The sequence below is a fragment of the Staurois parvus genome, unplaced genomic scaffold, assembly GCF_062004578.1.
Source record: "Staurois parvus isolate SC_StPar_1 unplaced genomic scaffold, SC_StPar_1.0 ptg001077l, whole genome shotgun sequence".
Lineage (NCBI taxonomy): Eukaryota > Metazoa > Chordata > Amphibia > Anura > Ranidae > Staurois > Staurois parvus.
This window is the reverse complement of record NW_028318873.1, coordinates 1-71070: the sequence shown is the minus strand read 5'-3', so window position 1 is coordinate 71070 and position 71070 is coordinate 1. Positions and strand designations below refer to the sequence as shown.

Sequence of the window (71070 nt, the reverse complement as noted above, 5' to 3'; positions counted from 1 at the left end):
GAAACGCCATGCCTCCATCACACACACACGGTCCAATGGTGTCACCAAGAACCCAGCCTGAGAAACGCCATGCCTCCATCACACACACATGGTCCAATGGTGTCACCAGGAACCCAGCCTGAGAAACGCCATGCCTCCATCACACACACACGGTCCAATGGTGTCACCAAGAACCCCGCCTGAGAAACGCCATGCCTCCATCACACACATGGTCCAATGGTGTCACCAAGAACCCCGCCTGAGAAACGCCATGCCTCCAACACACACACGGTCCAATGGTGTCACCAGGAACCCAGCCTGAGAAACGCCATGCCTCCATCACACACATGGTCCAATGGTGTCACCAAGAAACCCGCCTGAGAAACGCCATGCCTCCATCACACACACATGGTCCAGTGGTGTCACCAAGAACCCCGCCTGAGAAACGCCATGCCTCCATCACACACACATGGTCCAATGGTGTCACCAAGAACCCCGCCTGAGAAACGCCATGCCTCCATCACACACACACGGTCCAGTGGTGTCACCAGGAACCCCGCCTGAGAAACGCCATGCCTCCATCACACACACACGGTCCAATTGTGTCACCAAGAACCCAGCCTGAGAAACGCCATGCCTCCATCACACACACATGGTCCAATGGTGTCACCAGGAACCCAGCCTGAGAAACGCCATGCCTCCATCACACACACATGGTCCAGTGGTGTCACCAGGAACCCAGCCTGAGAAACGCCATGCCTCCATCACAGACACACGGTCCAATGGTGTCACCAAGAACCCCGCCTGAGAAACGCCATGCCTCCATCACACACATGGCCCAATGGTGTCACCAAGAACCCCGCCTGAGAAACGCCATGCCTCCATCACACACATGGTCCAATGGTGTCACCAAGAACCCCGCCTGAGAAACGCCATGCCGCCATCACACACACATGGTCGAATGGTGTCACCAAGAACCCCGCCTGAGAAACGCCATGACTCCATCACACACACATGGTCCAATGGTGTCACCTGGAAACCCGCCTGAGAAACGCCATGCCTCCATCACACACACACGGTCCAATGGTGTCACCAGGAACCTCGCCTGAGAAATGCCATGCCTCCATCACAGACACATGGTCCAATGGTGTCACCAGGAACCCAGCCTGAGAAACGCCATGCCTCCATCACACACATGGTCCAATGGTGTCACCAAGAAACCCGCCTGAGAAATGCCATGCCGCCATCACACACACATGGTCCAATGGTGTCACCAAGAAACCTGCTTGAGAAACGCCATGCCTCCAACACACACACATGGTCCAATGGTGTCACCAAGAAACCCGCCTGAGAAACGCCATGCCTCCATCACACACACATGGTCCAATGGTGTCACCAAGAAACCCGCCTGAGAAACACCATGCCTCCATCACAGACACGCGGTCCAATGGTGTCACCAGGAACCCCGCCTGAGAAACGCCATGCCTCCAACACACACACATGGTCCAATGGTGTCACCAGGAACCCAGCCTGAGAAACGCCATGCCGCCATCACACACACATGGTCCAATGGTGTCACCAAGAACCCCGCCTGAGAAACGCCATGCCTCCATCACACACACATGGTCCAATGGTGTCACCAGGAACCCAGCCTGAGAAACGCCATGCTGCCATCACACACACATGGTCCAATGGTGTCACCAGGAACCCAGCCTGAGAAACGCCATGCTGCCATCACACACACACGGTCCAATGGTGTCACCAGGAACCCAGCCTGAGAAACGCCATGCTGCCATCACACACACATGGTCCAATGGTGTCACCAAGAACCCAGCCTGAGAAACGCCATGCTGCCATCACACACACATGGTCCAATGGTGTCACCAGGAACCCAGCCTGAGAAACGCCATGCTGCCATCACACACACACGGTCCAATGGTGTCACCAGGAACCCAGCCTGAGAAACGCCATGCTGCCATCACACACACATGGTCCAATGGTGTCACCAAGAACCCAGCCTGAGAAACGCCATGCTGCCATCACACACACATGGTCCAATGGTGTCACCAGGAACCCAGCCTGAGAAACGCCATGCCTCCATCACACACACATGGTCCAATGGTGTCACCAAGAACCCCCCCTGAGAAACGCCATGCCTCCATCACACACACATGGTCCAATGGTGTCACCAAGAACCCAGCCTGAGAAACGCCATGCCTCCATCACACACACATGGCCCAATGGTGTCACCAAGAACCCCCCCTGAGAAACGCCATGCCTCCATCACACACACACGGTCCAATGCTGGACGCACACAAGTTAATAATTGTAAAACGAATATTGTGATTGTTTGCTGACTGGAACCGCGACTACACGAAGGACACTGTACGGCAAGGTTGTCGAGCGGGGGAAGGGGAGGATCAAGTGACCAGGAAAGAGGAAGACACAATACACCAATCGCAACAGCCGGATTTAGATTTATTTATAAAATATTAAAAAAGAAAAAAGGAGCGTTCGTTGTGTGTGATTGGAGGCAAAACGAACGTTATCAGGATACGTCCTCTCTAGGAGAATGTTTCTCATTCATATAGAAAACAGCGATACCTCATTCCGGCCACTAGATGGGGCTGATAATCATAGTAAAGAAGTATCTGTCCCTTGACCTCTACACTTTGATAGCCATTTAACCCTGAATCCCCTGCATTACATACTCCTGACCCCCGAGCCCCGCACATTACATACTCCTGACCCCCGAGCCCCGCACATTACATACTCCTGACCCCCGCGCATTACATACTCCTGACCCCCGCGCATTACATACTCCTGACCCCCGCGCCCCGTGCATTACATACTCCTGACCCCCGCGCATTACATACTCCTGAACCCCCTGCATTACATACTCCTGACCCCCGAGCCCCGCACATTACATACTCCTGACCCCCGAGCCCCGCACATTACATACTCCTGACCCCCGCGCATTACATACTCCTGACCCCCGCGCATTACATACTCCTGACCCCCGCGCATTACATACTCCTGACCCCCGCGCCCCGTGCATTACATACTCCTGACCCCCGCGCATTACATACTCCTGAACCCCCTGCATTACATACTCCTGACCCCCGAGCCCCGCGCATTACATACTCCTGACCCCCGCGCATTACATACTCCTGACCCCAGCGCCCCGCGCATTACATACTCCTGACCCCAGCGCCCTGCGTATTACATACTCCTGACCCCCGCGCCCCGCGCATTACATACTCCTGACCCCCGCGCCCCGCGCATTACATACTCCTGAACCCCCGTGCATTACGTACTCCTGACCCCCACGCCCCGTGCATTACATACTCCTGACCCCCGCACATTACATAATCCTGACCCCCGTACCTCCTGACCCCCGCACCCCGTGCATTACATACTCCTGACCCTCGTGCATTACATACTCCTGACCCCCGCGCCCCGTGCATTACATACTCCTGACCCCTGCACCCCGTGCATTAATACTCCTGACCCCTGCACCCCGTGCATTACATACTCCTGACCCCCGCACATTACATACTCCTGACCCCCGTAGCCCGAGCATTACATACTCCTGACCCCCGCAACCCGTGCATTACATACTCCTGACCCCCATGCATTACATACTCCTGACCCCCGCGCCCCGTGCATTACATACTCCTGACCCCTGCAACCCGTGCATTACATACTCCTGACCCCCGCACTCCGTGCATTACATACTCCTGACCCCCGCACATGACATACTCCTGACCCCCGCACCCCGTGCATTACATACACCTGACCCCCGCACCCCGTGCATTACATACTCCTGACCCCCGCGCCCCGTGCATTACATACTCCTGACCCCCGCGCCCCGTGCATTACATACTCCTGACCCCTGTGCATTACATACTCCTGACCCCCGCGCCCCGTGCATTACATACTCCTGACCCCCGCACCCCGTGCATTACATACTCCTGACCCCTGCACCCCGTGCATTAATACTCCTGACCCCCACACCCCGTGCATTAATACTCCTGACCCCCACACCCCGTGCATTACATACTCCTGACCCCCGCACATGACATACTCCTGACCCCCGCACCCCGTGCATTACATACGCCTGACCCCCGCACCCCGTGCATTACATACGCCTGACCCCCGCACCCCGTGCATTACATACTCCTGACCCTCGCGCCCCGTGCATTACATACTCCTGACCCCCGTGCATTACATACTCCTGACCCCCGCGCCCCGTACATTACATACTCCTGACCCCCACGCCCCGTGCATTACATACTCCTGACCCCCACGCCCCGTGCATTACATACTCTTGACCCCCGTGCCCCGTGCATTACATACTCCTGACCCCCGCACATTACATACTCCTGACCCCCGTACCCCGAGCATTACATACTCCTGACCCCCGCACCCCGTGCATTACATACTCCTGACCCCCGCACCCCGTGCATTACATACTCCTGACACCTGCACCCCGTGCATTACATACTCCTGACACCTGCACCCCGTGCCTTACATACTACTGAAGCCTGCATTCTATGCAATACCTACTCCTGACCCCTGCACCCTGTGCCTTATATACTATGGAACCCTGCATTCTGCGCGTTACTCCTGACCCCTGCACTCTGTGCCTTACATATTACTGAACCCTGCATTCTGTGCGTTACTCCTGACCCCTGCACCCTGAGCCTTACATGCTACGGAACACTGCTTTCGGTGCGTTACTCCTGGCCCCTGCACCCTGAGCCTTACATGCTACGGAACACTGCTTTCTGTGCGTTACTCCTGACCCCTGCACCCTGAGCCTCACATGCTACGGAACACTGCTTTCTGTGCGTTACTCCTGACCCCTGCACCCTGAGCCTCACATGCTACGGAACACTGCTTTCTGTGCGTTACTCCTGACCCCTGCACCCTGAGCCTCACATGCTACGGAACACTGCTTTCTGTGCGTTACTCCTGACCCCTGCACCCTGAGCCTCACATGCTACGGAACACTGCTTTCTGTGCGTTACTCCTGACCCCTGCACCCTGAGCCTCACATGCTACGGAACCCTGCTTTCTGTGCGTTACTCCTGACCCCTGCACCCTGAGCCTCACACGCTACGGAACACTGCTTTCTGTGCGTTACTCCTGACCCCTGCACCCTGAGCCTTACATGCTACGGAACACTGCTTTCTGTGCGTTACTCCTGACCCCTGCACCCTGAGCCTTACACGCTACGGAACACTGCTTTCTGTGCGTTACTCCTGACCCCTGCACCCTGAGCCTTACATGCTACGGAACACTGCTTTCTGTGCGTTACTCCTGACCCCTGCACCCTGAGCCTTACACGCTACGGAACACTGCTTTCTGTGCGTTACTCCTGACCCCTGCACCCTGAGACTTACATGCTACGGAACACTGCTTTCTGTGCGTTACTCCTGACCCCTGCACCCTGAGCCTTACATACCTCTCTGCACAGTGTCTATATATACACCCCATTATGTCCTCCATGGGAATTGTATTCAGAATGGATACATTGTACTCAGCATGGGCACTGTATGTGCACGTTATATCCAGCAGGGGGCGCTGTGACAGACCTGAGGGGGATGGTGGGTGGGGCCAATTTGCAATAACAGTGGGAGGGGCTTAAAGGGGTAACCAGCCCCTCCTCACTATACGCACAGCACACATCTCATAGTCCTTGTCTCCCCGAAGTCTCCCTCGGTGATTGGTGCCCCCCCCCAACCATCTCCCCCATAATACACCTGACACAGGCGCTGGGCGGAGTGCAGGGTCCAGGACTACTAAACCCAATAAAAAGGGGGGGAGGTACTTACCTGCAGATGAAGGAGGGGGGGTTACTTACCTGCAGATGAAGGAGGGGGGGTGGAACATGATAAACCCGAAAGTGTTTTTTGACTCCATATTTCTGAAGGTCAATTTTGGGTGCTTGGACTCCAGTGGTGGCCCCCTGTGGGTAGCAGTGTTAGGGCCTGGATATTGCCCCGTGCAGAGTCCTGGATGCAAGGTGGTTCTCTCAAGAGGAAGAGAAGTACTCAGGGTCACCTCCCACCATTTCTGGACTCAGCTCTGAGGTCCCTGAGGAGGTGGGGCATAGAGAAGTCCTACTTAGAAAGTAGCCCAAGAAAATGGTTATATCACAGGATCTGTAGGACCTTTTTCTGTTCTCCACTTGTACTCAGGGACCGCACCTCAGGGAACGCACCTCAGGGACCGCACCTCAGGGACCGCACCTCAGGGACCGCTCCTCAGGGACCGCACCTCAGGTACCGCACCTCAGGGAACGCACCTCAGGGACCGCACCTCAGCTGCTTTGGAGAAAAGCTTAAAGTTGCTAAACAGCCCCAGATTACCCTTGAAGTTCCATGACATTGCCTGGCTGTCCCTCCACGGGAGGATGTATGTGAGGGGGAACATGCCTGGCTGTCCCTCCACGGGAGGATGTATGTGAGGGGGAACATGAAAGGTCTGGCTGCCCCGGATAGGAACTGTCCTTTGGGCTGTAATCAGGAGGAGTCCATGGCGCATGTCTTGGTGGATTGTTGGGGAAGCCGTGAGGTCTGGAAGTAGCTGACAGAGTTCGGATCCGAAGGTTGGAGAACCTGAGCTGCTCTGACAGGCTTTATGGTGTTCCCCCCACAATACACAACATAGACAGAGGAACCATGTACATCGTTATCACCGTGATCAAGGACTATCACTGGCACGCATGGACCAAGGTAGCCATGCACAACGAGCTGTTCCTGGCCAGGAAAGTCGCAGACGTAGTCCTCTCAGAGGACCAAGGTAGCCATGCACAACGAGCTGTTCCTGGCCAGGAAAGTCGCAGACGTAGTCCTCTCAGAGGGCCAAGGTAGCCATGCACAACGAGCTGTTCCTGGCCAGGAAAGTCGCAGACGTAGTCCTCTCAGAGGGCCAAGGTAGCCATGCACAACGAGCTGTTCCTGGCCAGGAAAGACGCAGACGTAGTCCTCTCAGAGGACCAAGGTAGCCATGCACAACGAGCTGTTCCTGGCCAGGAAAGTCGCAGACGTAGTCCTCTCAGAGGACCAAGGTAGCCATGCACAACGAGCTGTTCCTGGCCAGGAAAGTCGCAGACGTAGTCCTCTCAGAGGGCCAAGGTAGCCATGCACAACGAGCTGTTCCTGGCCAGAAGAGTCGCAGACGTAGTCCTCTCAGAGGGCCAAGGTAGCCATGCACAACGAGCTGTTCCTGGCCAGGAAGATCGTAGACGTAGTCCTCTCAGAGGGCCAAGGTAGCCATGCACAACGAGCTGTTCCTGGCCAGGAAAGTCGCAGACGTAGTCCTCTCAGAGGGCCAAGGTAGCCATGCACAACGAGCTGTTCCTGGCCAGGAAAGTCGTAGACGTAGTCCTCTCAGAGGGCCAAGGTAGCCATGCACAACGAGCTGTTCCTGGCCAGAAAAGTCGCAGACGTAGTCCTCTCGGAGGGCCAAGGTAGCCATGCACAACGAGCTGTTCCTGGCCAGAAAAGTCGCAGACGTAGTCCTCTCGGAGGGCCAAGGTAGCCATGCACAATGAGCTGTTCCTGGCCAGGAAGATCGCAGACGTAGTCCTCTCAGAGGACCAAGGTAGCCATGCACAACGAGCTGTTCCTGGCCAGGAAAGTCGCAGACGTAGTCCTCTCAGAGGGCCAAGGTAGCCATGCACAACGAGCTGTTCCTGGCCAGAAAAGTCGCAGACGTAGTCCTCTCGGAGGGCCAAGGTAGCCATGCACAATGAGCTGTTCCTGGCCAGGAGAGTCGCAGACGTAGTCCTCTCGGAGGGCCAAGGTAGCCATGCACAACGAGCTGTTCCTGGCCAGGAGAGTCGCAGACGTAGTCCTCTCGGAGGGCCAAGGTAGCAGACGTAGTCCTCTCAGAGGACCAAGGTAGCCATGCACAACGAGCTGTTCCTGGCCAGGAAAGTCGCAGACGTAGTCCTCTCAGAGGGCCAAGGTAGCCATGCACAACGAGCTGTTCCTGGCCAGAAAAGTCGCAGACGTAGTCCTCTCAGAGGGCCAAGGTAGCCATGCACAACGAGCTGTTCCTGGCCAGAAAAGTCGCAGACGTAGTCCTCTCGGAGGGCCAAGGTAGCCATGCACAACGAGCTGTTCCTGGCCAGGAAGATCGTAGACGTAGTCCTCTCAGAGGGCCAAGGTAGCCATGCACAACGAGCTGTTCCTGGCCAGGAGAGTCGCAGACGTAGTCCTCTCGGAGGGCCAAGGTAGCCATGCACAATGAGCTGTTCCTGGCCAGGAGAGTCGCAGACGTAGTCCTCTCGGAGGGCCAAGGTAGCCATGCACAACGAGCTGTTCCTGGCCAGGAGAGTCGCAGACGTAGTCCTCTCAGAGGGCCAAGGTAGCAGACGTAGTCCTCTCAGAGGACCAAGGTAGCCATGCACAACGAGCTGTTCCTGGCCAGGAAAGTCGCAGACGTAGTCCTCTCAGAGGGCCAAGGTAGCCATGCACAACGAGCTGTTCCTGGCCAGAAAAGTCACAGACGTAGTCCTCTCGGAGGGCCAAGGTAGCCATGCACAACGAGCTGTTCCTGGCCAGGAAGATCGTAGACGTAGTCCTCTCAGAGGGCCAAGGTAGCCATGCACAACGAGCTGTTCCTGGCCAGGAAAGTCGCAGACGTAGTCCTCTCAGAGGGCCAAAGTAGCCATGCACAACGAGCTGTTCCTGGCCAGGAAAGTCGTAGACGTAGTCCTCTCAGAGGGCCAAGGTAGCCATGCACACCGAGCTGTTCCTGGCCAGAAAAGTCGCAGACGTAGTCCTCTCGGAGGGCCAAGGTAGCCATGCACAACGAGCTGTTCCTGGCCAGGAGAGTCGCAGACGTAGTCCTCTCGGAGGACCAAGGTAGCCATGCACAATGAGCTGTTCCTGGCCAGGAGAGTCGCAGACGTAGTCCTCTCAGAGGGCCAAGGTAGCCATGCACAACGAGCTGTTCCTGGCCAGGAAAGTCGCAGACGTAGTCCTCTCAGAGGGCTAAGGTAGCCATGCACAACGAGCTGTTCCTGGGCAGGAAAGTCGTAGACGTAGTCCTCTCGGAGGGCCAAGGTAGCCATGCACAACGAGCTGTTCCTGGCCAGGAGAGTCGCAGACGTAGTCCTTTCGGAGTACCAAGGTAGCCATGCACAACGAGCTGTTCCTGGCCAGGAGAGTCGCAGACGTAGTCCTCTCAGAGGGCCAAGGTAGCAGACGTAGTCCTCTCGGAGGGCCAAGGTAGCCATGCACAACGAGCTGTTCCTGGCCAGGAAGATCGTAGACGTAGTCCTCTCAGAGGGCCAAGGTAGCCATGCACAACGAGCTGTTCCTGGCCAGGAAAGTCGCAGACGTAGTCCTCTCAGAGGGCCAAAGTAGCCATGCACAACGAGCTGTTCCTGGCCAGGAAAGTCGTAGACGTAGTCCTCTCAGAGGGCCAAGGTAGCCATGCACACCGAGCTGTTCCTGGCCAGAAAAGTCGCAGACGTAGTCCTCTCGGAGGGCCAAGGTAGCCATGCACAACGAGCTGTTCCTGGCCAGGAGAGTCGCAGACGTAGTCCTCTCGGAGGACCAAGGTAGCCATGCACAATGAGCTGTTCCTGGCCAGGAGAGTCGCAGACGTAGTCCTCTCAGAGGGCCAAGGTAGCCATGCACAACGAGCTGTTCCTGGCCAGGAAAGTCGCAGACGTAGTCCTCTCAGAGGGCTAAGGTAGCCATGCACAACGAGCTGTTCCTGGGCAGGAAAGTCGTAGACGTAGTCCTCTCGGAGGGCCAAGGTAGCCATGCACAACGAGCTGTTCCTGGCCAGGAGAGTCGCAGACGTAGTCCTTTCGGAGTACCAAGGTAGCCATGCACAACGAGCTGTTCCTGGCCAGGAGAGTCGCACACGTAGTCCTCTCGGAGGACCAAGGTAGCCATGCACAACGAGCTGTTCCTGGCCAGAAAAGTTGCAGACATAGTCCTCTCAGAGGACCAAGGTAGCCATGCACAACGAGCTGTTCCTGGCCAGGAAAGTCGCAGACGTAGTCCTCTCAGAGGGCCAAGGTAGCCATGCACAACGAGCTGTTCCTGGCCAGGAAAGTCGCAGACGTAGTCCTCTCAGAGGACCAAGGTAGCCATGCACAACGAGCTGTTCCTGGCCAGGAAGATCGCACACGTAGTCCTCTCGGAGGACCAAGGTAGCCATGCACAACGAGCTGTTCCTGGCCAGGAAGATCGCACACATAGTCCTCTCGGAGGACCAAGGTAGCAATGCACAACGAGCTGTACCTGGCCAGGAAAGTCGCAGACGTAGTCCTCTCGGAGGACCAAGGTAGCCATGCACAACGAGCTGTACCTGGCCAGGAAAGTCGCAGACGTAGTCCTCTCAGAGGGCCAAGGTAGCCATGCACAACGAGCTGCTCCTGGCCAGGAGAGTCGCAGACGTAGTCCTCTCGGAGGACCAAGGTAGCCATGCACAACGAGCTGTTCCTGGCCAGGAGAGTCGCAGACGTAGTCCTCTCGGAGGGCCAAGGTAGCCATGCACAACGAGCTGTTGCTGGCCAGGAGAGTCGCAGACGTAGTCCTCTCGGAGGACCAAGGTAGCCATGCACAACGAGCTGTTCCTGGCCAGGAGAGTCGCACACGTGGTCCTCTCGGAGTCGAGGTGGATAGTTTAGAGCTGAGGAAATACTGGAGGAATATAAGATTATGGGATGGAATTTATTTATAGTATCACATTCTGTGTATAACTTTTCATTTCATTTAAACTGATGTGTTTCTGAGGTGAAGAAGATGTAAGCAGTTGTTACATTGTTGTTGGTTTATGTGTTTGTTTTATGACGGTTACAGTTTTGTTACTTTGTAATTTGTTTGTTTATACAAATAAAAATATCCAGGACTAATTACCGATCAGCAACTGATGGGACTAGAAATATTATGGTCAGGAGTATAGGCTGCAGAATACAGAGTGCAGGGGTCAGGAGTGTATGATTCACAAAGCGCAGGGTTCAGAAGTATGTAAAGCACAGAGTGCAGAGGTCAGGAGTATGTATGGCATTGGAGTCAGGAGTGTATAACACGCAGGGTCCAGGAGTATGTAAGGCAGAGTGTGCAGGGGTCGGGAGTATGTAAGGCAGAGAGTGCAGGGGTCAGGAGTATGTATTGCAGAGAGTGCAGGGGTCAGGAGTATGTATTGCAGAGAGTGCAGGGGTCTGGAGTATGTAATGCAGAGAATGCAGGGGTCTGGAGTGTATAACACGCAGGGGTCGGGAGTATGTAAGGCAGAGAGTGCAGGGTCCAGGAGTATGTAAGGCAGAGAGTGCAGGGGTCAGGAGTATGTATTGCAGAGAGTGCAGGGGTCTGGAGTATGTAATGCAGAGAATGCAGGAGTCAGGAGTGTATAACACGCAGGGGTCAGGAGTATGTAAGGTAGAGAGTGCAGAGGTCAGGAGTAAGGAATGCACACAAGACGCAGAGGTGAAAAATGCACAATGCACCGTGGTCAAGAGCGATGATACACAAATGTGCAGGCTTCAAATGTGAGTAACAAACAGAGCGCAGGGGTCAGAAGTAAAGGACACACAAATTGCAGGGGTCAAGAGTAAGTAACACATGGAGCGCGTATGTGAGATACAAAGTAACAGGATCAGGAGAGCATAATTCACAGAGCACAGGGCTCATCAAACCCAGCGTGGACACGATAAACCTAGTGTGGCTATGACACCCAGCGTGAGCATATTACACCCAGCGTGGACACGTGACACCCAGCGTGGATACGTGAAAATCAGCGGGGACACGATAAACCTAGTGTGGATACGACACCCGGCGTAGACACATTATATCCAGCGTGGTTACGACACCCAGCGTGGACACGTTATACCCAGTGTGAACGCGGTGTCAGCAATACGCAGAGCGTGGTGTCAGTAATACGCAGTGTGCGGTGTCAGTAATATACAGAGTGCGTGGTGTCAGTAATACGCAGAGAGTGTGGTGTCAGTAATACATAGAGTGTGGTGTCAGTAATACATAGAGTGTGGTGTCAGTAATACGCAGTGCGTGGTGTCAGTAATACATAGAGTGTGGTGTCAGTAATACGCAGTGCGTGGTGTCAGTAATACGCAGTGCGTGGTGTCAGTAATACGCAGTGCGTGGTGTCAGTAATACGCAGTGTGTGGTGTCAGTAATACATAGAGCGTGGTGTCAGTAATACGCAGTGTGTGGTGTCAGTAATATACAGTGTGGTGTCAGTAATATACAGTGCGGTGTCAGTAATATACAGTGCGGTGTCAGTAATACGCAGTGCGCGGTATCAGTAATATGCAGAGCGTGGTGTCAGTAATACGCAGTGTGTGGTGTCAGTAATATACAGTGTGGTGTCAGTAATACGCAGTGCGTGGTGTCAGTAATATACAGTGTGGTGTCAGTAATATACAGTGTGGTGTCAGTAATATACAGTGCGGTGTCAGTAATATACAGTGTGGTGTCAGTAATATACAGTGCGGTGTCAGTAATATGCAGAGCGTGGTGTCAGTAATACGCAGTGTGTGGTGTCAGTAATACGCAGTGCGTGGTGTCAGTAATATACAGTGCGGTGTCAGTAATATGCAGAGCGTGGTGTCAGTAATACGCAGTGTGTGGTGTCAGTAATACGCAGTGTGGTGTCAGTAATATGCAGTGTGTGGTGTCAGTAATACGCAGTGTGCGGTGTCAGTAATACGCAGTGTGTGGTGTCAGTAATACGCAGTGTGTGGTGTCAGTAATACGCAGTGCGTGGTGTCAGTAATATACAGTGCGGTGTCAGTAATACGCAGTGTGTGGTGTCAGTAATACGCAGTGTGGTGTCAGTAATATGCAGTGTGTGGTGTCAGTAATACGCAGTGTGCGGTGTCAGTAATACGCAGTGTGTGGTGTCAGTAATACGCAGTGTGTGGTGTCAGTAATACGCAGTGTGTGGTGTCAGCCGTGTATGAAGTAATCTCGCTCTGTGAACTGTCATTGACCTCATTGGATCCTCAGCTCCTCACACTCAGCAGTTTTTTATCTCTGTGGCCCTGAACTGCAGTGATGGCGGCTCCCCTGATGGGCCCCTCTTATCTCTACCAGCCCCCCTCCCCCACCCAGCACTATACAGAGAGAGGACTGGAGTCCGCCTCCCCTCAGGACTGAACACTGTACTGCGCCATGGCACACGGCAGAGCTACACAGAACCATATAATTCATTACAATGAAACTACAACTGATAACAAAATGATAATATGTAGCACATGAAGATTGCCCCTCCCCCACCTCGAATCTCCATCCCGGCCCCTCCCATATTCCCAGGATTGCACCCCAATCATCACCCTCCCAGACCTTCAAATCCATTCACAAGGACACTTGATGGGATGAAGAGTTATAGAGGAGACAGGGGGTCTGCGCAGTGACGGGACGAGGAGTTATAGAGGAGACGGGGGGTCTGCGCAGTGACGGGACGAGGAGTTATAGAGGAGACGGGGGGTCTGTGCAGTGACGGGACGAGGAGTTATAGAGGAGACGGGGGGTCTGCGCAGTGACGGGACGAGGGGTTATAGAGGAGACAGGGGGTCTGCGCAGTGACGGGACGAGGAGTTATAGAGGAGACGGGGGGTCTGTGCAGTGACGGGACGAGGAGTTATAGAGGAGACGGGGGGTCTGTGCAGTGACGGGACGAGGGGTAATAGAGGAGACGGGGGGTCTGCGCAGTGACGGGACGAGGAGTTATAGAGGAGACAGGGGGTCTGCGCAGTGACGGGACGAGGAGTTATAGAGGAGACAGGGGGTCTGCGCAGTGACGGGACGAGGAGTTATAGAGGAGACGGGGTCTGCGCAGTGACGGGACGAGGAGTAATAGAGGAGACAGGGGGTCTGCGCAGTGACGGGACGAGGAGTAATAGAGGAGACAGGGGGTCTGCGCAGTGACGGGACGAGGAGTTATAGAGGAGACAGGGGGTCTGCGCAGTGACGGGACGAGGGGTAATAGAGGAGACGGGGGGTCTGCGCAGTGACGGGACGAGGGGTAATAGAGGAGACAGGGGGTCTGCGCAGTGACGGGACGAGGGGTAATAGAGGAGACAGGGGGTCTGCGCAGTGACGAGACGAGGGTTAATAGAGGAGACAGGGGGTCTGCGCAGTGACGGGACGAGGGGTAATAGAGGAGACGGGGGGTCTGCGCAGTGACGGGACGAGGAGTTATAGAGGAGACAGGGGGTCTGCGCAGTGACGGGACGAGGGGTAATAGAGGAGACAGGGGGTCTGCGCAGTGACGGGACGAGGGGTAATAGAGGAGACGGGGGGTCTGCGCAGTGACGGGACGAGGAGTTATAGAGGAGACGGGGGGTCTGCGCAGTGACGGGACGAGGGGTAATAGAGGAGACGGGGGGTCTGCGCAGTGACGGGACAAGGGGTAATAGAGGAGACGGGGGGTCTGCGCAGTGACGGGACGAGGGGTAATAGAGGAGACGGGGGGTCTGCGCAGTGACGGGACGAGGAGTTATAGAGGAGACAGGGGGTCTGCGCAGTGACGGGACGAGGGGTAATAGAGGAGACAGGGGGTCTGCGCAGTGACGGGACGAGGGGTAATAGAGGAGACGGGGGGTCTGCGCAGTGACGGGACGAGGGGTAATAGAGGAGACAGGGGGTCTGCGCAGTGACGGGACGAGGGGTAATAGAGGAGACGGGGGGTCTGCGCAGTGACGGGACGAGGGGTAATAGAGGAGACGGGGGGTCTGCGCAGTGACGGGACGAGGGGTAATAGAGGAGACAGGGGGTCTGCGCAGTGACGGGACGAGGGGTAATAGAAGAGACGGGGGGTCTGCGCAGTGACGGGACGAGGGGTAATAGAGGAGACGGGGTCTGCGCAGTGACGGGACGAGGGGTAATAGAGGAGACAGGGGGTCTGCGCAGTGACGGGACGAGGGGTAATAGAGGAGACAGGGGGTCTGCGCAGTGACGGGACGAGGGGTAATAGAGGAGACGGGGGGTCTGCGCAGTGACGGGACGAGGAGTTATAGAGGAGACAGGGGGTCTGCGCAGTGACGGGACGAGGGGTAATAGAGGAGACAGGGGGTCTGCGCAGTGACGGGACGAGGGGTAATAGAGGAGACGGGGGGTCTGCGCAGTGACGGGACGAGGAGTTATAGAGGAGACGGGGGGTCTGCGCAGTGACGGGACGAGGGGTAATAGAGGAGACGGGGGGTCTGCGCAGTGACGGGACGAGGGGTAATAGAGGAGACGGGGGGTCTGCGCAGTGACGGGACGAGGGGTAATAGAGGAGACGGGGGGTCTGCGCAGTGACGGGACGAGGGGTAATAGAGGAGACAGGGGGTCTGCGCAGTGACGGGACAAGGGGTAATAGAGGAGACAGGGGGTCTGCGCAGTGACGGGACGAGGAGTAATAGAGGAGACAGGGGGTCTGCGCAGTGACGGGACGAGGAGTTATAGAGGAGACAGGGGGTCTGCGCAGTGACGGGACGAGGGGTAATAGAGGAGACGGGGGGTCTGCGCAGTGACGGGACGAGGAGTTATAGAGGAGACGGGGGGTCTGCGCAGTGACGGGACGAGGAGTTATAGAGGAGACGGGGGGTCTGCGCAGTGACGGGACGAGGGGTAATAGAGGAGACGGGGGGGTCTGCGCAGTGACGGGACGAGGAGTTATAGAGGAGACAGGGGGTCTGCGCAGTGACGGGACGAGGGGTAATAGAGGAGACGGGGGGTCTGCGCAGTGACGGGACGAGGAGTTATAGAGGAGACAGTATCTCCCAGAAGTGACTCCACCCCTAAGTGACAAGGTCCAAATTGGGCCCAAAGTGTCAATATTTTGTGTGGCCGCCATTATTTTCCAGCACTGCCTTCACCCTCTTGGGCATGGAGGTCACCAGAGCTTCACAGGTTGCCACTGGAGTCCTCTTCCACTCCTCCATGACGTCATCATGCAGCTGGTGGATGTTAGAGACCTTGCGCTCCTCCTTCCATTTGAGGATGCCCCAGAGATGCCCAATAGGGTTTAGGTCTGGAGACATGCTTGGCCAGTCCATCAGCTGAACCCTCAGCTTCTTTAGCCAGGCAGCGGTGGTCTTGGAGGTGCGTGAACTGTAGCCCCCCAGTGCCGGCAGCACTCATGCGGCCCCAGACCACGGCGCCCCCACCGCCATGCGGCCCCAGACCACGACGCCCCCACCGCCATGCGGCCCCAGACCACGACGCCCCCACCGCCATGCGGCCCCAGACCACGACGCCCCCACCGCCATGCGGCCCCAGACCGTGACGCTCCCACTGACAGGCTGACCCCCCCCCCCTACACCCTCTGCAGCAATGCTGGCACCACTGACAGGCTGACCCCCCTACACCCTCTGCAGCAATGCTGGCCCCACTGACAGGCTGACCCCCCACCCCTTCACCCTCTGCAGCAATGCTGGCCCCACTGACAGGCTGACGACCCCCCTACACCCTCTGCAGCAATGCTGGCACCACTGACAGGCTGACCCCCCACCCCTTCACCCTCTGCAGCAATGCTGGCACCACTGACAGGCTGACCCCCCACCCCTTCACCCTCTGCAGCAATGCTGGCACCACTGACAGGCTGACCCCCCACCCCTTCACCCTCTGCAGCAATGCTGGCACCACTGACAGGCTGACCCCCCACCCCTACACCCTCTGCAGCAATGCTGGCACCACTGCCAGGCTGACCCCCCCCCCTACACCCTCTGCAGCAATGCTGGCCCCACTGACAGGCTGACCCCCCTACACCCTCTGCAGCAATGCTGGCCCCACTGACAGGCTGACCCCTACACCCTCTGCAGCAATGCTGGCCCCACTGACAGGCTGACCCCCCACCCCTTCACCCTCTGCAGCAATGCTGGCCCCACTGACAGGCTGACCCCCCCCCCTACACCCTCTGCAGCAATGCTGGCCCCACTGACAGGCTGACCCCCCTACACCCTCTGCAGCAATGCTGGCCCCACTGACAGGCTGACCCCCCTACACCCTCTGCAGCAATGCTGGCCCCACTGACAGGCTGACCCCCCACCCCTTCACCCTCTGCAGCAATGCTGACCCCACTGACAGGCTGACCCCCCACCCCTTCACCCTCTGCAGCAATGCTGGCCCCACTGACAGGCTGACCCCTACACCCTCTGCAGCAATGCTGGCCCCACTGACAGGCTGACCCCTACACCCTCTGCAGCAATGCTGGCACCACTGACAGGCTGACCCCCCACCCCTACACCCTCTGCAGCAATGCTGGCACCACTGCCAGGCTGACCCCCCCTACACCCTCTGCAGCAATGCTGGCCCCAATGACAGGCTGACCCCCCACCCCTTCACCCTCTGCAGCAATGCTGACCCCACTGACAGGCTGACCCCCCACCCCTTCACCCTCTGCAGCAATGCTGGCACCACTGACAGGCTGACCCCCCACCCCTACACCCTCTGCAGCAATGCTGGCACCACTGACAGGCTGACCCCCCCCCACCCCCTACACCCTCTGCAGCAATGCTGGCCCCACTGACAGGCTGACCCCCCACCCCTTCACCCTCTGCAGCAATGCTGGCCCCACTGACAGGCTGACGACCCCCCTACACCCTCTGCAGCAATGCTGGCACCACTGACAGGCTGACCCCCCACCCCTTCACCCTCTGCAGCAATGCTGACCCCACTGACAGGCTGACGACCCCCCTACACCCTCTGCAGCAATGCTGGCACCACTGACAGGCTGACCCCCCCCCCTTCACCCTCTGCAGCAATGCTGGCACCACTGACAGGCTGACCCCCCCACCCCTTCACCCTCTGCAGCAATGCTGGCACCACTGACAGGCTGACCCCCCACCCCTTCACCCTCTGCAGCAATGCTGGCACCACTGACAGGCTGACCCCCCACCCCTACACCCTCTGCAGCAATGCTGGCACCACTGACAGGCTGACCCCCCCCACCCCCTACACCCTCTGCAGCAATGCTGGCCCCACTGACAGCTGACCCCCCACCCCTTCACCCTCTGCAGCAATGCTGGCCCCACTGACAGGCTGACGACCCCCCTACACCCTCTGCAGCAATGCTGGCACCACTGACAGGCTGACCCCCCCACCCCTTCACCCTCTGCAGCAATGCTGGCACCACTGACAGGCTGACCCCCCACCCCTTCACCCTCTGCAGCAATGCTGGCACCACTGACAGGCTGACCCCCCACCCCTTCACCCTCTGCAGCAATGCTGGCACCACTGACAGGCTGACCCCCCACCCCTACACCCTCTGCAGCAATGCTGGCCCCACTGACAGGCTGACCCCCCTACACCCTCTGCAGCAATGCTGGCCCCACTGACAGGCTGACCCCTACACCCTCTGCAGCAATGCTGGCCCCACTGACAGGCTGACCCCCCACCCCTTCACCCTCTGCAGCAATGCTGGCACCACTGCCAGGCTGACCCCCCCCCTACACCCTCTGCAGCAATGCTGGCCCCACTGACAGGCTGACCCCCCTACACCCTCTGCAGCAATGCTGGCCCCACTGACAGGCTGACCCCCCTACACCCTCTGCAGCAATGCTGGCCCCACTGACAGGCTGACCCCCCACCCCTTCACCCTCTGCAGCAATGCTGACCCCACTGACAGGCTGACCCCCCCACCCCTTCACCCTCTGCAGCAATGCTGGCCCCACTGACAGGCTGACCCCTACACCCTCTGCAGCAATGCTGGCACCACTGACAGGCTGACCCCCCACCCCTTCACCCTCTGCAGCAATGCTGGCACCACTGACAGGCTGACCCCCCACCCCTTCACCCTCTGCAGCAATGCTGGCACCACTGACAGGCTGACCCCCCACCCCTACACCCTCTGCAGCAATGCTGGCACCACTGCCAGGCTGACCCCCCCTACACCCTCTGCAGCAATGCTGGCACCACTGACAGGCTGACCCCCCACCCCTTCACCCTCTGCAGCAATGCTGACCCCACTGACAGGCTGACCCCCCACCCCTTAACCCTCTGCAGCAATGCTGGCACCACTGACAGGCTGACCCCCCCACCCCTACACCCTCTGCAGCAATGCTGGCACCACTGACAGGCTGACCCCCCACCCCCTACACCCTCTGCAGCAATGCTGGCCCCACTGACAGGCTGACCCCCCACCCCTTCACCCTCTGCAGCAATGCTGGCCCCACTGACAGGCTGACCCCCCACCCCTTCACCCTCTGCAGCAATGCTGACCCCACTGACAGGCTGACCCCCCACCCCTTCACCCTCTGCAGCAATGCTGACCCCACTGACAGGCTGACCCCCCACCCCTTCACCCTCTGCAGCAATGCTGGCCCCACTGACAGGCTGATCCCCTCTACACCCTCTGCAGCAATGCTGGCCCCACTGACAGGCTGACCCCCCACCCCTACACCCTCTGCAGCAATGCTGGCCCCACTGACAGGCTGACCCCCCACCTCTACACCCTCTGCAGCAATGCTGGCCCCACTGACAGGCTGACCCCCCACCCCTTCACCCTCTGCAGCAATGCTGGCACCACTGACAGGCTGACCCCCCACCCCTACACCCTCTGCAGCAATGCTGGCACCACTGCCAGGCTGACCCCCCCCTACACCCTCTGCAGCAATGCTGGCCCCACTGACAGGCTGACCCCCCCCACCCCCTACACCCTCTGCAGCAATGCTGGCCCCACTGACAGGCTGACCCCCCACCCCTTCACCCTCTGCAGCAATGCTGGCACCACTGCCAGGCTGACCCCCCCCCTACACCCTCTGCAGCAATGCTGGCCCCACTGACAGGCTGACCCCCCTACACCCTCTGCAGCAATGCTGGCCCCACTGAGAGGCTGACCCCCCCACCCCCTACACCCTCTGCAGCAATGCTGGCCCCACTGACAGGCTGACCCCCCACCCCTTCACCCTCTGCAGCAATGCTGACCCCACTGACAGGCTGACCCCCCACCCCTTCACCCTCTGCAGCAATGCTGGCCCCACTGACAGGCTGACCCCCCCCCTACACCCTCTGCAGCAATGCTGGCACCACTGACAGGCTGACCCCCCACCCCTTCACCCTCTGCAGCAATGCTGGCACCACTGACAGGCTGACCCCCCACCCCTTCACCCTCTGCAGCAATGCTGGCACCACTGACAGGCTGACCCCCCACCCCTACACCCTCTGCAGCAATGCTGGCACCACTGCCAGGCTGACCCCCCCCCCCTACACCCTCTGCAGCAATGCTGGCCCCACTGACAGGCTGACCCCCCACCCCTTCACCCTCTGCAGCAATGCTGGCCCCACTGACAGGCTGACCCACCCCCTACACCCTCTGCAGCAATGCTGGCCCCACTGACAGGCTGACCCCCCACCCCTTCACCCTCTGCAGCAATGCTGGCACCACTGCCAGGTTGACCCCCCCCCTACACCCTCTGCAGCAATGCTGGCCCCACTGACAGGCTGACCCCCCTACACCCTCTGCAGCAATGCTGGCCCCACTGACAGGCTGACCCCCCACCCCTACACCCTCTGCAGCAATGCTGGCACCACTGCCAGGCTGACCCCCCCCCACCCCCTACACCCTCTGCAGCAATGCTGGCCCCACTGACAGGCTGACCCCCCACCCCTTCACCCTCTGCAGCAATGCTGGCCCCACTGACAGGCTGATCCCCCACCCCTTCACCCTCTGCAGCAATGCTGGCCCCACTGACAGGCTGACCCCCCACCCCTTCACCCTCTGCAGCAATGCTGGCCCCACTGACAGGCTGACCCCCCACCCCTTCACCCTCTGCAGCAATGCTGGCCCCACTGACAGGCTGACCCCCCCCCCTACACCCTCTGCAGCAATGCTGGCACCACTGCCAGGCTGACCCCCCACCCCTACACCCTCTGCAGCAATGCTGGCACCACTGACAGGCTGACCCCCCACCCCTACACCCTCTGCAGCAAAGCTGGCACCACTGCAAGGCTGACCCCCCCCCTACACCCTCTGCAGCAATGCTGGCCCCACTGACAGGCTGACCCCCCACCCCTTTACCCTCTGCAGCAATGCTGACCCCACTGACAGGCTGACCCCCCACCCCTTCACCCTCTGCAGCAATGCTGGCCCCACTGACAGGCTGACCCCCCACCCCTTCACCCTCTGCAGCAATGCTGACCCCACTGACAGGCTGACCCCCCACCCCTTCACCCTCTGCAGCAATGCTGACCCCACTGACAGGCTGACCCCCCCCCCCTACACCCTCTGCAGCAATGCTGGCACCACTGACAGGCTGACCCCCCACCCCTTCACCCTCTGCAGCAATGCTGACCCCACTGACAGGCTGACCCCCCACCCCTTCACCCTCTGCAGCAATGCTGGGACCACTGACAGGCTGACCCCCCACCCCTACACCCTCTGCAGCAATGCTGGCACCACTGCCAGGCTGACCCCCCCCTACACCCTCTGCAGCAATGCTGGCCCCACTGACAGGCTGACCCCCCCCACCCCCTACACCCTCTGCAGCAATGCTGGCCCCACTGACAGGCTGACCCCCCACCCCTTCACCCTCTGCAGCAATGCTGGCACCACTGCCAGGCTGACCCCCCCCCCCCACACACACCCTCTGCAGCAATGCTGGCCCCACTGACAGGCTGACCCCCCTACACCCTCTGCAGCAATGCTGGCCCCACTGACAGGCTGACCCCCCACCCCTTCACCCTCTGCAGCAATGCTGGCCCCACTGACAGGCTGACCCCCCACCCCTTCACCCTCTGCAGCAATGCTGACCCCACTGACAGGCTGACCCCCCACCCCTTCACCCTCTGCAGCAATGCTGGCCCCACTGACAGGCTGACCCCCCCCCCCCACACCCTCTGCAGCAATGCTGGCACCACTGACAGGCTGACCCCCCACCCCTACACCCTCTGCAGCAATGCTGGCACCACTGCCAGGCTGACCCCCCCCCCCCCTACACCCTCTGCAGCAATGCTGGCAGCACTCATACGTCTATTTCCCAAAGACAACCTCTGGATATGACGCTGAGCACGCACACTCAACTTCTTTGGTGGACCATGGTGAGGCCTGTTCTGAGTGAAACCTGTCCTGTTACACCGCTGTATGGTCTTGGCCACCGTACTGCAGCTCAGTTTCAGGGTCTTGGAAATCTTCTTATAGCCTCGGCCATCTTTATGTAGAGCAACAATTCTTTATTTCAGATTCCTTGTTGAGTTCTTTGCCATGAGGTGCCATGCTGAACTTCCAGTGACCAGTATGAGAGTGAGAGCGATAACACCAAATGTAACCCCCCCCCTGCTCCCCATTCACACCTGAGACCTTGTAACACCAACGAGTCACATGACACCGGGGGGGGGGGGGAATGGCTCATTGGGTCCAAGTTGCACCTTTTCACTTTGGGGGGGGGGACTCACTTCTGGGGGATACTGGATATATATATATACATTGTATACAGTCCGGGGGAGGGGGGACTCACTTCTGGGGGATACTGGATATATATATATACATTGTATACAGTCCGGGGGAGGGGGGGCTCATTTCTGGGGGATGCTGTATATATATATATACATTGTATACAGTCCGGGGGGGGGGGGCTCACTTCTGGGAGATGCTGTATATATATATATATATACATTGTATACAGTCCGGGGGAGGGGGGGCTCATTTCTGGGGGATGCTGTATATATATATATACATTGTATACAGTCCGGGGGGGGGGCTCACTTCTGGGGGATATATATATATATACACATTGTATACAGTCCAACAATCAAGTGACACTCACCTCTCACCGACACTCGGCTCCCAGCTGACACTCAGCTCTCACCAACAGTCACCTCTCACCGACACTCGGCTCCCAGCTGACACTCGGCTCCCAGCTGACACTCACCTCTCACTGACACTCGGCTCCCAGCTGACACTCAGCTCTGTGTTCCATATGCCGCACTCACCTGTGTTGGCTCCGGTCACGATGGCGGTTTTCCCGGTCAGGTGTACGCGGCACTTTTTGGGGTCCCACCTGCCCCCCTTCTGTATGCGGAGGACCACGGCCAGGACCAGGGAGCAGAGGAACCACAGCGGGTGACTGAGGAGGGACAGCATGTCCATAGGGGGGGGGGGGGCTGCACTGCCTCCAGTGTCTGTACTGCGCTCCTGCTGTGTGAGCTCCTCTCTACAGACTGACACTCAGGAGGAGATCAGCACACACCTATCCTGCACCACCCCCGGGTCCTAGTGCCCGCACCACCTCCTCCTACACATCACACCCAATGTCCATCCCAGCTCAGCCATCCCTCCAGGCGGACGCTGCATTCACCTTCCCCTCCTCTGTTCTCACCTGGTGATCGGACCAGTAACACCCCTCCTGTATTAGAGCGCCCCACTCTGGAGGAAGGAGCACAGGGGACACCTTTGCACAGCAGCATTGTCAGTCTGGGGGGGGGGAGTGTTGGACTGGCAGATTTGGATACACTAACACTCACACTTTATAATCAGTTACAGTAAAAGTTTTTGTTCCTTTTGGGATAAAAGTTTTATATAAGTAAATGCCGATCATTGTAAGCCCCTCCCCCCCCTTCCCCGTCAGTGGTCGATGGTTTGCCTAGATCCTTTAACAGCTACGTCTGCAGGACAGCTTTTTTTAAAAAAAAATAACAGACTTGCTGGCCGGATCATTCAATGAAAATAGAAGAAAGGAAGCCTAAAAAGGATAACGAATGCGGCCGCCACGTCTAAGAACTGAGGAGCTGCAATACAATAGATGCCTCCTGCCCCCCCGCCGCCCCCGCCGCTGGTCTTCAGGAAGCACACAGAACAGTTTCCGCATTTTGCATGGAGTCTGCAGGGGGGAGGAAAACTTCCATTTCCCATCACCTAGGTGACTAGAGCGAACGTGGGGGGCGGGGGCAGAATTTTCGGAGACACATATAATACTTTTTTAGTGTCTGAAGGCGATTTTGCGAATAATTAAAGAGCCGGTGAAGTAAAAAGCTAAAGTGAGATTTTATTGGATGACACAATGGCTGCGTTCACACTGGCGCTGTCAGCAGGCGGCAGACGGGCATTTGGGAAGCATTTTTAACGCTTTCCAAACACCTCTGAAAATTCTGCCCATTGCAGCACACAGCGCTGTTCACACGGAAGCGTTAGCATCGCGGCAAAACAGACGCCTCTGGTTGAGTCCAGAGGAGTTGAAGCCTCCCATTCAGGGCTATGCTTGCTGGGCGTTTGTGGAGCGTTAGCACCATTAAACCTCATTATAGGTGTTTGTGGTGCGTTTTTAACGCTTGGCAAACGCCGACCAACCGCCACAAAACCGCGCAGAGGGTGTTCTTGGAGCGTTTGCAGAGTGTTAGAAACGCATCACAAACGCCTGTCTAACGCCTGCCAAACGCTATGGGGGGGGCGTGGCAAGAGTTAGAAATAAACTCAGGTGTGAATGAGCCCCTAGGATGCCTTTTATGATGCTTGTATGTGTCCCCTCCCTCTTAGATTGTCAGCTCCCAGGATCAGCCCCTCCCTCCTAGATTGTCAGCTCCCAGGATCAGCCCCTCCCTCCAAGATTGTAAACTCCCAGGATCAGCCCCTCCCTCCTAGATTGTAAACTCCCAGGATCAGCCCCTCCCTCCTAGATTGTCAGCTCCCAGGATCAGCCCCTCCCTCCTAGATTGTAAACTCCCAGGATCAGCCCCTCCCTCCTAGATTGTAAACTCCCAGGATCAGGCCCCTCCCTCCTAGATTGTAAACTCATAGGATCAGCCCCTCCCTCCTAGATTGTAAACTCCCAGGATCAGCCCCTCCCTCCTAGATTGTAAACTCCCAGGATAAGCCCCTCCCTCCTAGATTGTAAACTCCCGGGAACAGGCCCTCCCTCATAGATTTTAGGCTCCCAGGATCAGCCCCTCCCTCCTAGATTGTAAGCTCCCAGGATCAGCCCCTCCCTCCTAGATTGTAAGCTCCCAGGATCAGCCCCTCCCTCATATATTGTAAGCTCCCAGGATCAGCCCCTCCCTCCTAGATTGTAAACTCCCAGGATCAGCCCCTCCCTCCTAGATTGTAAACTCACAGGATCAGCCCCTCCCTCCTAGATTGTAAACTCACAGGATCAACCCCACCCTCCTAGATTGTAAACTCCCAGGATCAGCCCCTCCCTCTTAGATTGTAAGCTCCCAGGATCAGGCCCTCCCTCTTAGATTGTAAGCTCCCAGGATCAGCCCCTCCCTCTTAGATTGTAAACTCCCGGGATCAGGCCCCTCCCTCCTAGATTGTAAACTCCCAGGATCAGGCCCTCCCTCTTAGATTGTAAACTCCCGGGATCAGCCCCTCACCCGTAGATTGTAAGCTCCGGGGATCAAGCCCCTCCCTCTTAGATTGTAAAGTCCCGGGATCAGCCCCTCCCTCCTAGATTGTAAACTCCCGGGATCAGCCCCTCCCTCTTAGATTGTAAGCTCCCAGGATCAGCCCCTCCCTCCTAGATTGTAAACTCCCGGGATCAGCCTCTCCCTCCTAGACTGTAAACTCCCGGGATGAGCCCCTCCCTCCTAGATTGTAACTCCCAGGATCAGGCCCTCCCTCTTAGATTGTAAGCTCTCAGGATCAGCCTCTCCCTCCTAGACTGTAAACTCCCGGGATCAGCCCCTCCCTCCTAGATTGTAAACTCCCCAGGATCAGGCCCTCCCTCTTAGATTGTAAACTCCCAGGATCAGACCCTCCCTCCTAGATTGTAAACTCCCAGGATCAGCCCCTCCCTCTTAGATTGTAAGCTCCCAGGATCAGACCCTCCCTCTTAGATTGTAAGCTCCCAGGATCAGCCCCTCCCTCTTAGATTGTAAACTCCCAGGATCAGCCCCTCCCTCCTAGATTGTAAGCTCCCAGGATCAGCCCCTCCCTCCTAGATTGTAAACTCCCGGGATCAGCCCCTCCCTCCTAGATTGTAAACTCCCGGGATCAGGCCCCTCCCTCTTAGATTGTAAACTCCCGGGATCAGCCACTCCCTCTTAGATTGTAAGCTCCCGGGATCAGCCCCTCCCTCTTAGATTGTAAGCTCCCAGGATCAGCCCCTCCCTCTTAGATTGTAAGCTCCCAGGATCAGCCCCTCCCTCTTAGATTGTAAGCTCCCAGGATCAGCCCCTCACTCTTAGATTGTAAACTCCCAGGATCAGCCCCTCCCTCTTAGATTGTAAGCTCCCAGGATCAGCCCCTCCCTCTTAGATTGTAAACTCCCAGGATCAGCCCCTCCCTCCTAGATTGTAAGCTCCCAGGATCAGACCCTCCCTCCTAGATTGTAAGCTCCCAGGATCAGCCCCTCCCTCTTAGATTGTAAGCTCCCAGGATCAGACCCTCCCTCCTAGATTGTAAGCTCCCAGGATCAGCCCCTCCCTATTAGATTGTAAGCTCCCAGGATCAGCCCCTCCCTCCTAGGTTGTAAGCTCCCAGGATCAGCCCCTCCCTCCTAGATTGTAAACTCCCAGGATCAGCCCCTCCCTCCTAGATTGTAAGCTCCCGGGATCAGCCCCTCCCTCTTAGATTGTAAACTCCCAGGATCAGACCCTCCCTCCTAGATTGTAAGCTCCCAGGATCAGCCCCTCCCTCTTAGATTGTAAGCTCCCAGGATCAGCCCCTCCCTCCTAGATTGTAAACTCCCAGGATCAGCCCCTCCCTCCTAGATTGTAAACTCCCGGGATCAGCCCCTCCCTCTTAGATTGTAAACTCCCGGGATCAGCCACTCCCTCTTAGATTGTAAGCTCCCGGGATCAGCCCCTCCCTCTTAGATTGTAAGCTCCCAGGATCAGCCCCTCCCTCTTAGATTGTAAGCTCCCAGGATCAGCCCCTCCCTCTTAGATTGTAAGCTCCCAGGATCAGCCCCTCCCTCTTAGATTGTAAGCTCCCAGGATCAGCCCCTCCCTCTTAGATTGTAAGCTCCCAGGATCAGCCCCTCCCTCTTAGATTGTAAGCTCCCAGGATCAGCCCCTCCCTCTTAGATTGTAAACTCCCAGGATCAGACCCTCCCTCCTAGATTGTAAGCTCCCAGGATCAGCCCCTCCCTCCTAGATTGTAAACTCTCAGGATCAGCCCCTCCCTCCTAGATTGTAAGCTCCCAGGATCAGCCCCTCCCTCTTAGATTGTAAGCTCCCAGATCAGCCCCTCCTCCTAGATTGTAAACTCCCAGGATCAGCCCCTCCCTCCTAGATTGTAAACTCCCGGGATCAGCCCCTCCCTCTTAGATTGTAAACTCCCGGGATCAGCCACTCCCTCTTAGATTGTAAGCTCCCGGGATCAGCCCCTCCCTCTTAGATTGTAAGCTCCCAGGATCAGCCCCTCCCTCTTAGATTGTAAGCTCCCAGGATCAGCCCCTCCCTCTTAGATTGTAAGCTCCCAGGATCAGCCCCTCCCTCTTAGATTGTAAGCTCCCAGGATCAGCCCCTCCCTCTTAGATTGTAAGCTCCCAGGATCAGCCCCTCCCTCTTAGATTGTAAGCTCCCAGGATCAGCCCCTCCCTCTTAGATTGTAAGCTCCCAGGATCAGCCCCTCCCTCTTAGATTGTAAGCTCCCAGGATCAGCCCCTCCCTCTTAGATTGTAAGCTCCCAGGATCAGCCCCTCCCTCTTAGATTGTAAGCTCCCAGGATCAGCCCCTCCCTCTTAGATTGTAAGCTCCCAGGATCAGCCCCTCCCTCCTAGATTGTAAACTCCCGGGATCAGCCTCTCCCTCCTAGACTGTAAACTCCCGGGATCAGCCCCTCCCTCCTAGATTGTAAACTTCCAGGATCAGCCCCTCCCTCTTAGATTGTAAACTCCCAGGATCAGCCCCTCCCTCCTAGATTGTAAGCTCCCAGGATCAGCCCCTCCCTCTTAGATTGTAAGCTCCCAGGATCAGCCCCTCCCTCCTAGATTGTAAACTCCCGGGATCAGCCCCTCCCTCCTAGATTGTAAACTCCCGGGATCAGCCCCTCCCTCTTAGATTGTAAACTCCCGGGATCAGCCACTCCCTCTTAGATTGTAAACTCCCAGGATCAGCCCCTCCCTCTTAGATTGTAAGCTCCCAGGATCAGCCCCTCCCTCTTAGATTGTAAGCTCCCAGGATCAGCCCCTCCCTCTTAGATTGTAAGCTCCCAGGATCAGCCCCTCCCTCTCAGATTGTAAACTCCCAGGATCAGGCCCCTCCCTCCTAGATTGTAAACTCCCAGGATCAGGCCCCTCCTTCTTAGATTGTAAACTCCCAGGATCAGGCCCCTCCCTCTTAGATTGTAAGCTCCCAGGATCAGCCCCTCCCTCTCAGATTGTAAACTCCCAGGATCAGGCCCCTCCTTCTTAGATTGTAAGCTCCCAGGATCAGCCCCTCCCTCTCAGATTGTAAACTCCCAGGATCAGGCCCCTCCCTCCTAGATTGTAAACTCCCAGGATCAGGCCCCTCCTTCTTAGATTGTAAGCTCCCAGGATCAGGGCCCTCCTATCCCCCTTGTATTGATCTGTATTGTCTCCCTGTATATTGTACAGCGCTGAGGACACTGTTGGCGCCATAAATCCTGTATAATAATAATAGTAAATGCAAATCACAGGGGCGGACTGACCATTTGGAAACTCGGGCACTGCCTGAGGGCCCGGGGTCAGTAGGGGGCCCCATGAGATGCCCCTGGTACCTTTTTCATAGGCTTTTTTGAGTTTGGGCAAGGACACAGGGGCCCCATGATCCCCCTATTGCTCGGGGGCCCCATGATCCCTTATTGAACGGCAATAGTCCCGACGTCGCAGGGAACGGAACCCGGAAGACAGATGCCGGCATCGGCCGGAGGACATTACAGGGGACACTGCAGGGGGGACATCGCGGGAGCGCAGGACGAGGTAAGTGATCGAGGGATCCCGGAGCAACGCTGCAGTGTATTCCCGAGTGTAGCTCGGGGGGGGGGGGGGGGGGGTTACTGCTTCTGGTGCTGAAACTTTACCCCGAGCTACACTCAGGAATACACTGCAGAGTTGCTCCGGCACCCCTCGATCACTTACCTTGTCCTGCGCTCCCGCGATGTCCCCCCTGCAGTGTCCCCTGTAATGTCCTCCGGCCGATACCAAATATTTTGCAAGTTGCCATCAATATAATATAAGTGCCGAATTATGAATTTGATAGAAATGTTTATCAGTGAGTACCTGTCAAATTCGGGTACCCCCTCCCCCCCACATCTCTCAAACGTGCCAATCCTTGACGGGGTGCGGCGGACGAGTCCTTAAAGCCAAACTCCCTCTCCTGGGTGGAGCTCAAAAGCAGACATCCTGCAGCGTCCTTAACAACCACTAAATATTATGGTTGTTAAGGAGCAGGCAGCCGCCGCATCCCTAACAACCATGGCTGATCTGATGTCGGTGGGGTTCCCCCACTGACAGCAGAATGTAAACAAAAGAATTGCCGGCATTTAAAAAATAAAAAACAGTGTGGGGATCCCCCTCCGCAATCCGTACCAGGCCCCCTGGATCTGGTATGAATTTAAAGGGGAACCCCATAACAAACTTTTTTTTTAGATGGCGTGGGGTCCCCCTCCAATCCACACTAGGCCCCCTGGATCTGGTATGGATTTAAAGGGGAGCCCCATAACAAAATGTAAAAAATAATGGATTGGGCCCCCCCCCGAATCCATACCAGGCCCCCAGGATCTGGTATGGATTTAAAGGGGAGCCCCACACCATATTTAAAAAAAAAATGGATTGGGGTCCCCCCCAAATCCATACTAGGCCCCCAGGATCTGGTATGGATTTAAAAGGGAGCCCCATAACAAACTTTTTTTTTAGATGGTGTGGGGTCCCCCTCCAATTCACACTAGGCCCCCTGGATCTGGTATGGATTTAAAGGGGAGCCCCATACCAAAATTTAAAAAATAATGGATTGGGCCCCCCTCCCCCGAATCCATACCAGGCCCCCAGGATCTGGTATGGATTTAAAGGGGAGCCCAATACCAAACTTTTTTTTTTTTTTTAATGGTGTGGGGTCCCCCCCAATCCATACTAGGCCCCCTGGATCTGGTATGGATTTAAAGGGGAGCCCCATACCAAAATGTAAAAGAGAATTGTGTGCCCCCCCCCCTCAAATCTATACCAGACCCTTATCTGTGCACGCAGCCCAACAAGCCAATAAAGGGGAGGGGCTGAGTGAGCGCCCCCCCCCCCAACCATACCAGGCCACATGTCCTCAACATGGGGGGGGGCTTTGATGTTGATAGGCTATTCCCCCAACCCTGGGTGGGGTCTGCGATCGGGATGGGGGGGCTTCAACAAAGGGGCACCCAGATCTCGGCTCCTGGAATGTTCCCCCAAAGTAAACGCAGCATCAATCATGACGAACACCGGCCGCAGACCTGAACAGGGAAAAAAAACGGGGGGGGGGGGTTAGCATGCGTGGTGTTCCCCTCGAAATCTATCCTAGACCTGAAGGGCCTAGTATGGATGCGGGGGGCCTGGCATGGATGGGAGGGGCCTGGCATAGATGGGGGGGGCCTGGCATAGATGGGAGGGGCCTGGCATGGATGGGGGGGCTGGCATAGATGGGAGGGGCCTAGCATGGATGGGGGGGCCTGGCATGGATGGGGGGGCCCCTACGCTTTATATAAAAAAGAAATGAAATGCCGTCATTTCCTTTGTTTCCATTCTGCTGACAGGAGGTGAGTCTTGGTTGTCAGGGACGCAGCGGCCGCCCGCTCCTTAACAACCAGCTATTTTCTGGTTGTTAAGGATGCAGGCGGGCTCCGGCTCCTTGGCAACCATCCGAAATAAAACATTTTCTTTAACTCTCGCATGCCTGAACCACTTCTCATCCGCCACCTGCATTTATGTCCGCTGGTGAACTGACTTTTAGGGGCGGGTCACACTCCATGCGTTTCAGTCGCTTTTTTCTGCATCCAAAACGCACAGAATGTCAGTGTCATAGTTCACATCAGCGCTCGCAGTTTCGGTGCGTTCCGGGTGAAGGAATGAAAAAAGAAGTACAGGCTGCATTTTTCCTGCACAGAACTGCACTGGAACGCAGTAAAACACACCGGAATGCACCGGAACGCATGTGTCTCTATTTACATTGAAGAAAAAGAAACATGAACTGGAACACATCAAAATCAAGCATGCAGAAACGCACCGGCACACGGCAAAATCAAGCATGCAGAAACGCACCGGCACACGTCAAAATCAAGCATGCAGAAACGCACCGGCACACAACAAAATCAAGCATGCAAAAACGCACCGGCACACGGCAAAATCAAGCATGCAGAAACGCACCGGCACACGTCAAAATCAAGCATGCAGAAACGCACCGGCACACAACAAAATCAAGCATGCAAAAACGCACCGGCACACATCAAAATTGTGCATGCAGAAATGCACCGGCACACGTCAAAATCAAGCATGCAAAAACGCACCGGCACACGGCAAAATCAAGCATGCAAAAACGCACCGGCACACATCAAAATTGTGCATGCAGAAATGCACCGGCATACATCAAAATCAAGCATGTGGAAACGCACCGGCACATGGCAAAATCATACATGCAGAAATGCACCAGCACACGTCAAAATTGTGCATGCGTAAAGGCACTGGCACACGGCAAAATCATGCATGCAGAAATGCACCGGCACACGTCAAAATCAAGCATGCGGAAACACACCGGCACACGGCAAAATCATGCATGCAGAAATGCACTGGTACACGTAAAAATCAAGCATGCAGAAATGCACCGGCACACGGCAAAATCGTGCATGCAGAAATGCACTGGCACACGTAAAAATCATGCATGTAGAAATGCATTGGCACGCGGCAAAATCATGCATGCAGAAATGCACCGACACATGTCAAAATCATGCATGCAGAAATGCACGGGCACACGTCAAAATTATGCATGCGGAAACACACCGGCAAATGGCAAAATCATGCATGCAAAAATGCACCGGCACACGGCAAAATCATGCATGCAGAAATGCACGGGCACACGGCAAAATCATGCATTCAGAAATGCACGGGCACACGGCAAAATCATGCATGCAGAAATTCACAGACACATGTCAAAAATCATGCATGCAGAAATGCATTGGCACATGTCAAAATCATGCATGCAGAAATGCACGGGCACACGGCAAAATCCTGCATGCAGAAATTTACAGACACATGTCAAAAATTACGCATGCAGAAATGCACGTGCACATGGCAAAATCATGCATGCAGAAATGCACGGGCACACGGCAAAATCATGCATGCAGAAATTCACAGACACATGTCAAAAATCATGCATGCAGAAATGCATTGGCACATGTCAAAATCATGCATGCAGAAATGCACGGGCACACGGCAAAATCATGCATGCAGAAATTTACAGACACATGTCAAAAATTACGCATGCAGAAATGCACGTGCACATGGCAAAATCATGCATGCAGAAATGCACGGGCACACGGCAAAATCATGCATGCAGAAATTTACAGACACATGTCAAAAATTACGCATGCAGAAATGCACGTGCACATGGCAAAATCATGCATGCAGAAATGCACGGGCACACGGCAAAATCATGCATGCAGAAATTCACAGACACATGTCAAAAATCATGCATGCAGAAATGCATTGGCACATGTCAAAATCATGCATGCAGAAATGCACGGGCACACTGCAAAATCATGCATGCAGAAATTTACAGACACATGTCAAAAATTACGCATGCAGAAATGCACCGACACACGGCAAAATCACACATGCAGAAATGCACCTACACATGTCAAAATCATGCATGCAGAAATGCACTGGCACATGTCAAAATTATGCATGCAGAAATGCACTGGCACATGTCAAAATCATGCATGCAGAAATGCACCAGCACATGTCAAAATCATCCATGCAGAAATGCACTGGCACACGTCAAAATCAAGCATGCAGAAACGCACCGGCACGCGGCAAAATCAAGCATGCAAAAATGCACCGGCACACGGCAAAATCAAGCATGCAAAAACGCACCGGCACACATCAAAATCAAGCATGCGGAAATGCACCGGCACACGGCAAAATTGTGCATGCAGAAATGCACTGGCACGCATCAAAGCATGCATGCAGAAACGCACTGGCACATGTAAAAATCTTGCATGCAGAAATGCATCGGCACACGGCAAAATCAAGCATGCGGAAACACACCGGCAAATGGCAAAATCAAGCATGCAGAAATGCACTGGCATACATAAAAATCATGCATGTAGAAATGCACGGGCACAGGTCAAAATCACGCATGCAGAAATTCACAGACGCATGTCAAAATCACGCATGCAGAAATGCACTGGCACACAGCAAAATTATGCATGCAAAAATGCACGACACACGTCAAAATCAAGCATGCGGAAAGACACCGGCAAATGGCAAAATCATGCATGCAGAAGTGCACCGGCACATGGCAAAATCAAGCATGCAGAAATGCACCGGCACACGGCAAAATCATGCATGCAGAAATGTATTGGCTCAAGCCAAAATCATGCATGCAGAAATTCACAGACACATGTCAAAAATCACGCATGCAGAAATGCATTGGCACATGTCAAAATCATGCATGCAGAAATGCACGGGCACACAGCAAAATCATGCATGCAGAAATTCACAGACACATGTAAAAAATTATGCATGCAGAAATGCACTGGCACATGTCAAAATCATGCATGCAGAAATGCACCAGCACATGTCAAAATCATGCATGCAGAAATGCACGGACACATGTCAAAATCATTCATGCAGAAATGCACCGACACAGGGCAAAATCACACATGCAGAAATGCACCAGCACATGTCAAAATCACGCATGCAGAAATGCACCGACACATGTCAAAATCATGCATGCAGAAATGCACCGACACACGGCAAAATCACGCATGCAGACATGCACCTACACATGTCAAAATCACACACGCAGAAATGCACCTACACATGTCAAAATCATGCATGCAGAAATGCGATGGCACATGTCAAAATCATGCATGCAGAAAATGCACCAGCACATGTCAAAATCATGCATGCAGAAATGCACCGGCACAAGGAAAAATCATGCATGCAGAAATGCACCGGCACACGGCAAAATTGTGCATGGAGACATGCACTGGCACACATCAAAAGCATGCATGCAGAATACGCACTGGCACACATCAAAAGCATGCATGCAGAAACGCACTGGCACGCGGCAAAATTGTGCATGCAGAAACGCACCGGCACACGGCAAAATAGTGCATGCAGAAATGTACCGGCACATGTCAAAATCAAGCATGCGGAAATGCACCGGCACGCGGCAAAATTGTGCATGCAAAAACGCACCGGCACACGGCAACATCAAGCATGCAAAAACGCACCGGCACACATCAAAATTGTGTGCATGCAGAAATGCACCGGCATACATCAAAATCATGTATGCAGAAATGCACCGGCACACGGCAAAATCATGCATGTAGAAATGCACTGACACACGGCAAAATCATGCATGTAGAAATGCACCGACACATGTCAAAATCATGCATGCAGAAATGCACGGGCACAGGTCAAAATCACGCACGCAGAAATTCACAGACACATGTCAAAATCACGCATGCAGAAATGCACTGGCACATGTCAAAATTACGCATGCAGAAAAGCACCAGCACACGTCAAAATTATGCATGCAAAAATGCACGGCACACGGCAAAATCAAGCATGCGGAAACACATCGGCAAATGGCAAAATCATGCATGCAGAAATGCACCGGCACATGGCAAAATCATGCATGCAGAAATTCACAGACACATGTCAAAAATTACGCATGCAGAAATGCACTGGCACATGTCAAAATCATGCATGCAGAAATGCACCAGCACATGTCAAAATCATGCATGCAGAAATGCACCAGCACACGGCAAAATCATGTATGCAGAAATGCACTGGCACATGTCAAAATCATGCATGCAGAAATGCATTGGCACATGTCAAAACCATGCATGCAGAAATGCACGGGCACACGGCAAAATCATGCATGCAGAAATTCACAGACACATGTCAAAAATTATGCATGCAGAAATGCACTGGCACATGTCAAAATCATGCATGCAGAAATGCACCAGCACATGTCAAAATCATGCATGCAGAAATGCACTGGCACATGTCAAAATCATTCATGCAGAAATGCACCGGCACACGGCAAAATCAGGCATGCAGAAATGCACCGACACATGTCAAAATCATGTATGCAGAAATGCACTGGCACATGTCAAAATTACGCATGCAGAAATGCACTGGCACATGTCAAAATCATGCATGCAGAAATGCATTGGCACATGTCAAAATCATGCATGCAGAAATGCACGGGCACACGGCAAAATCATGCATGCAGAAATTCACAGACACATGTCAAAAATCATGCATGCAGAAATGCACGGGCACACGGCAAAATCATGCATGCAGAAATTCACAGACACATGTCAAAATCATGCATGCAGAAATGCACTGGCACATGTCAAAATTACGCATGCAGAAATGCACTGGCACATGTCAAAATCATGCATGCAGAAACACACCGGCACACGTCAAAATTGTGTATGCAGAAACACACCGGCACACGTCAAAATTGTGCATGAAGAAATGCACTGGCACATGTCAAAATCATGCATGCAGAAATGCACCAGCACATGTCAAAATCATCCATGCAGAAATGCACTGGCACACGTCAAAATTGTGCATGCAGAAACGCACCGACACGCGGCAAAATCAAGCATGCAAAAACGCACCGGCACACATCAAAATCAAGCATGCGGAAATGCACCAGCACACGACAAAATTGTGCATGCAGAACTGCACTGGCACGCATCAAAGCATGCATGCAGAAACGCACTGGCACATGTAAAAATCATGCATGCAGAAATGCATCGGCACACGGCAAAATCAAGCATGCGGAAACACACCGGCAAATGGCAAAATCAAGCATGTAGAAATGCACTGGCACACGGCAAAATCATGCATGCAGAAATGCACGGGCACAGGTCAAAATCACGCATGCAGAAATTCACAGACGCATGTCAAAATCACGCATGCAGAAATGCACTGGCACACGTCAAAATCAAGCATGCGGAAAGACACCGGCAAATGGCAAAATCATGCATGCAGAAGTGCACCGGCACATGGCAAAATCATGCATGCAGAATTGTATTGGCTCATGCCAAAATCATGCATGCAGAAATTCACAGACACATGTCAAAAATCACACATGCAGAAATGCATTGGCACATGTCAAAATCATGCATGCAGAAATGCACGGGCACACAGCAAAATCATGCATGCAGAAATTCACAGACACATGTAAAAAAATTATGCATGCAGAAATGCACTGGCACATGTCAAAATCATGCATGCAGAAATGCACCAGCACATGTCAAAATCATGCATGCAGAAATGCACCGACACATGTCAAAATCATTCATGCAGAAATGCACCGACACAGGGCAAAATCACACATGCAGAAATGCACCTACACATGTCAAAATCATGCATGCAGAAATGCACCGACACACGGCAAAATCACGCATGCAGACATGCACCTACACATGTCAAAATCACACACGCAGAAATGCACCTACACATGTCAAAATCATGCATGCAGAAATGCACCGGCACACGTCAAAATTGTGCATGCAGAAATGCACCGCCACGTGTCTGGACTGTGTTTCTATAGTGTGATTCGGCCCTAATGCCGTTTTCTGAGCGATTTTACTTTTTGAGGTGAATTCTGCCGGAAGGGAGAGAAAATCGGCATTTTCAGCATCGCAATGCGGTATTTGGGAAGGATGTGACCTGTACATGACCTGCATATGACCTGCATGTGACCTGTATATGACCTGCATATGACCTGCATGTGACCTGTATGTGACCTGCATATGACCTGCATGTGACCTGTATATGACCTGTATGTGACCTGTATATGACCTGTATGTGACCTGTATGTGACCTGCATATGACCTGCATGTGACCTGTATATGAGCTGTATATGAGCTGTATATGACCTGCATGTGACCTGTATATGACCTGCATGTGACCTGCATGTGACCTGTATATGACCTGCATATGACCTGTATATGACCTGTATGTGACCTGTATATGACCTGCATGTGACCTGTATATGAGCTGTATATGAGCTGTATATGACCTGCATGTTACCTGTATATGACCTGCATGTGACCTGTATATGACCTGCATGTGACCTGTATATGACCTGCATGTGAATGGAGCCCGGGATCACCGCAGCTGCACCTCCAGAGCAGGAGCGGACTGAAAACTCATGGGGCCCCCGGGCAATAGGGGTTCATGGGGCCCCTGTGTCCTTGCCCAAATTCAAAAAAGCCTATGAAAAAGGTACCAGGGGCATCTCATGGGGCCCCCTACTGACCCCGGGCCCTCCAAATGGTCAGTCCGCCCCTGCTCCAGAGTCTGTACACTTCTTTGAGGTCCTCCACCAACCATGAGACAGGAAGGCCACAGACGGCTCTTGTGGGTGCAGAACTATCTATGGCACCTCCTCATGCCACGAGGGGAACCCACATACGGGAAGATGGCTTGCAGAAACCTTATATACCAATCCAGTGGTAAGGTTCAACATAACCATCACCGAATGGCGCTCATACCTGAAGGCCCGTGTACCTGGCGCACACGGAAAGGTCACCATAAATGAACGATTCAAGTCCACACACCTGACATTGAACCCAATTTATGGTTTTATTGCTGCAAAACATAGGCACGGCTCGGGCAACCGGCCCAACCAGAAGGACCGGAAACGGTAATAAATCACAAACACGACATGCAATCGTATAACAGACGGCAGAGTCAAGGACCTCTCAAAGCAGATGTGAAGTACTTGGGGTGCGGGTGCCCCCTCCATACCTGGAACCTGCCTGACCACATAATAATGGGATGGGCCACCACCACCACCTTGTCCATGTAAACGTGGCATCCATAGATCCACTCTTGGTATACTCTGTGGAACGCCACAGAGGTGGCTGTTCCTTCCTCAAGCACTTGGTGGCACTTGGGCACCCATAGATGGTCGCGCCTCCAAGGAATGGAACACCTCCTTACGGAGCATTCCAGGTCCCTCACATCCCAAATCATGCAGCTCTGTCCTTGCCCTGGGGGCAGAAAATATGGTGGATGTTGAGGGGTCTCCAAGGCAATGCTGGTTTCCTCCACTCTTCCTCCTTTGACTACATTTACAGAAGACGCCTGGACTCCCATGGATTGGGGACCTTCCCATATCACCCCTTCTTGGGGAACACTCAAAGCAGATTAGGTGTAGTATTTGGGGTTCGGGTGACCTCTCCATCCCTCCGTACCTGGAACCTGCCTGACCACATAATAATGTATGTCCTCAGAAATGGGAAGGGCCACCACCCCCTTGTCCATGTAAACGTGCTGTCCGTAGTTCCATTCCTGGTATACCCTGTGGAACTCCACGGAGGTGGCCATCCCTTCTACAAGCACTTGGTGGCACTTGGGCACCTATAGATGGTTGCGGACAGCAGCCTCATACCACTGTGGTCATTGCGCCTCCAAGGAACGGAACACCTTACGGAGCATTACAGACTTTAAAGGTCCCTCATGTCCCAGATGCAGCTCTGTCCTCGCCCCGGGGGCAGATATGGTGGATGTCGAGGGGTCTCCAGGGCACTGCTGGACTCCTCCACTCTTCCTCCTTTGCCTTCATTTACAGAAGACACCTGGACTCCCATGGATTGGGGACCTTCTTGGGGAACACGGTGGTGGGCACTGATGTTCTGGCAGCAGGTGAACCAGCATGAGCCTCAAACTCCACAGGTTCCTTGACCACGGCAGTGCCGTTTGGAGCATCCCACAAAGCTCCAAGCCACTTCAGGGGCTTCTTCTCTTCCCAGACTGGGAACTTGATCACCACCTCCATGCTTGGTGGCCCCACCGACATCGGGGAGCAGCCCTCTGCAGCAGACAACACAACCTCTCCACCGGCTGTCCACAGTACAGTAGCTTCACTCACTGGCTGGCCTTCTGGCGCAGACTCTTCATGGATCTCACCCTGCCTGGCATTAGAGGAGCACTCCACCCCACTGTCCTCAGGGGAGCCCTGGTGGAGAACGTCCTGAAGGAGCACTCCACCCCACTGTCTTTGGGGGAGTCCTGGTGGAGAACGTCCTCAAGGAGCACTCCACCCCACTGTCCTTGGGGGAGTCCTGGTGGAGAACGTCCTCAAGGAGCACTCAACCCCACTGTCCTTGGGGGAGTCCTGGTGGAGAACGTCCTCAAGGAGCACTCCAACCCACTGTCCTCGGGGGAGCCCTTGCAGAGTATGTCCTCAAGGAGCACTCCACCCCACTGTCCTCAGGGGAGCCCTGGTGGAGAACGTCCTCAAGGAGCACTCCACCCCACTGTCCTCGGGGGAGCCCTGGTGGAGAACGTCCTGAAGGACCACTCCACCCCACTGTCCTCGGGGGAGCCCTGGTGGAGAATGTCCTCAAGGAGCACTCCACCCCACTGTCCTCGGGGGAGCCCTGGTGGAGAACGTCCTCAAGGAGCACTCCAACCCACTGTCCTCGGGGGAGCCCTGGTGGAGAACGTCCTCAAGGAGCACTCCACCCCACTGTCCTCGGGGGAGCCCTGGTGGCGAACGTCCTGAAGGAGCACTCCACCCCACTGTCCTCGGGGGAGCCCTGGTGGAGAACGTCTTGAAGGAGCACTCCACCCCACTGTCCTAGGAGGAGCCCTGGTGAAGAACGTCCTCAAGGAGCACTCCACCCCACTGTCCTTGGGGGAGTCCTGGTGGAGAACGTCCTCAAGGAGCACTCCACCCCACTGTCCTTGGGGGAGTCCTGGTGGAGAACGTCCTCAAGGTGCACTCCACCCCACTGTCCTCAGGGGAGCCCTGGTGGAGAACGTCCTCAAGGAGCACTCCACCCCACTGTCCTCAGGGGAGCCCTGGTGGAGAACGTCCTCAAGGAGCACTCCACCCCACTGTCCTCGGGGGAGTCCTGGTGGAGAACGTCCTCAAGGAGCACTCCACCCCACTGTCCTTGGGGGAGTCCTGGTGGAGAACGTCCTCAAGGAGCACTCCAACCCACTGTCCTTGGGGGAGTCCTGGTGGAGAACGTCCTCAAGGAGCACTCCAACCCACTGTCCTCGGGGGAGCCCTTGCAGAGTACGTCCTCAAGGAGCACTCCACCCCACTGTCCTCAGGGGAGCCCTGGTGGAGAACGTCCTGAAGGAGCACTCCAACCCACTGTCCTCGGGGGAGCCCTGGTGGAGAACGTCCTCAAGGAGCACTCCACCCCACTGTCCTCGGGGGAGCCCTGGTGGAGAACGTCCTCAAGGAGCACTCCACCCCACTGTCCTCGGGGGAGTCCTGGTGGAGAACGTCCTCAAGGAGCACTCCACCCCACTGTCCTCGGGGGAGTCCTGGTGGAGAACGTCCTCAAGGAGCACTCCACCCCACTGTCCTCGGGGGAGTCCTGGTGGAGAACGTCCTCAAGGAGCACTCCAACCCACTGTCCTCGGGGGAGCCCTTGCAGAGTACGTCCTCAAGGAGCACTCCACCCCACTGTCCTCAGGGGAGCCCTGGTGGAGAACGTCCTGAAGGAGCACTCCACCCCACTGTCCTCGGGGGAGCCCTGGTGGAGAACGTCCTCAAGGAGCACTCCACCCCAATGTCCTCGGGGGAGCCCTGGTGGAGAACGTCCTCAAGGATCACTCCACCCCACTGTCCTCGGGGGAGCCCTGGTGGAGAACGTCCTCAAGGAGCACTCCAACCCACTGTCCTCGGGGGAGCCCTGGTGGAGAACCTCCTGAAGGACCACTCCACCCCACTGTCCTCAGGGGAGCCCTGGTGGAGAACGTCCTGAAGGAGCACTCCACCCCACTGTCCTCGGGGGAGCCCTGGTGGAGAACGTCCTGAAGGAGCACTCCAACTCACTGTCCTCGGGGGAGCCCTGGTGGCGAATGTCCTGAAGAAGCACTCCACCCCACTGTCCTCGGGGGAGCCCTAGTGAAAAACGTCCTCAAGGAGCACTCCACCCCACTGTCCTCGGGGGAGCCCTAGTGAAGAACGTCCTCAAGGAGCACTCCACCCCACTGTCCTCGGGGGAGACCTGGTGGAGAACGTCCTCAAGGAGCACTCCACCCCACTGTCCTTGGGGGAGCCCTGGTGGAGAACGTCCTCAAGGAGCACTCTAACCCACTGTCCTCGGGGGAGCCCTGGTGGAGAACGTCCTCAAGGAGCACTCTAACCCACTGTCCTCGGGGGAGCCCTGGTGGAGAACGTCCTCAAGGAGCACTCCACCCCACTGTCCTCGGGGGAGCCCTGGTGGAGAACGTCCTCAAGGAGCACTCAACCCCACTGTCCTCGGGGGAGACCTGGTGGAGAACGTCCTCAAGGAGCACTCCACCCCACTGTCCTCGGGGGAGCCCTGGTGGCGAATGTCCTGAAGAAGCACTCCACCACACTGTCCTCGGGGGAGCCCTGGTGGAGAACGTCCTCAAGGAGCACTCCACCCCACTGTCCTCGGGGGAGCCCTGGTGGAGAACGTCCTCAAGGAGCACTCCAACCCACTGTCCTCGGGGGAGCCCTGGTGGAGAACGTCCTCAAGGTCCAGAGAGTGGGGGTGGTGATCGGTCGCTGACTTGACCGATGTGCTGACTCCCTGCCACTTGTCACGGGGGCAATCCTTCCAGGACAACAGGCGTTCACCCGGAACATCCCCGACCGGGAGCTCCTCCAAGAGGAAGACGTGGTAGCAACAGGTCCAAGGAGTCAGAGCGGGGTTAGGGCTCCTCATACCTAGCACACAGGAACCGGGGTCTCAACAGCTTCCAAGCGGCATCCTGACAACCCCCCCCCCCCCCTGGATTCTTCCGCGGGTCGTATCCGTGAGATGTTTCCGATGATTTTTTTATATTCTATTCTTTCATTTTCTACTCTATTTTATTCTGTTTTATTCAACTCTATTGGGAAGAATAGTGCCCCATCATTGGTGTCAGTGGGAGGAATAGTGCCCCATCATTGGTGTCAGTGGGAGGAATAGTGCCCCATCATTGGTGTCAGTGGGAGGAATAGTGCCCCATCATTGGTGTCAGTGGGAGGAATAGTGCCCCATCATTGGTGTCAGTGGGAGGAATAGTGCCCCATCACTGGTGTCAGTGGGAGGAATAGTGCCCCATCACTGGTGTCAGTGGGAGGAATAGTGCCTCATCATTGGTGTCAGTGGGAGGAATAGTGCCCCATCATTGGTGTCAGTGGGAGGAATAATACCCCATCATTGGTGTCAGTGGGAGGAATAGTGCCCCATCATCGGTGTCAGTGGGAGGAATAGTGCCCCATCATTGGTGTCAGTGGGAGGAATAGTGTCCCATCGTTGGTGTCAGTGGGAGGAATAGTGCCCCATCATTGGTGTCAGTGGGAGGAATAATACCCCATCATTGGTGTCAGTGGGGGGAATAGTGTCCCATCATTGGTGTCAGTGGGAGGAATAGTGCCCCATCATTGGTGTCAGTGGGAGGAATAGTGCCCCATCATTGGTGTCAGTGGGAGGAATAGTGCCCCATCATTGGTGTCAGTGGGGGGAATAGTGCCCCATCATTGGTGTCAGTGGGGGGAATAGTGTCCCATCATTGGTGTCAGTGGGAGGAATAGTGTCCCATCATTGGTGTCAGTGGGAGGAATAGTGCCCCATCATTGGTGTCAGTGGGAGGAATAGTGCCCCGTCATTGGTGTCAGTGGGAGGAATAATACCCCATCATTGGTGTCAGTGGGAGGAATAGTGCCCCATCATCGGTGTCAGTGGGAGGAATAGTGCCCCATCATCGGTGTCAGTGGGAGGAATAGTGCCCCATCATTGGTGTCAGTGGGAGGAATAGTGCCCCATCATTGGTGTCAGTGGGAGGAATAGTGCCCCATCATTGGTGTCAGTGGGAGGAATAGTGCCCCATCATTGGTGTCAGTGGGAGGAATAGTGCCCCATCATTGGTGTCAGTAGGAGGAATAGTGCCCCATCATCGGTGTCAGTGGGGGGAATAGTGCCCCGTCATTGGTGTCAGTGGGAGGAATAGTGTCCCATCATTGGTGTCAGTGGGAGGAATAGTGCCCCATCATTGGTGTCAGTGGGAGGAATAGTGCCCCATCATTGGTGTCAGTGAGAGGAATAGTGCCCCATCATTGGTGTCAGTGGGGGGAATAGTGCCCCATCATTGGTGTCAGTGGGAGGAATAGTGCCCCATCATTGGTGTCAGTGGGAGGAATAGTGCCCCATCATTGGTGTCAGTGGGAGGAATAGTGCCCCATCATTGGTGTCAGTGGGAGGAATAGTGCCCCATCATTGGTGTCAGTGGAAGGAATAGTGCCCCATCATTGGTGTCAGTGGGAGGAATAGTGCCCCATCATTGGTGTCAGTGGGAGGAATAGTGCCCCATCATTGGTGTCAGTGGGAGGAATAGTGCCCCATCATTGGTGTCAGTGGGAGGAATAGTGCCCCATCATTGGTGTCAGTGGGAGGAATAGTGCCCCATCATTGGTGTCAGTGGGGGAATAGTGCCCCATCATTGGTGTCAGTGGGGGAATAGTGCCCCATCATTGGTGTCAGTGGGAGGAATAGTGCCCCATCATTGGTGTCAGTGGAAGGAATAGTGCCCCATCATTGGTGTCAGTGGGAGGAATAGTGCCCCATCATTGGTGTCAGTGGGAGGAATAGTGCTCCATCATTGGTGTCAGTGGGAGGAATAGTGCCCCATCATTGGTGTCAGTGGGAGGAATAGCGCCCCATCATTGGTGTCAGTGGGAGGAATAGCGCCCCATCATTGGTGTCAGTGGGAGGAATAGCGCCCCATCATTGGTGTCAGTGGGAGGAATAGCGCCCCATCATTGGTGTCAGTGGGAGGAATAGTGCCCCATCATTGGTATCAGTGGGAGGAATAGTGCCCCATCATTGGTATCAGTGGGAGGAATAGTGCCCCATCATTGGTGTCAGTGGGGGGAATAGTGCCCCATCATTGGTGTCAGTGGGAGGAATAGTGTCCCATCATTGGTGTCAGTGGGGGGAATAGTGTCCCATCATTGGTGTCAGTGGGAGGAATAATGCCCCATCATTGGTGTCAGTGGGGGGAATAGTGCCCCATCATTGGTGTCAGTGGGGGGAATAGTGTCCCATCATTGGTGTCAGTGGGAGGAATAGTGTCCCATCATTGGTGTCAGTGGGAGGAATAGTGTCCCATCATTGGTGTCAGTGGGAGGAATAGTGCCCCATCATTGGTGTCAGTGGGAGGAATAGTGCCCCATCATTGGTGTCAGTGGGAGGAATAGTGCCCCATCATTGGTGTCAGTGGGAGGAATAGTGCCCCATCATTGGTGTCAGTGGGAGGAATAGTGCCCCATCATTGGTGTCAGTGGGAGGAATAGTGCCCATTCTGGGAAGTCCTCCATCAATGTGGGAATAATGGCGGCTGACATGAGATCAGTACAACCCTTCATGGATCGAAAACCAACAGAAGAGATCTCATCAATAAATTCAGTTGTATAGAGTCTCATCTTATCGAATGATTGTACAGTTGCAAGAAAAAGTATGTGAACCCCTTGGGATTACGTGGAGTTTTGCATGAATTGGGCATAAAATGTGCTCTGAACGTCATCTAAGTCACAACAATAGAAGAACACAGTCTGCTGAACATAATACTACACAAACATTAGATGTTGCCATGGTTTAATTGCACATAACATGTAAACATTCACAGTGCAGGGAGGAAAAAGTATGTGAGGTCCTAGCTTAATGACTTCTCCCAGAGCTAATTGGAGCCAGGAGTGAGCCAACCTTGACTCCAATCGGTGGGATGATATTGGATGTGTTGCTGACACCTGTTTTGGGTTTACTGGTTTCAAGAAGCACTGTCTGATGTGAACCATGCCTCGCAGAAAAGAGCTCTCAGAAGACCTACGATCAAGAATTGTTGACTTGCATGAAGCTGGAAAGGGTTACAAAAGTATCTCCTTGAGCCTTGATGTTCCTGTGTCCACGGTAAGACAGACTGTCTACAAATGGAGAAAGTTTAGCACTGTTGCTACTCTCCCTAGGTGTGGTCGTCCTGTAAAAATGACTGCAAGAGCACAGCGCAGAATGCTGCATGAGGTAAAGAAGAATCCCAGAGTGTCAGCTAAAGACCTACAGAAATCTCTGGCACATGCTAACATTTTTGTTGACACATCTACAATAAGGAAAACATTAAACAAGAATGGAGTACATGGGAGGACACCACGGAGGAAGCCATTGCTGTCCAAAAAGAAGATTGCAGCACGTTTGAAGTTTGCAAAAGAGCACCTGGATGTTCCACAGCACTACTGGCAGAATATACTGTGGACAGATGAAACCAAGATTGAGTTGTTTGGGAAGAACACACAACACTATGTGTGGAGAAAAAAAGGCCCAGCACACCAACATCAAAACCTCATCCCCACTGTGAAACATGGCGGAGGGAGCATCATGGTTTGGGGCTGCTTTGCTGCCTCAGGGCTGGACGGATTGTTGTCATTGATGGGAAAATGAATTCCAGAGTTTATCAAGACATTTTACAGGAAAATGTACGACCATCTGTCCGCCAACTGAAGCTCCGCAGAGGATGGGTGATGCAACAGGACAATGATGACCCAAAGCATACAAGTAATTCAACAAAACAATGGCTGCAACAGCACAGAATACGCCTTCTGGAGTGGCCCAGTCAGAGTCCTGACCTCAACCCCATTGAAATGCTGTGGCATGACCTTAAGAGAGCGATTCACACCAGACATCCCAAGAATATTGCTACACTGAAACAGTTTTGTGAAGAGGAGTGGTCCAAAATGACTCCAGATCGTTGTGCAGGTCTGATCTGCAACTACAGGAAACGTTTGGTTGAGGTTATTGCTGCCAAAGGAGGGTCAACCAGTTATTAAGTCCAAAGGTTCACATACTTTTTCCTCCCTGCACTGTGAATGTTTACATGTTATGTGCAATTAAACCATGGCAACATCTAATGTTTGTGTAGTATTATGTTCAGCAGACTGTGTTCTTCTATTGTTGTGACTTAGATGACGTTCAGAGCACATTTTATGCCCAATTCATGCAAAACTCCACGTAATCCCAAGGGGTTCACATACTTTTTCTTGCAACTGTATATCACAGGAATCCCTTCTAGATCAATTGTATGTCATTGTGATCCATCATCCACCATATTCCCCGAAGTATTGGTTGGCCGGCCTTTCCACGCACATGACCTTTAATGGCCCCCCAGTCTTAGTCCTTGGGGTTCAATATTGAGTTGGCCCCGCCCTTTCCACGCACATGACCTTTAATGGCCCCCAGTCTTAGTCCCTAGAGTTCAATACTAAGTTGGCCCCGCCCTTTCCACACACATGACCTTTAATGGCCCCCCCAGTCTTAGTCCGTAGGGTTCAATATTGAGTTGGCCCCGCCCTTCCCACGCACATGACCTTTAATGGCCTCCCAGTCTTAGTCCGTAGGGTTCAATATTGAGTTGGCCCCGCCCTTTCCACACACATGACCTTTAATGGCCCCCAGTCTTAGTCCGTAGGGTTCAATACTGAGTTGGCCCCGCCCTTCCCACGCACATGACCTTTAATGGCCCCCAGTCTTAGTCCGTAGGGTTCAGTATTGAGTTGGCCCTGCCCTTTCCACACACATGACCTTTAATGGCCCCCCCAGTCTTAGTCCGTAAGGTTCAATGTTGGGTTGGCCCCGCCCTTTCAACACACATGACCTTTAATGGCCCCCCAGTCTTAGTCCGTAGGGTTCAATATTGAGTTGGCTCCGCCCTTTGCAGCTATAACAGCTTCAACTCTTCTGGGAAGGCCGTCCACAAGGTTTAGGAGGGTGTCTATGGGAAGGTTGGACCATTCTTCCAGAAGCACATTTGTCAGGTCAGGCACTGATGTCGGGGGAGGGGCACTGATGTCGGGGGAGGGGCACTGATGTCGGGGGAGGAGGTCTGGCTCGCAGTCTCCCCTCTAATTCATCCCAAAGGTGTTCTATGGGGTTGAGCTCAGGACTCTGTGCAGGACAGTCAAGTTCCTCCACCCCAAACTGGCTCCTCCATGTCTTTATGGACCTTGCTTTGTGCCCTGGTGGGCAGTCATGTTGGAACAGGAAGGGGCCATCCCCAAACTCCTCCCACAAAGTTGGGAGCATGAAATTGTCCAAAATTTCGCCTTAAGAGTTCCCTTCACCGGAACTAGGGGGCCAAGCCCAATCCCTGAAAAGCACCTCCCTCCATAATCCCCCCTCCACCAATCTTTACACTTGGCACAATGCAGTCAGGCAAGTACCGTTCTCCTGGCAACCGCCAAACCCATACACGCCCATCAGATGGCCAGACAGAGAAGTGTGATTGGTCACTCTAGAGCAGGGGCGGATTGACAACTCATGGGGCCCGTGTGTCCTTGCCCCAAACTCAAAAAGCCTATGAAAAAGGTACCAGGGGCATCTCATGGGGCCCCCTACTGACCCTGGGCCCTCGGGCATCGCCCGAGTTTCCAAATGGTCAGTCCGCCCCTGCTCAATAGAACATGTCTCCTCTGCTCTAGAGTCCAGTGGCAACGTGCTTTACACCACGGCATACGATGCTTTGCATTGCACTTGGTGATGGAAGGCTTGGATGCAGCTGCTCGGCCATGGAAACCCATTCCATGAAGCTCTCTATGCTCTGTTGTTGGGCTCATCTGAAGGCCACACCAAGTTTGGAGGTCTTTAGCTATTGACTCTGCAGACAGTTGGTGACTTCTGCGCACTGTGCGCTTCAGCATGCGCTGACCCCGCCCTGTCATGTGACGTGGCCTACCACTTGGTGGCTGAGTGGCTGTTGTTCCCAGTGGCTTCCACTTTGTTATAATCCCACTAACAGTTGAGCGTGGAATATTTAGTAGCAGGAAATGTCACGGATGGACTTATTGCCCAGGTGGCCACCTATCACGGGACCACGCTTGGAGTCACTGAGCTCCTGAGAGCGACCCATTCTTCACCAATGTTTGTAGAAGCCGTCTGCATGCCTAGGGGCTTGATTGTATACACCTGTGTCCATGGAGGGGATTGGAACACCTGAATCACATGATATGGAGGGTATTGGAACACCTGAATCACATGATATGGAGGGGATTTGGAACACCTGAATCACATGATATGGAGGGGATTGGAACACCAGAATCACATGATATGGAGGGGATTGGAACACCAGAATCACATTATTTGGAGGGGATTGGAACACCTGAATCACATGATATGGAGGGGATTGGAACACCTGAATCACATGATATGGAGGGGATTGGAACACCAGAATCACATGATATGGAGGGGATTGGAACACCAGAATCACATGATATGGAGGGGATTGGAACACCAGAATCACATTATTTGGAGGGGATTGGAACACATGAATCACATGATTGGGAGGGGATTGGAACACCTGAATCACGTGATTGGGAGTGGATTGGAACACCTGAATCACATGATGTGGAGGGGATTGGAACACCTGAATCACATGATATGGAGGGGATTGAAACACCTGAATCACATGATATTGAGGGGATTGGAACACCTAAATCACATGATTGGGAGGGGATTGGAACAAATGAATCACATGATTGGGAGGGGATTGGAACACCTGAATCACATGATGTGGAGGGGATTGGAACACCTGAATCACATGATTGGGAGGGGATTGGAACACCTGAATCACATGATATGAAGGGGATTGGATCACCAGAATCACATGATTTGGAGGGGATTGGAACACCAGAATCACATGATTTGGAGGGGATTGGAACACCAGAATCACATGATTGGGAGGGGATTGGAACGCCTGAATCACATGATATGAAGGGGATTGGATCACCAGAATCACATGATTTGGAGGGGATTGGAACACCAGAATCACATGATTTGGAGGGGATTGGAACACCAGAATCACATGATTGGGAGGGGATTGGAACGCCTGAATCACATGATATGCCCTTCTAGACCCAGCAGTACCTAATGAGCAGCCTGTGGCCCTCTGGTCCTTTTTGGGTGGCCCCTGATTCCTGCAGACTGTAGTCTGAGCGTCCCTATCTCCCTGTAATAGCAGTGACCCCCAGCAGTCTCCTGTCTCCAGTTGTCTCCTGAAGGATGTCCCCAGTCACCAAGGACTCCTGCAGTCTCTGCCCATCCCCTGTAGCACTGTCCATAGTCCTGGACCTTCTCCTGTAATGTGTCTCCAGTTGTCTCCTGAAGGATGTCCCCAGTCACCAAGGACTCCTGCAGTCTCTGCCCATCCCCTGTAGCACTGTCCATAGTCCTGGACCTTCTCCTGTAATGTGTCTCCAGTTGTCTCCTGAAGGATGTCCCCAGTCACCAAGGACTCCTGCAGTCTCTGCCCATCCCCTGTAGCACTGTCCATAGTCCTGGACCTTCTCCAGTAATGTGTCTCCAGTTGTCTCCTGAAGGATGTCCCCAGTCACCAAGGACTCCTGCAGTCTCTGCCCATCCCCTGTAGCACTGTCCATAGTCCTGGACCTTCTCCTGTAATGCGTCTCCAGTTGTCTCCTGAAGGATGTCCCCAGTCACCAAGGACTCCTGCAGTCTCTGCCCATCCCCTGTAGCACTGTCCATAGTCCTGGACCTTCTCCTGTAATGTGTCTCCAGTTGTCTCCTGAAGGATGTCCCCAGTCACCAAGGACTCCTGCAGTCTCTGCCCATCCCCTGTAGCACTGTCCATAGTCCTGGACCTTCTCCAGTAATGTGTCTCCAGTTGTCTCCTGAAGGATGTCCCCAGTCACCAAGGACTCCTGCAGTCTCTGCCCATCCCCTGTAGCACTGTCCATAGTCCTGGACCTTCTCCTGTAATGCGTCTCCAGTTGTCTCCTGAAGGATGTCCCCAGTCACCAAGGACTCCTGCAGTCTCTGCCCATCCCCTGTAGCACTGTCCATAGTCCTGGACCTTCTCCTGTAATGTGTCTCCAGTTGTCTCCTGAAGGATGTCCCCAGTCACCAAGGACTCCTGCAGTCTCTGCCCATCCCCTGTAGCACTGTCCATAGTCCTGGACCTTCTCCTGTAATGTGTCTCCAGTTGTCTCCTGAAGGATGTCCCCAGTCACCAAGGACTCCTGCAGTCTCTGCCCATCCCCTGTAGCACTGTCCATAGTCCTGGACCTTCTCCTGTAATGTGTCTCCAGTTGTCTCCTGAAGGATGTCCCCAGTCACCAAGGACTCCTGCAGTCTCTGCCCATCCCCTGTAGCACTGTCCATAGTCCTGGACCTTCTCCAGTAATGTGTCTCCAGTTGTCTCCTGAAGGATGTCCCCAGTCACCAAGGACTCCTGCAGTCTCTGCCCATCCCCTGTAGCACTGTCCATAGTCCTGGACCTTCTCCTGTTGCCGCACTCTGGAATATTTACTATCACATGTGGCCCTCTGGTACCGTCGGGACTACTCGGTGCTCCCTATATCAGTAGAGTTGACCATCGCAGTTCTAGACGGTTCTACTTTGAGACACTTCTCTAATGTCACTCAAGTGATGGTGTCACTGGCGAGAACCCCCCCTCCCCCCCCCGGGTGCAAGGTGGCTTTGGAGGACAGGGCAAGGTGGTGCCACGCTCACCTATTTGTGCAGCATTTTCAGCAGTGAGGGAGCGGTAGGTACAAAGCAGGTCAGTGTCCATATTCTAGGGATCCGGCTCCTGAGGAGAACAATGCTAGTGACACCAGCCCTGACCGTGATCATACAATTCAATTTTCAAGAAATATTTATATTTCTCCATAAATAATATGAACATCAAACCGGAACAGGAGCGCTCCGGAGCTCAGATCGTCCTATAAAGGGCGAGAGATTTGTGAATTCACCAATTCAATCATTTCCGTTCTTACATATCAATAATGAACAAAAAATACAAAATTCAAGATCACAGGTGAGGAACATGGAGCATGTAAGGTGCTGGAGGACAGAAGGTGAGGAACATGGAGCATGTAAGGTGCTGGAGCACAGAAGGTGAGGAACATGGAGCATGTAAGGTGCTGGAGGACAGAAGGTGAGGAACATGGAGCATGTAAGGTGCTGGAGGACAGAAGGTGAGGAATATGGAGCATGTAAGGTGCTGGAGGACAGAAGGTGAGGAACATGGAGCATGCAAGGTGCTGGAGGAGAGAAGGTGAGGAACATGGAGCATGTAAGGTGCTGGAGGACAGAAGGTGAGGAACATGGAGCATGTAAGGTGCTGGAGACAGAAGGTGAGGAACATGGAGCATGCAAGGTGCTGGAGCACAGAAGGTGAGGGACATGGAGCATGCAAGGTGCTGGAGGACAGAAGGTGAGGAATATGGAGCATGTAAGGTGCTGGAGAACAGAAGGTAAGGAACATGGAGCAAGCAAGGAGCTGAAGGACAGAAGGTGAGGAACATGAAGCATGCAAGGTGCTGGAGCACAGAACGTGAGGAACATGAAGCATGCAAGGTGCTGGAGCACAGAAGGTGAGGAACATGGAGCATGCAAGGTGCTGGAGCACAGAAGGTGAGGAACATGGAGCATGAAAGGTGCTGGAGCACAGAAGGTGAGGAACATGGAGCATGCAAGGTTCTGGAGCACAGAAGGTGAGGAACATGGAGCATTCAAGGTGCTGAGCACAGAAGGTGAGGAAAATGGAGCATGCAAGGTGCTGGAGGACAGCAGGTGAGGAACATGGAGCATGCAAGATGCTGGAGGACAGAAGGTGAGGAAAATGGAGGAACAGAAGGTGAGAAACATGGAGCATGCAAGTGGCTGGAGGACAGCAGGTCAGGAACATGGAGCAAGCAAGGTGCTGGAGGACAGAAGGTGAGGAACATGGAGCATGCAAGATGCTGGAGGACAGAAGGTGAGGAACATGGAGCATGCAAGGTGCTGGAGGACAGAAGACGAGGAACATGGAGCATTGCAAGGTGCTGGAGGACAGCAGGTGAGGAACATGGAGCATGCAAGATGCTGGAGGACAGAAGGAGAGGATGGCACAAAGTATACCAAGACCTACACAAGAGGTTAGGATGGCATGAAGGTCATCAGTGGCTGGACCTGGGGAATGTTGTTGTTTATTAGCTGTCCCACGGACAGACTCGGTAGAGTTACGGAGGGTCGGATAGGCTCTAGCTGCCTGCTTTCTTCCCTCCAGGCCAGCTCTCTCTGTCGTAGGCTTTGTACTGAGCCTCGTTCTGTTGTGTTGCCCTCTCGCAGAATGACTCCATGGGAAAGCTGTATGGTATCCAGAACGAGGCCTGCAGTAGTGGCCGCCGAGCCCTTCACGTGATCGGTTTAGTAAAGGTGTAAGCCGGTAAAGTCTGAGGGTGGAATGTTGAGGGACCACACTTCTGTCCAGTAATCTCACACAGTTTAAGCTGTCCCTTGTCCCTGGTTCTTGTCCCTTTTTGAGGTTGGTGGATGGGTGTTCGTACATCCATCCGGCTTGACTTCCTAACCCGATACTCAGCTTCTTTGCTGGAGTCCAGCACCTCAATGCGGGGACGTACATGATGCTGGGGGAGCTTGGCCAGGTCTAGTTTTGGCACAGAAAGAACGTTGCCTTCATCATCGTAGATGACATCCTTCTTCTGGGGTGGCCTCCCAAGCTGGATCTTCAGGATGTGTGCAGGGAAGTCGGCAAGAGGTTGATATTTTCGTTGAGGCCCTTCTCCTCTTTTACTTTCATAAATTCTTCTAAAAGCATCTCTTTTTCTGTCTCCTCCAGGGATTTTGTGATGTTCCTCAGCCCGGCCGAGCGTAGAGGTCCACGATATGGACGCTATCCAGTCTTATTCTTGGGAGGGTTAGGGGGTGGGGTTGGCTGATGACCAGTGAGGACTTCTGAGTCACTGAAGTCTCTTTCTCTGTCTTTTCTTCCGGAGAGGGGTCTACTTCTTGGGAGCTTGAAGGCCGATCCTCGGGAGGATTGGGAGATTTGGAGATTGCCACCTCTTGGGGTTTTGTTTCTTGCTCAGGAATAGGTGTCATGGGGTGGTCAGACGATGCTGTTCAGGATCAAAGATGGACAATAAGTCACAAGAGGCTGACGGGTTAAAGTCAACATTTATGAAAGAATAAATCAGTACACTGGAGGATGGGGATTGTGTCATCGCCGTGTACTGAGGAGACCGGGGCAGAGGCCGGTGAAGCCTGAGGACAAACATCTCCATGACTGGTCTTCTAATGATGGGGGTGATGGTGAACACCTCGGTGATGGTGGTACACATACCTGAGGCAGACTGGAGCGGGCTGTGAGGACAGGCTGGGTGATGGGGACACACCCCTGTGCCCAGGAGTCATTAGGACATGGCTGAGGTTCTTCCTGCCAGCTCTGCTCGGGGGAAGTCTCATCTTCTCCCTCATCCCGAGGAATGAAGGTCCACTCTACCATCTGCATGATGACGTCTCGTGTCCGGCTGATGGAGTACGGGACCAGCTGAAATCACATCTACTATGAGAACCAACAGGAATCTATAGAACCCGCCTACAACAAGTCTATAACTCCTCCTACTTTCTATAACCCCTCCCAGATACCCCTCCTAAATCATACAGTATTAACTCCTCCCACTCCTTCCTATAACCCCTCCCAGCTACCCCTCCTATATCATACAGTATTAACTCCTCCCACTCCTTCCTATAAGCCCTCCTACTCCACAATACCACATGTTTATATTACTACATATAACTCCTCCACTCCTTCCTATAACCCCTCCCAGCTACCCCTCCTACTCACCCCCCCAAATCATACAGTATTAACTCCTCCCACTCCTTCCTATAACCCCTCCCAGATACCCCTCCTAAATCATACAGTAATAACTCCTCCCACTCCTCCCCATAACCCCTCCCACTCCACAATACCAAATGTGTATATTACTATATATAACTCCTCCCACTGCTTCTTATAACCCCTCCTACTTCACAATACCACATGTGTATATTACTAAATATAACTCCTCCCACTCCTCCCCATAACCCCTCCCACTCCACAATACCAAATGTGTATATTACTATATATAACTCCTCCCACTGCTTCTTATAACCCCTCCTACTTCACAATACCACATGTGTATATTACTAAATATAACTCCTCCCACTGCTTCTTATAACCCCTCCTACTTTACAATACCACACATATATAATACTATACATAACTCCTCCCACTTCATCCTATAACTCCTCCTACTCCACAATACATCACATGTATATTACTGTATATAACTCCTCCCACTGCTTCTTATAACCCCTCCTACTCCACAATACCACACATGTATATTACTATATATTACTCCTCCCACTTCTTCCTATAACTCCTCCCACTGACCACCAATACCATCCCAGGTGATTGGGCCCTCAGCTCCGGGTTCCATCAGGAAATCTATTTGGGACACAATCTCTCCTCTGATTGGCTCACCTGTGTCTCCAGGTAGACTTTGTAGCACTCATCCATCACCCGACCAATCAGAGAGTCCAGCAGCTCTCCCACCACCTCCTCCCCGTCCTCTGTGGCCACCATGGACAGCCAATCGTCCTCCGTGAAGCGTCCAGGAATGACGTCCACACTGACCTGGGGGATGGGAGCCACCGGAGCAGGGCGCGGCTTGTCAGAGCGAGACTTGGACCCCGCCCCCCGGGACACGCCCTGAGAAAAAGGAGTAGTTACCATTAGGAAACCGTATACCCCACCTCTGTCCTCATACACCTCTGCGAGGGTCCGCAGTCTCCCGTCACATGACTCTGCGAGGGTCCGCACTCTCCCGTCACATGACTCTGGGAGGGTCCGCACTCTCCCGTCACGTGACTCTGGGAGGGGTCCGCGCTCTCCCGTCACGTGACTCTGGGAGGGTCCGCGCTCTCCCGTCACGTGACTCTGGGAGGGTCCGCGCTCTCCCGTCACGTGACTCTGGGAGGGTCCGCACTCTCCCGTCACGTGACTTCTGGGAGGGTCCGCACTCTCCCGTCACGTGACTCTGGGAGGGTCCGCACTCTCCCGTCACATGACTCTGCGAGGGTCCGCAGTCTCCCGTCACATGACTCTGGGAGGGTCCGCGCTCTCCCGTCACGTGACTCTGGGAGGGTCCGCGCTCTCCCGTCACGTGACTCTGGGAGGGTCCGCACTCTCCCGTCACGTGACTCTGGGAGGGTCCGCGCTCTCCCGTCACGTGACTCTGGGAGGGTCCGCGCTCTCCCGTCTTGTGACTCTGGGAGGGTCCGCGGTCTCCCGTCACATGACTCTGGAGGGTCCGCGGTCTCCCGTCACATGACTCTGGAGGGTCCGCACTCTCCCGTCACATGACTCTGGGAGGGTCCGCACTCTCCCGTCACATGACTCTGGGAGGGTCCGCACTCTCCCGTCACATGACTCTGGGAGGGGCCGCACTCTCCCGTCACATGACTCTGGGAGGGTCCGCACTCTCCCGTCACATGACTCTGGGAGGGTCCGCACTCTCCCGTCACATGACTCTGGGAGGGTCCGCACTCTCCCGTCACATGACTCTGGAGGGTCCACACTCTCCCGTCACACGACTCTGGGAGGGTCCGCACTCTCCTGCCACATGACTCTGGAGGGTCCGTGCTCTCCCGTCACACGACTCTGGAGGGCCTGCAGTCTCCTGTCACATGACTGTGGGAGGGTCCGCAATCTCCTGTCACATGACTCTGGAGGGCCTGCAGTCTCCTGTCACACGACTCCGGGAGGGTCCGCAGTCTCCCGTCACATGACTCTGGGAGGGTCCGCAGTCTCCCGTCACATGACTCTGGAGGGTCCGCGGTCTCCCGTCACATGACTCTGGGAGGGTCCGCAGTCTCCCGTCACATGACTCTGGGAGGGTCCGCAGTCTCCCGTCACATGACTCTGGGAGGGTCCGCGGTCTCCCGTCACATGACTCTGGGAGGGTCTGCAGTCTCCTGTCACATGATATGTTGGGGGAGGGGGGATGATATAGTAATGCACATAGATAGTACCCCCCCCCCTCCCGTACCTGTCCCGGGGTGGCGGTGGATCTCCCGGGGGCTCCGCTCCTCGTACTGCTCATCCCGGACTCCTCTCACTGTTGTGTCTGGACGTTGCCGGGTGACGGGTCGCTCAGGGATGACGTAATCGGCGTCCTCATGTTGCCTTGGTGACTGAGATCGGGCGTGTCTTTTTTGACGTCATTCGTTGCTGACTAACATTATGAACCCCAAGCTGAGTCGCAGAACAGTGACATCACGAATGGCTGTTGCTGATGACGTGGGGCCGCGGTTTCCATGGAAACCGGATCACTGCACAGCGACCATTAAAACACCCGACAAACGGTAAGAGGATCCCCCCCGCCCCCACACTGTACAGAGAGGACCTGCCCCCCCCCCCCATACTGTACAGAGAGGACCCGTCCCCTCCCCCACACTGTACAGAGAGGACCCGTCCCCTCCCCCACACTGTACAGAGAGGACCCGCCCCCTCCCCCCCCCACTGTACAGAGAGGACCCGTCCCCTCCCCCACACTGTACAGAGAGGACCTGCCCGCCCCCCCCCCCCACTGTACAGAGAGGACCCGTCCCCTCCCCCATACTGTACAGAGAGGACCCGTCCCCCCGTCCCCACTGTACAGAGAGGACCTGCCCCCCCCCCACTGTACAGAGAGGACCTGTCCCCCCCCCCCTCCACACACACTGTACAGAGAGGACCCGTCCCCTCCCCCATACAGTACAGAGAGGACCTCCCCCCCCCACTGTACAGAGAGGACCTGTCCCCCCCCCCCTCCACACACACTGTACAGAGAGGACCCGTCCCCTCCCCCCCACTGTACAGAGAGGACCCGTCCCCTCCCCCATACTGTACAGAGAGGACCCCCCCCCCCCACTGTACAGAGAGGACCTGCCCGCCCCCCCCCCCCCCCCACTGTACAGAGAGGACCCCCTCCCCCATACTGTACAGAGAGGACCCGCCCCCTCCCCCATACTGTACAGAGAGGACCCGCCCCCTCCCCCATACTGTACAGAGAGGACCCGCCCCCTCCCCCATACTGTACAGAGAGGACCCGCCCCCTCCCCCATACTGTACAGAGAGGACCCGTCCCCTCCCCCACACTGTATAGAGACCCCCCACACACACACTGTACAGAGAGGACCCCCCCCCCCACTGTACAGAGAGGACCTGCCCGCCCCCCCCCCCCCCACTGTACAGAGAGGACCCGTCCCCTCCCCCCCACTGTACAGAGAGGACGCCCACCCCACTGTACAGAGAGGACCCGTCTCCTCCCCCACACTGTATAGAGAGAACCCCCCCCCCACACACACACACACTGTACAGAGAGGACCTGCCCGCCCCCCCCCCCCCACTGTACAGAGAGGACCCCCCCACTGTACAGAGAGGACCCCCCCCACTGTACAGAGAGGACCCCCCCCACTGTACAGAGAGGACCCCCCCCACTGTACAGAGAGGACCCCCCCCCTCCCCCATACTGTACAGAGAGGACCCGTCCCCTCCCCCATACTGTACAGAGAGGACCCGTCCCCTCCCCCACACTGTACAGAGAGGACCTGCCCCCCCACTGTACAGAGAGGACCCGCCCCCTCCCCCATACTGTACAGAGAGGACCCGTCCCCTCCCCCATACTGTACAGAGAGGACCTGCCCCCCCACTGTACAGAGAGGACCCGCCCCCTCCCCCATACTGTACAGAGAGGACCAGCCCCCTCCCCCATACTGTACAGAGAGGACCCGCCCCCTCCCCCATACTGTACAGAGAGGACCCGCCCCCTCCCCCATACTGTACAGAGAGGACCCGTCCCCTCCCCCATACTGTACAGAGAGGACGCCCACCCCACTGTACAGAGAGGACCCCCCCACACTGTATAGAGAGGACCCCCCCACACACACTGTACAGTGAAGAGTTGTCGCAGAGGAATGCTGGGAGCGGGGGGTTGTCGCAGAGGAATGCTGGGAGCGGGGGGTTGTCGCAGAGGAATGGTGGGAGCGGGGGGTTGTCGCAGAGGAATGGGGGGAGCGGGGGGTTGTCGCAGAGGAATGGTGGGAGCGGGGGGTTGTCGCAGAGGAATGCTGGGAGCGGGGGGTTGTCGCAGAGGAATGGGGGGAGCGGGGGGTTGTCGCAGTGGAATGCTGGGAGCGGGGGGTTGTCGCAGTGGAATGGTGGGAGCGGAGGGTTGTCGCAGAGGAATGGTGGGAGCGGGGGGTTGTCGCAGAGGAATGCTGGGAGCGGGGGGTTGTCGCAGAGGAATGCTGGGAGCGGAGGGTTGTCGCAGAGGAATGCTGGGAGCGGGGGGTTGTCGCAGAGGAATGGTGGGAGCGGAGGGTTATCGCAGAGGAATGCTGGGAGCGGGGGGTTGTCGCAGAGGAATGGTGGGAGCGGAGGGTTATCGCAGAGGAATGCTGGGAGCGGGGGGTTGTCGCAGAGGAGTGGGGGGTTGTCGCAGAGGAATGGTGGGAGCGGGGGGTTGTCGCAGAGGAATGGTGGGAGCGGAGGGTTATCGCAGAGGAATGCTGGGAGCGGGGGGTTGTCGCAGAGGAATGCTGGGAGCGGGGGGTTGTCGCAGAGGAGTGGGGGGTTGTCGCAGAGGAATGGTGGGAGCGGGGGGTTGTCGCAGAGGAATGGTGGGTGGGAGCGGGGGGTTGTCGCAGAGGAATGGTGGGTGGGAGCGGGGGGTTGTCGCAGAGGAATGGTGGGAGCGGGGGTTGTCGCAGAGGAATGGTGGGAGCGGGGGGTTGTCGCAGAGGAATGCTGGGAGCGGGGGGTTGTCGCAGAGGAATGCTGGAAGCGGGGGGTTGTCGCAGAGGAATGCTGGGAGCGGGGGTTGTCGCAGAGGAGTGGTGGGTGGGAGTGGGGGGTTGTCGCAGAGGAATGGTGGGTGGGAGCGGGGGGTTGTCGCAGAGGAATGGTGGGTGGGAGCGGGGGGTTGTCGCAGAGGATGGTGGGAGCGGGGGGTTGTCGCAGAGGAATGGTGGGAGCGGGGGGTTGTCGCAGAGGAATGGTGGGAGCGGGGGGTTGTCGCAGAGGAATGGTGGGAGCGGGGGGTTGTCGCAGAGGAATGGTGGGAGCGGAGGGTTGCCGCAGAGGAATGCTGGGAGTGAAGAGTTGTCGCAGCGGAATGCTGGGAGTGAAGAGTTGTCGCAGAGGAATGGTGGGGGCGGGGGGTTGTCGCAGAGGAATGCTGGGAGCGGAGGGTTGTCGCAGAGGAGCGGAGGGTTGTCGCAGAGGAATGGTGGGAGCGGGGGGTTGTCGCAGAGGAATGGTGGGAGCGGGGGGTTGTCGCAGAGGAATGGTGGGAGCGGGGGGTTGTCGCAGAGGAATGGTGGGAGCGGGGGGTTGTCGCAGAGGAGTGGGGGGTTGTCGCAGAGGAATGGTGGGAGCGGGGGGTTGTCGCAGAGGAATGATGGGAGCGGGGGGTTGTCGCAGAGGAGTGGGGGGTTGTCGCAGAGGAATGGTGGGAGCGGGGGGTTGTCGCAGAGGAATGGGGGGAGCGGGGGGTTGTCGCAGAGGAATGCTGGGAGCGGGGGGTTGTCGCAGAGGAGTGGGGGGTTGTCGCAGAGGAATGCTGGGAGCGGGGGGTTGTCGCAGAGGAGTGGGGGGTTGTCGCAGAGGAATGCTGGGAGCGGGGGTTGTCGCAGAGGAGTGGGGGGTTGTCGCAGAGGAATGGTGGGAGCGGGGGGTTGTCGCGGAGGAATGCTGGGAGCGGGGGGTTGTCGCAGAGGAATGGTGGGAGCGGGGGTTGTCGCAGAGGAGTGGGGGGTTGTCGCAGAGGAATGGTGGGAGCGGGGGGTTGTCGCAGAGGAATGGTGGGAGCGGGGGGTTGTCGCAGAGGAGTGGGGGGTTGTCGCAGAGGAATGGTGGGAGCGGGGGGTTGTCGCGGAGGAATGCTGGGAGCGGGGGGTTGTCGCAGAGGAATGGTGGGAGCGGGGGGTTGTCGCAGAGGAGTGGGGGGTTGTCGCAGAGGAATGGTGGGAGCGGGGGGTTGTCGCAGAGGAATGGTGGGAGCGGGGGGTTGTCGCAGAGGAATGGTGGGAGCGGGGGGTTGTCGCAGAGGAATGGTGGGAGCGGGGGGTTGTCGCAGAGGAATGGTGGGAGCGGGGGGTTGTCGCAGAGGAATGCTGGGAGCGGGGGGTTGTCGCAGAGGAGCGGGGGGTTGTCGCAGAGGAATGGTGGGAGTGACCGGTTTCCTCCCCAGGATCCTCCATCATGTATCGGAAGGAGAAGAGTATCCAGATGAAGAGCAGCTCCTCGGCTCTCTACAACAACCTCAGCGTCTTACCCATCAGTGACAAGAGCCACACCTACTTCACCGTCGTCCATGGCAACACCGTCAACATGGTGAGCGCCTCTGCCGACGGACTGAACTTCTCCCACCGCCAACTACAGTCCAAGGAGGGGAGTGTGGCCCTGAGCTCCTCCCTCATCACACAGGTGGGTGGAGTCCTGTGTGGTGCCCCCTACCTGCCATGTGGAGTATGTTAGATGAATGGGGACACCAAGGAGGGGAGTGTGGCCCTGAGCTCCTCCCTCATCACACAGGTGGGTAGAGTCCTGCGTGGTGCCCCCTACTTGTCATGTGGAGTATGTTAGATGAATGGGGACACAAAGGAGGGGAGTGTGGTCCTGAGCTCCTCCCTCATCGCACAGGTGGGTGGAGTCATGTGTGGTGCCCCCTACCTGCCATGTGGAGTATGTTGGATGACTGGGGACACGGGTTGGGTGTTGGACACTGGAGATGAGTCGCACCTACACCGTGTTCTCCGTCCTGCCAGTCTCTTGTCATGTGACCGTGCCCATATGGAACATGGCAGGTAGGGGGCACGTGTGAGCTGTGCACTTCTGATTGGTGGGAAGGTATGGGGCTGTCTACACAGGGAGCAGAGACCGAGCTGCACTCATCTCCGGAACCTTCTGTCCTCTACAGGCCTGCTGGTGTGTCCTCCCCTCCCGGGTTCTGCTGGTACTGACCTCACAGAAGGGCATTCAGGTAAGAGGGTCACATGACCACTCTGTACACCTCTGTATAGTGTCCTGTCCTCTCCTCCTCACCTCTCTTCTCCTCCTGACCCCTCCCCTCCTCTCCTCCTCTCCTCTCCTCCTCACCCCTCCTCTCCTCTCCTCCTCCTCACCCCTCCTCTCCTCCTCACCCCTCCTCTCCTCCTCCTCACCCCTCCTCTCCTCCTCCTCACCCCTCCTCTCCTCCTCACCCCTCCTCTCCTCCTCCTCACCCCTCCTCTCCTCTCCTCCTCCTCACCCCTCCTCTCCTCTCCTCCTCCTCACCCCTCCTCTCCTCTCCTCCTCCTCACCCCTCCTCTCCTCCTCACCCCTCCTCTCCTCCTCGCCCCTCCTCTCCTCCTGACCCCTCCCCTCCTCTCCTCCTCACCCCTCCTCTCCTCCTCACCCCTCCTCTCCTCCTCACCCCTCCTCTCCTTCTCACCCCTCCTCTCCTTCTCACCCCTCCTCTCCTCCTCACCCCTCTCCTCCTCCTCAACCCTCTTCTCCTCTCCTCCTTGCATCTCTTCTCCTCCTGACCCCTCCTCTGCTCTCCTCCTGACCCCTCCTCTGCTCTCCTCCTGACCCCTCCTCTGCTCTCCTCCTCACTCCTCCTCCTCTCCTCTCTGCCTCGCCCCCCCTCCTCTCCTCCTTGCCCCTCTTTTCCTCCTTGCCCCTCTTTTCCTCCTTGCCCCTCTTTTCCTCCTTGCCCCTCTTTTCCTCCTCGCCCCTCTTCTCCTCCTCGCCCCTCTTCTCCTCCTCGCCCCTCTTCTCCTCCTCGCCCCTCTTCTCCTCCTCGCCCCTCCTCTGCTCTCCTCCTCGCCCCTCCTCTGCTCTCCTCCTCGCCCCTCCTCTGCTCTCCTCCTCGCCTCTCCTCTCCCCCTTTCCCCTCCTCTCCCCCTTTCCCCTCCTCTCCCCCTTTCCCCTCCTCTCCCCCTCGCCCCTCCTCTCCCCCTCGCCCCTCCTCTCCCCCTCTCCCCTCCTCTCCCCCTCTCCCCTCCTCTCCCCCTCGCCCCTCCTCTCCCCCTCGCCCCTCCTCTCCCCCTCGCCCCTCCTCTCCCCCTCGCCCCTCTTCTCCTCTCCTCCTCGCCCCTCTTCTCCTCTCCTCCTCGCCCCTCTTCTCCTCTCCTCCTCGCCCCTCTTCTCCTCCTCGCCCCTCTTCTCCTCCTCGCCCCTCTTCTCCTCCTCGCCCCTCCTCTCCTCCTCGCCCCTCTACTCCTCTCCTCCTCTTCTCCTCCTCACCCCTCTTCTCCTCCTTACCACTCTTCTCCTCCTGAACCCTCCTCTCCTCTTCTCCTCGCCCCTCTTCTCCTCTCCTCTCCTCCTCTCCCCTCCTCTCCTCTCCTCCTCGCCCCTCCTCTCTTCTCCTCCTCGCCCCTCCACTCCTCTCCTCCTCTTCTCCTCCTCGCCCCTCTTCTCCTCCTTACCACTCTTCTCCTCCTGAACCCTCCTCTCCTCTTCTCCTCGCCCCTCTTCTCCTCTCCTCCTCACCCCTCCTCTCTGTCACGGTCACCTGATCGCCACCCTCAACATGCGACAATCGCATGACCGCGACCAACAATAATACATCACGCCCGCGGCGTCAGACCCCAGACCTTCTCACCAAACTTGTGACTGAAGGACCGGCTGATCTAAAACCGCGATGTGACGCGCGTAACAAGGCCCCACCCAGCTGCACCCGGCACAGCGATTGTCCAGCTAATGGAACGCAGTTGACGCACCGGCAGCCTGACTGCGCTTGTTACCGGGTCGGGTTAATCACACAACTAACCCTTCACTGCCACCACCACTTTGTACAGAGGAAGGGGAAACTCTCGTTATCCAATATACACTGTAATGGGTGAAGTCGTCTGTCCAACACGGTCACCGCAGGCCGATTGGGCAGAGGATTAAACAAACACAGGAGCGTCTCTTCAAAAGGCAGGAATTCGTGAATTGCAAGTAAGCGCTTAGAAACAGTTTAACACTTTCAGAAAGAAAGATTTATTACTAAGAGTCAAACCGGTGCAATAAAATATTTACAAAGAAAATGTAACTAAGATATATATTTATATATAAAAACAGCCCCGCCCAGAGATAACAGGGAGGAGTTAGAAGGGGAAGTTACTTGCCATGTTCATCCTTGGGGTAGCAGATCCAAGTTGCAGAGTGAAGGGTCTCTGATCTCCTCTGTTACCATGTTAAGATTAGGAGATGTGTTTAGCTTATCCTTTAGGCCTGTTAGCCTGAATTTTTAAAAGTCCCCCAGCAGGGGGGGGGGGTGGCTCTGAGTAACTGACCAATAGGATGTTTAGGGTGGGGTCAGTCGGGCAAACTCTGAATTAGAACCAACATCTGTCATAATCCATGACATGAAACATCGGGACAACCTGACCTGTTACAAATGATATCTTGTTTGTGCTTCTGGGGAATGCCTTGAACTCTGGAGAAGGTTCTGCCATCCATCCCCGAGGTGTGAAATCACACAGGTCCCTTGGACAGAGAGGCTGCTGTCTCTATGGGGGGCTTTGTAGTGCTGGTATATGATCCAAACGCACACGTTCCTGCGTCATGCCTGATGAAGGGGTCCTGCGAGACTCCGAAACGTTGCCTTGCTGTAACTATGTGATGGTTTATTAAAACCTTTGGACCCATATTGGTGATCCTCGGTGTGCTGGTGACATTTTTTCCTTCTTTGTAGTGCTGGGCCCCCTGCTGCTCCAGCCTGCCAGCAACTTTTACCACTTACACATCTGTCCCTGTGCCTCTCAGGAAGGGAGGGGGAAGGGAATAAACGATTGAGGAATACGTCTAATAAAAAAGGGGGACTCTGCGTCCTACTCTGATGAGCAAGTTTGCTACACTCTCCTCCTCGCCCCTCCTCTCCTCTCCACCTCACCCCTACTCTCCTCCTCACCCCTCCTCTCCTCCTCACCCCTACTCTCCTCTCCACCTCACCCCTACTCTCCTCCTCACCCCTCCTCTCCACCTCACCCCTACTCTCCTCCTCGCCCCTACTCTCCTCTCCACCTCACCCCTACTCTCCTCCTCACCCCTCCTCTCCACCTCACCCCTACTCTCCTCCTCGCCCTTCCTCTCCTCCTCGCCCTTCCTCTCCTCCTCGCCCCTCCTCTCCTCTCCACCTCGCCCTTCCTCTCCACCTCGCCCCTCCTCTCCTCTCCACCTCGCCCTTCCTCTCCACCTCGCCCTTCCTCTCCACCTCGCCCTTCCTCTCCACCTCGCCCTTCCTCTCCTCCTCGCCCTTCCTCTCCTCCTCGCCCCTCCTCTCTTCTCCTCCTCACCCCTCTTCTTGTCTCTTCCTCTCTTCCTTGCCCCTCCTCTCTTCTCCTCACCCCTCCTTTCCTCTCTTCTCCTCCTCGCCCCTCTTCTCTTCTCCTCCTCGTCCCTCCTCTCTTCTCCTCCTCGCCCCTCCTCTCTTCTCCTCCTCGCCCCTCCTCTCTTCTCCTCCTCGCCCCTCCTCTCTTCTCCTCCTCGCCCCTCCTCTCCTCTCTTCTCCTCCTCGCCCCTCCTCTCCTCTCTTCTCCTCCTCGCCTCTCTTCTCCTCCTCGTCCCTCCTCTCCTCTCTTCTCCTCCTCACCCCTCTTCTTGTCTCTTCCTCTCTTCCTTGCCCCTCCTCTCCTCTCTTCTCCTCCTTGCCCCTCCTCTCCTCTCTTCTCCTTACCCCTCCTTTCCTCTCTTCTCCTCCTCGCCCCTCCTCTCCTCTCTTCTCCTCCTCGCCCCTCCTCTCCTCTCTTCTCCTCCTCGCCCCTCCTCTCCTCTCTTCTCCTCCTCGCCCCTCCTCTCCTCTCTTCTCCTCCTCGCCCCTCCTCTCCTCTCTTCTCCTCCTCGCCTCTCTTCTCCTCCTCGTCCCTCCTCGCCTCTCTTCTCCTCCTCGCCTCTCTTCTCCTCCTCGCCCCTCCTCTCTTCTCCTCCTCGCCCCTCCTCTCTTCTCCTCCTCGCCTCTCTTCTCCTCCTCGCCCCTCCTCTCTTCTCCTCCTCGCCCCTCCTCTCTTCTCCTCCTCGCCCCTCCTCTCTTCTCCTCCTCGCCCCTCCTCTCTTCTCCTCCTCGCCCCTCCTCTCCTCTCTTCTCCTCCTCTCCTCTCTTCTCCTCCTCTCCTCTCTTCTCCTCCTCTCCTCTCTTCTCCTCCTCTCCTCTCTTCTCCTCCTCTCCTCTCTTCTCCTCCTCTCCTCTCTTCTCCTCCTCGCCTCTCTTCTCCTCCTCGTCCCTCCTCTCCTCTCTTCTCCTCCTCACCCCTCTTCTTGTCTCTTCCTCTCTTCCTTGCCCCTCCTCTCCTCCCTTCTCCACCTTGCCCCTCCTCTCCTCTCTTCTCCTCACCGCTCCTTTCCTCTCTTCTCCTCCTCGCCCCTCCTCTCTTCTCCTCCTCGCCCCTCCTCTCTTCTCCTCCTCGCCCCTCCTCTCCTCTCTTCTCCTTCTCGCCCCTCCTCTCCTCTCTTCTCCTCCTCGCCCCTCCTCTCCTCTCTTCTCCTCCTCGCCCCTCCTCTCCTCCTCGTCCCTCCTCTCCTCTCTTCTCCTCCTCACCCCTCTTCTTGTCTCTTCCTCTCTTCCTTGCCCCTCCTCTCCTCTCTTCTCCTCCTTGCCCCTCCTCTCCTCTCTTCTCCTCCTTGCCCCTCCTTTCCTCTCTTCTCCTCACCCCTCCTTTCCTCTCTTCTCCTCCTCGCCCCTCCTCTCCTCTCTTCTCCTCCTCGCCCCTCCTCTCCTCTCTTCTCCTCCTCTCCTCTCTTCTCCTCCTCGCCCCTCCTCTCCTCCTCGTCCCTCCTCTCCTCTCTTCTCCTCCTCACCCCTCTTCTTGTCTCTTCCTCTCTTCCTTGCCCCTCCTCTCCTCTCTTCTCCTCCTTGCCCCTCCTCTCCTCTCTTCTCCTCCTTGCCCCTCCTTTCCTCTCTTCTCCTTACCCCTCCTTTCCTCTCTTCTCCTCCTCGCCCCTCCTCTCCTCTCTTCTCCTCCTCGCCCCTCCTCTCTTCTCCTCCTTGCCCCTCCTCTCTTCTCCTCCTCGCCCCTCCTCTCCTCTCTTCTCCTCCTCGCCCCTCCTCTCCTCTCTTCTCCTCCTCGCCCCTCCTCTCCTCTCTTCTCCTCCTCGCCCCTCCTCTCCTCCTCGTCCCTCCTCGCCTCTCTTCTCCTCCTCGCCCCTCCTCTCTTCTCCTCCTCGCCCCTCCTCTCTTCTCCTCCTCGCCCCTCCTCTCTTCTCCTCCTCGCCCCTCCTCTCTTCTCCTCCTCGCCCCTCCTCTCCTCTCTTCTCCTCCTCGCCCCTCCTCTCCTCTCTTCTCCTCCTCGCCCCTCCTCTCCTCTCTTCTCCTCCTCGCCCCTCCTCTCCTCTCTTCTCCTCCTCTCCTCTCTTCTCCTCCTCTCCTCTCTTCTCCTCCTCTCCTCTCTTCTCCTCCTCTCCTCTCTTCTCCTCCTCGCCTCTCTTCTCCTCCTCGTCCCTCCTCTCTTCTCCTCCTCGTCCCTCCTCTCTTCTCCTCCTCGTCCCTCCTCTCCTCTCTTCTCCTCCTCACCCCTCTTCTTGTCTCTTCCTCTCTTCCTTGCCCCTCCTCTCCTCCCTTCTCCTCACCGCTCCTTTCCTCTCTTCTCCTCCTCGCCCCTCCTCTCTTCTCCTCCTCGCCCCTCCTCTCTTCTCCTCCTCGCCCCTCCTCTCCTCTCTTCTCCTCCTCGCCCCTCCTCTCCTCTCTTCTCCTCCTCGCCCCTCCTCTCCTCTCTTCTCCTCCTCGCCCCTCCTCTCCTCCTCGTCCCTCCTCTCCTCTCTTCTCCTCCTCACCCCTCTTCTTGTCTCTTCCTCTCTTCCTTGCCCCTCCTCTCCTCTCTTCTCCTCCTTGCCCCTCCTCTCCTCTCTTCTCCTCGCCCCTCCTTTCCTCTCTTCTCCTCCTCGCCCCTCCTCTCCTCTCTTCTCCTCCTCGCCCCTCCTCTCCTCTCTTCTCCTCCTCGCCTCTCTTCTCCTCCTCGTCCCTCCTCGCCTCTCTTCTCCTCCTCGCCCCTCCTCTCTTCTCCTCCTCGCCCCTCCTCTCTTCTCCTCCTCGCCCCTCCTCTCTTCTCCTCCTCGCCCCTCCTCTCTTCTCCTCCTCGCCCCTCCTCTCTTCTCCTCTTCGCCCCGCCTCTCTTCTCCTCCTCGCCCCTCCTCTCTTCTCCTCCTCGCCCCTCCTCTCTTCTCCTCCTCGCCCCTCCTCTCCTCTCCTCCTCGCCCCTCCTCTCCTCTCTTCTCCTCCTCGCCCCTCCTCTCCTCTCCTCTCTTCTCCTCCTTGCCCCTCCTCTCCTCTCTTCTCCTCCTCGCCTCTCTTCTCCTCCTCGTCCCTCCTCTCTTCTCCTCCTCGTCCCTCCTCTCCTCTCTTCTCCTCCTCACCCCTCTTCTTGTCTCTTCCTCTCTTCCTTGCCCCTCCTCTCCTCTCTTCTCCTCCTTGCCCCTCCTCTCCTCTCTTCTCCTCACCCCTCCTTTCCTCTCTTCTCCTCACCCCTCCTTTCCTCTCTTCTCCTCCTCGCCCCTCCTCTCTTCTCCTCCTCGCCCCTCCTCTCTTCTCCTCCTCGCCCCTCCTCTCTTCTCCTCCTCGCCCCTCCTCTCTTCTCCTCTTCGCCCCGCCTCTCTTCTCCTCCTCGCCCCTCCTCTCTTCTCCTCCTCGCCCCGCCTCTCTTCTCCTCCTCGCCCCTCCTCTCTTCTCCTCCTCGCCCCTCCTCTCTTCTCCTCCTCGCCCCTCCTCTCTTCTCCTCCTCGCCCCTCCTCTCTTCTCCTCCTCGCCCCTCCTCTCCTCTCCTCTCCTCCTCGCCCCTCCTCTCCTCTCTTCTCCTCCTCGCCCCTCCTCTCCTCTCTTCTCCTCCTTGCCCCTCCTCTCCTCTCTTCTCCTCCTCGCCTCTCTTCTCCTCCTCGTCCCTCCTCTCTTCTCTTCCTCGCCCCTCCTCTCTTCTCCTCTTCGCCCCGCCTCTCTTCTCCTCCTCGCCCCTCCTCTCTTCTCCTCCTCGCCCCTCCTCTCCTCTCCTCCTCGCCCCTCCTCTCCTCTCTTCTCCTCCTCGCCCCTCCTCTCCTCTCCTCTCTTCTCCTCCTTGCCCCTCCTCTCCTCTCTTCTCCTCCTCGCCTCTCTTCTCCTCCTCGTCCCTCCTCTCTTCTCCTCCTCGTCCCTCCTCTCCTCTCTTCTCCTCCTCACCCCTCTTCTTGTCTCTTCCTCTCTTCCTTGCCCCTCCTCTCCTCTCCTCTCTTCTCCTCCTTGCCCCTCCTCTCCTCTCTTCTCCTCACCCCTCCTTTCCTCTCTTCTCCTCACCCCTCCTTTCCTCTCTTCTCCTCCTCGCCCCTCCTCTCTTCTCCTCCTCGCCCCTCCTCTCTTCTCCTCCTCGCCCCTCCTCTCTTCTCCTCCTCGCCCCTCCTCTCTTCTCCTCCTCGCCCCTCCTCTCTTCTCCTCCTCGCCCCTCCTCTCCTCTCTTCTCCTCCTCGCCCCTCCTCTCCTCTCTTCTCCTCCTCGCCCCTCCTCTCCTCTCCTCTCTTCTCCTCCTCGCCCCTCCTCTCCTCTCTTCTCCTCCTCGCCTCTCTTCTCCTCCTCGTCCCTCCTCTCCTCTCTTCTCCTCCTCGTCCCTCCTCTCCTCTCTTCTCCTCCTCGTCCCTCCTCTCCTCTCTTCTCCTCCTCGTCCCTCCTCTCCTCTCTTCTCCTCCTCGTCCCTCTTCTTGTCTCTTCCTCTCTTCCTTGCCCCTCCTCTCCTCTCTTCTCCTCCTTGCCCCTCCTCTCCTCTCTTCTCCTCACCCCTCCTTTCCTCTCTTCTCCTCACCCCTCCTTTCCTCTCTTCTCCTCACCCCTCCTTTCCTCTCTTCTCCTCACCCCTCCTTTCCTCTCTTCTCCTCCTCGCCCCTCCTCTCTTCTCCTCCTCGCCCCTCCTCTCTTCTCCTCCTCGCCCCTCCTCTCTTCTCCTCCTCGCCCCTCCTCTCTTCTCCTCCTCGCCCCTCCTCTCTTCTCCTCCTCGCCCCTCCTCTCCTCTCTTCTCCTCCTCGCCCCTCCTCTCCTCTCTTCTCCTCCTCGCCCCTCCTCTCCTCTCTTCTCCTCCTCGCCTCTCTTCTCCTCCTCGTCCCTCCTCTCTTCTCCTCCTCGCCCCTCCTCTCTTCTCCTCTCTTCTCCTCCTCGCCCCTCTTCTCCTCTCTTCTCCTCCTCGCCCCTCTTCTCCTCTCTTCTCCTCCTCGCCTCTCCTCTCTTCTCCTCTCTTCTCCTCCTCGCCCCTCTTCTCCTCCTCTTCTCTCCTCCTCGCCCCTCCTTTTCTCTCCTCCTCGCCCCTCCTTTCCTCTCCTCCTCGCCCCTCCTTTCCTCTCCTCCTCGCCCCTCCTTTCCTCTCCTCCTCGCCCCTCCTTTCCTCTCCTCCTCGCCCCTCCTTTCCTCTCCTCCTTGCCCCTCCTTTCCTCTCCTCCTCGCCCCTCCTTTCCTCTCCTCCTCGCCCCTCCTCGCCCCTCCTCTCTTCTCCTCCTCGCCCCTCCTCTCCTCTCTTCTCCTCCTCGCCCCTCCTCTCCTCTCTTCTCCTCCTCGCCCCTCCTCTCCTCTCTTCTCCTCCTCGCCTCTCTTCTCCTCCTCGTCCCTCCTCTCTTCTCCTCCTCGCCCCTCCTCTCTTCTCCTCTCTTCTCCTCCTCGCCCCTCTTCTCCTCTCTTCTCCTCCTCGCCCCTCTTCTCCTCTCTTCTCCTCCTCGCCTCTCCTCTCTTCTCCTCTCTTCTCCTCCTCGCCCCTCTTCTCCTCCTCTTCTCTCCTCCTCGCCCCTCCTTTTCTCTCCTCCTCGCCCCTCCTTTCCTCTCCTCCTCGCCCCTCCTTTCCTCTCCTCCTCGCCCCTCCTTTCCTCTCCTCCTCGCCCCTCCTTTCCTCTCCTCCTCGCCCCTCCTTTCCTCTCCTCCTCGCCCCTCCTTTCCTCTCCTCCTCGCCCCTCCTTGACCCTCCTCTCCTCCTCGCCCCTCCTTGACCCTCCTCTCCTTTCCTCCTCGCCCCTCTTCTCCTCTCCTTTCCTCCTCGCCCCTCTTCTCCTCTCCTTTCCTCCTCGCCCCTCTTCTCCTCTCCTTTCCTCCTCGCCCCTCTTCTCCTCTCCTTTCCTCCTCGCCCCTCCTCACCCCTCTTCTCCTCTCCTCCAGATGTACGAGTCTGATGGATCCATCATGGTGTACTGGCATGCACTGGACGCTCTGGAAACTCCTCAGGGTCAGTAGAACAAATTGAAAACAATTATGTCACCACCAGTGGGAGGAGCCAAGTCCAACAACCCCCTCCTATGTCTCACCACCAATGGGAGGGGCTTAACCCAACAACCCCCTCCTCTGTGTTACCACCAGTGGGAGGGGCTTAGTCCAACAAACCCCTCCTCTGTATCAGAACCAGTGGGAGGGGCTTAGTCCAACAAACCCCTCCTCTGTATCACCACCAGTGGGAGCGGCTGAGTCCAACAACCCCCTCCTCTGTGTCACCACCGCCTGTGGGAGGGGCTGAGTCCAACAACCCCCTCCTCTGTGTCACTGCCTGTGGGAGGGGCCGAGTCCAATACCTCCCTCCTATGTGTCACCGCCTGTGGGAGGGGCCGAGTCCAATACCTCCCTCCTATGTGTCACCGCCTATGGGAGGGGCCGAGTCCAATACCTCCCTCCTATGTGTCACCGCCTGTGGGAGGGGCCGAGTCCAGTAACTCCCTCCTATGTGTCACCGCCTGTGGGAGGGGCCGAGTCCAATACCTCCCTCCTATGTGTCACCGCCTGTGGGAGGGGCCGAGTCCAATGCCTCCCTCCTATGTGTCACCGCCTGTGGGAGGGGCCGAGTCCAATGCCTCCCTCCTATGTGTCACCTCCTGTGGGAGGGGCCGAGTCCAATACCTCCCTCCTATGTGTCGGCGCCTGTGGGAGGGGCCGAGTCCAATACCTCCCTCCTATGTGTCACCGCCTGTGGGAGGGGCTGAGTCCAATACCTCCCTCCTATGTGTCACCGCCTGTGGGAGGGGCCGAGTCCAATACCTCCCTCCTATGTGTCACCGCCTGTGGGAGGGGCCGAGTCCAATACCTCCCTCCTATGTGTCACCGCCTGTGGGAGGGGCCGAGTCCAATACCTCCCTCCTATGTGTCACCGCCTGTGGGAGGGGCTGAGTTCAGTACCTCCCTCCTATGTGTCACCGCCTGTGGGAGGGGCCGAGTCCAGTACCTCCCTTGTCTGTGGGGCAGATCTATGGTATACGGGATA

At 56.1% G+C, this 71070-nt stretch overlaps 3 protein-coding genes across 3 annotated transcripts in view; 1 reads left to right on the top strand and 2 right to left on the bottom strand.

Annotated features, from left to right (window-relative positions):
- LOC149440521 (retinol dehydrogenase 14-like) overlaps positions 1 to 23159 on the bottom strand; it is a 33550-nt gene extending 10391 nt beyond the window's left edge. Inside the window, exon 1 of the mRNA XM_089658503.1 lies at positions 22890 to 23159. Within this exon, the coding sequence (XP_089514629.1) occupies positions 22890 to 23046 (157 nt within the window). The 5' untranslated portion in view covers positions 23047 to 23159. The remainder of the gene's footprint in view (positions 1 to 22889) is intronic.
- Positions 23160 to 51690: 28531 nt separating this feature from the next.
- Positions 51691 to 56060, bottom strand: CUNH2orf81 (chromosome unknown C2orf81 homolog). Its single transcript, XM_089658502.1, is given in 7 exon segments — positions 51691 to 52247; positions 52250 to 52576; positions 52579 to 52779; positions 52782 to 52958; positions 53179 to 53389; positions 54365 to 54592; positions 55932 to 56060. Coding segments are annotated over 7 exon segments (1470 nt in total). The 5' UTR covers positions 55986 to 56060; the 3' UTR covers positions 51691 to 51975.
- Positions 56061 to 56110: 50 nt separating this feature from the next.
- On the top strand, positions 56111 to 70070 carry WDR54 (WD repeat domain 54). The gene is made up of 4 exons (XM_089658501.1): positions 56111 to 56247; positions 60117 to 60352; positions 60846 to 60908; positions 69981 to 70070. The coding sequence occupies exons 1-4, from the start codon at positions 56178 to 56180 to the stop codon at positions 70053 to 70055; spliced, it is 444 nt and encodes a 147-aa protein (XP_089514627.1). The 5' UTR covers positions 56111 to 56177; the 3' UTR covers positions 70056 to 70070.
- The last annotated feature ends 1000 nt before the right edge of the window (positions 70071 to 71070 follow it).

What these genes read in the sequence shown, in the direction of transcription:
- WDR54 (XM_089658501.1), top strand. Translation starts at nt 56,178, where the DNA reads ATGACGTGGGGCCGCGGTTTCCATGGAAACCGGATCACTGCACAGCGA. An exon ending in ATTAAAACACCCGACAAACG is followed by an intron (nt 56,248 to 60,116) that starts GTAAGAGGATCC and finishes TTTCCTCCCCAG; the next exon opens with GATCCTCCATCATGTATCGG. An exon ending in CCTCACAGAAGGGCATTCAG is followed by an intron (nt 60,909 to 69,980) that starts GTAAGAGGGTCA and finishes CCTCTCCTCCAG; the next exon opens with ATGTACGAGTCTGATGGATC.